This window comes from Pan troglodytes, chromosome 16, assembly GCF_028858775.2.
Source record: "Pan troglodytes isolate AG18354 chromosome 16, NHGRI_mPanTro3-v2.0_pri, whole genome shotgun sequence".
Classification (NCBI taxonomy): Eukaryota; Metazoa; Chordata; class Mammalia; order Primates; family Hominidae; genus Pan; species Pan troglodytes.
This window is the reverse complement of record NC_072414.2, coordinates 75898318-75953678: the sequence shown is the minus strand read 5'-3', so window position 1 is coordinate 75953678 and position 55361 is coordinate 75898318. Positions and strand designations below refer to the sequence as shown.

Here is a 55361-nt window from a genome sequence, read left to right as displayed (position 1 = left end):
TCTGTGACCAGGCCCCTAATAACCTGGGGACAAAGTGTCACCACAGTGGCAAAGACTTGGGCCAGTGATAAAATACAGAATACGATATGGGTTGGGGAAAATGCCCCCGGGGGATGTGGGGGCCCCCAGCCCCTGCAGGTCTGACCTGCTTCCACCTGTGTGTGCTGGGCAGGCCCCCATCTTATCCCTGCACACTCGCTCAGGGATGCTTATGTGGTAGGGTTGTGGGAGGTATGGCCTTGGAAGAGATGGGCTAGGCTGGAATGAGAGCTGGGGCAACCACTCCCCCTTCCTCTGTGACTGAGATTCTCTCACTCCAGACTGTTCACTCAGCACAGAACAGGCCCCATGCTCCTCCTGGGTGGGAAATTGCTGCCCCACCAATCTCCCAGCCCAGCCTTCACCAGCAGCACACCACTCCCCGCTGGGCTCCTTCTGCAGTCATACTCTCCCCTGCCCACACCTTGCTCACCTGCTTCCTGCCTCTCTCTTTGGTCAAACACCAGAACCATTTCCTTATGAAGAGTTGCTACTGCTAATGCCAAAGCCTGGGACACATTCCAGAGACACCAACACAGAGCCGTGAAGGTTCCAACTCTCTGGACTCTCAGGGTTGGAAATCCCAGTGCCCTTTCCAAGAGGTTCTGGGAACCTGGACTGTACTTGAGGAATGTTATGGGACTTGCCTTTTGCACTTCTGGTTCCTACAGAGTCCCATTTTTTTAAAAGGGGATTTTTTTTTTTAGAGGTAGGGTCTTGCTAGGTTGTCCAGGATAGAGTGCTATTCACAGGTGTAATAATAGTGCAATACAGCCCTGAACTCCTGGCCTCAAGCAGTTCTCCAGTCTCAGCCTTCTGAGTAGCTGGGACTACAGACACATGCCCAGCTCTACTCTGGGGCTTTTGATATAGAATAAAGGTGGGTAAGGGATTCTCTGATGGTCCTTGTTCAAATTTCTTAGAAAATCACCCTCACCCTCTCTCAGTGCTGTGGGTAGTGCTGATTCAGAGGCAAAAGTAAGACTGAATCTTACTTTTGACTGGAGGACCATCTCAGAATCTGCAGTGACAAAAACAATGATCCCAGGGAGACTTTGGGGCCCCAGGCTCTCAGGGAAGCAGCAGCTCCAGCAGCTCTCTGGTGTCACAGTGCCCAGCAAGTCCCTGGAGCCAGAGGCAGGGCTGTCCCCTGGCACTGCCTTTGTTCTCCTTCTGTGAGAGGACAGCCACACCTGCTTCACCCCATCTTACCCATGAACAGACATGCTCAGGGATGCCTAAGTGGCAGGGCTGAGGGACAGTATGGCCAAGGGCCTAAAGTCTTGGTCACAGAGGATCAGAGGCTGAGGTTCAACATCTCAAACTAACTGGAGTGTGTTCCTTGTAACCCAGTCAATCAAGATGTTGTGAGGAAAGTGTTCCAAAATCAAAACCAAGTTTGAGTAACACTGCAGGCTGAGAGGTGGTCACAGTGTACATTAGCATAGTAAAAGTTCTGAGAAGACCTGTGGGAAATGAACTTATTTCACTTAAATCCAAGATTCCTAAACTTATTTGATCATAGACTTTGCAGGGGGCGGGAGGGTACAGAACACATCCTAATGGAACACCTTTTATACGTTTTAGAACCACTGCTCACTCAGCCTCTTTCTTCACCAGAAAAGATGTCAGGGAGAGCCCTGACCCCCACTGCACCCACCAGGTTTGTTCCAGGTGTGAGCAGATGCTGGTGTCTTGTTACAAATACAGAATCTGCTGCTGTGCCTATGGAGTCGCCATTCTGTTGTTTCTTTACTTAATAAACTTGCTTTCACATTATTATTATTATTGTTATTATTATCTTGAGACAGAGTCTCACCCTGTCGTCCAGGCTAGAGTGTAATGGCACGATCTCAGCTCACTGCAACCTCTGCCTCCTGGGTTCAAGCGATTCTCCTGCCTCAGCCTCCCAAGTAGCTGGGATTACAGGTGCGCACCACCATGCCCAGCTAATTTTTTGTATCTTTAGTAGAGATGGGATTTCACCATGTTGGCCAGGTTGGTCTTGACCTCGTGATTGGCCCACCTCAGCCTCCCAAAGTGCTGGGATTACAGGTGTGAGCCACCACGCCCGGCTGCTTTCACTTAAAAAAAAAATGCAGAATTTCAGACCCCACCCTAGACCTACTAATAGAATCTGCATGTGATGGGATCCCCAGGTGACTTGACTTGCCACAAAGTGGTTTGAGAAGTACAGTTATGCATCTTCTATTCTTCCACTAAGATGACCAGTGGGTCAGTACCCCAGTCAGGTGGGGCCTCCAGGCCCCCTAACTGGAGTAGTTGACATATGTTGAACTGAGCACCTGTGTTTGGGGAAGTCCCCATGTTATGAGTCCTTCCTTCCCAAGGGACCATAAGAAGAACTAAGGGGGTCTGCCAGCCATTGAAGAGGACTTGTTTTTGCAGAGGCTATAAAAAGGACCAAGGTGCTCTTCCAGCTCTGCCTTGCCACCCCAGCCCAGATGTCTCTTCCACAGAGATGCCTGCAGACTCCTAGGCATCCTGACCCAGAGATGGTTACCTTGGGGATTCAACGAGAGTTGTTCCTGACAAACCCCTAGAAGGAAAGGTGAGCCAGCAGCTAGAGAGAAGACATTTTATTGAGCCTGCTACATAAATAGCTACAGAAATCTGGGAGGACTGAAGGGAGTGGCTGCCATCTCCCTCTGCACAGATCACTAAGGAATCCATGGGGAGGGCATTAGGGGAGGGCTTGGTCCTCCAGAGGGAGAGAGGACACCCTGAATGCTATCTGGCATGAGGAGGAGGATGAGAGAGAGAGAGAGAAAGATGAGAGAGACTGACAGCCCAGGTGTCATGGGGAGGTATAGATGGGAGCCAAACAGGTCACAGCATTTGGAAGTCACTGGGTCAGAGCCTGTATCACATCCTTTACCAGCATGGTGCCAATCACCATTTTCTCGCTGTTGACAGTCAGCTGGGCAGCTCCAGCTGGCCGGGCATCCAGGGTCAGCAGAACGAGGCTTCCACCGGTCAGTGTCCTCCCTGCAAACCTGAGGTGGGAATAGAAGGGGTGAGGAAGAGCTGCTAAGGGTGACTGTGTTTGGAAGGGGATCAGCGGCTGGGGCTCCTCCTTCAAACCAGGGCCCCCATGCTCATCATTTCCCCTCTACTGGTGGCCTAGTACCTGTACTCATCAGATGTCCCACAAGGAACACGACCCAGGTTGGCAGTGGCAGTCACTTTCTGCACCACAATGTGGTCACTCCGACAGGTGTCTGGCAGCATGAGTTTCTCTGTGATCTCATTCATGCCCATCAGCTTTCCTGGGGGTAAAGGTGGTGATGAGGGCAGAGGCCATGGTGGGTACAGAGGCCAGCACCTGGGTCTGCTTACTGAGCAACAAGTTCTCCCAGGCTGGGAAGGTATCATGCAAAGGGCAGGTCAGAATTTAAATCATCAGTCTTGGGGAGAAGGTACTTCCCTCTCAGACTGGGCCCTCCCTCAGGAAGCCTTTGTCAGCCTCTCTACCCCTCCCACCCAGGCCTTTATCCATGTTGTTACCAAAGACTGATTTGGCGCTTCCTCCATCAGACATCTGGGCTACCAGCCCCTTGAGAGTGGCCAGTCAGTTCTTAAGAGGTTTGCCCATCCTGAACCTCACACCCTTTGATCTTTCCTGGGGGGCCCTCCAACCCACATTCAACTCCCACTCAGCTCCTGGAGGCTAAGCCCTCACAAAAAGATCACAGGTGGCTGCTGTGATCTCTCAGCCAGAATCCAGTAGTCACATGCAGCATTCACAGGTACATTTTTAATTGTACCTCTGCAGTAGCAGCTCCAGACCTAGCCAGGGCTCCTGAAGCCTCCAAACCTTCACAGCACCCCCAGAACTCCTCATTCTGCAAGGCTGACTTCTCTCCACTCACATGATCTAGGCCCCCCATGGGAGCTCCTCCGTCTGCCCTCCTGCACACCAGCAGTCTTCTCTTCAGCCTCTTTCCTCCTTCCACTGCTTCCCCTATTCTTCACCTCCTTTTAGAAACTGACATCCCTGTCCTGTTTCTTCCATCCCCTTCATTCATGACTAATAACATTTTCTTGTTTTTGTTCCTTCAATCTGTTCATGTTCAAGTGTCCCCGTCTCCAAAAAATCCTTTCCAGAAGTGAGATCCTTCATCGTGCCAATGCCCTGTCTCCCTCCTCATTCATGGCTAAAGTCCTCCAAAGAGGACTGCATGTACTTGAGCTGTGGTCTCCCTCAACCCACTGCAGTTGGCCTCTGTCCCTCCTTTAGCAATGACCCTCTCTCCCTCAGGTTGGCAGTAGCCTTTTATATGCTGACTCTGAAGGTCTTAGGTAACTGTGGTTTGCAGACACCTTCTGCCTTGTTGTCTCTCCTGGTTCTCCTCCCACCTCTCCCTGTGCTCCTTCTCTTATCCCTCCCCTCCTCTTTCTTCTGCAGAATTCAGGTTTTCCCCCAAGGTTCTGTCCTTGGCCTTCCTATTTTCTCCCACCTCCCAGAGTGATCTCATTCATATTCACAGCTTCCATTACCACCTCTATGTTCATGACTCCAGCTTCAAAGTGTTTCCTGGGCATCGACCCATATTTTCAGTTGCATACTAAATAGCTCCTCCTGAATTTCCCAAATGCATTTCAAAATCAGCTTATCCAAAACTAACCATGATCTTCCCTCCTCCCTTGCCCAAGCCACTCTTCTTTCTTCTAGGCCAGAGGTTTTGCAAATTACAGCCTCCAGACCAAATCCAGCCCACCACCTATATGGCCCACAATGTTTTTAATATTTTTTAAGTGTTGGGGGAGCAATCAAAAGATTAATATTTCATGACACATGAAAATTACATGAAATTTAAACGTCAGTATCTATAAATATAAATGGAAATTTCTTGGAACACAGCCATACTCGTTCATTTACATACTGTCTGTGGATGTTTCTATGTTTCAACAGCCACAGTCGTGTTGTAACTGCAACAGAGACCACATGATTCTCAAAGCCTAAAACATTTATCTTTGGCCCGTTACAGAAAGTTTGCTGACCCCTGGTCTAGATGAAGGACACCACCATTCTCCCTACCATCCAAGCTGGACATTCTGGAGTCAGCTTCTATACTTCCCTCTCTGCCCACTCCCAGGGAGCACTCACCCTGTTCCTTCTTAAACTCATTTTCACTCATGAACACAGGGGCCATCAGCTCCCCAACAGGTGGCTGAATGGAGACGTAGAACTGTCGGGTCTGGGTGCTGGGAGGGGTGGGAGGAAATGGAGAAGAATTAAGGCTGTCATTTCTCCCCTCACCTCCCACCCTGTGTAGAGGCACAGCTTGGAGGCAGTGAAAGAGTGAGGTCAGGAATGAGGGCCTGAGATGGCTTCCAGACCCACCCAATCATGATGTATCCCCACTAAGCACCACCTCCATTTCCAGTTCATTGTTACCCTGTCCCTTTCCAGCCCATCCTCTCACCCCCACCTCGAGTTGGGCACATACCACAGCTGGAAGTTGGCTGCCTGGGTTGAGTCACAGAAATTAATGCCCATTACAGCAGTGGCAGATTCTCCAGGTGCCAGGGACTCTGAAGTGGTATAAGGCAGTGAAGGGGAGAGGGAGGGCCACCATCACCTGATAGGTCTAGAACCCAGCCTAGCCCTACTCTCTCCTCCACTGTCACAGCTGACCAGCCCTCTACAGAATCTTGGCTTTCTTGGCTGCTGGAGACTGTTCCTGGTTTCCTCCTGAACTCTAAGCACCCTTTCCCCCACTCACCCTCACCGCATTTAAGTTAGTCCTGAAACAACCAAGGCCCAAATCGGCTGCTGCAAGCACCTCCCGCCCTGATGTGAACTTGCTTATTTCATCCTCTGTCTTGTCCACCAGAGTGTTGATCATGTTAGATGCTATCTCTGTGCCCCTATAGCTTGGCCCCTGGCCTGGCACAAGGAGGGTATCAGCAACCACAGAAAGACTGACTCTGCCCAGGAGCCTCCTCCTCCACCCCATCCAAAGCCCTTCGCACCAATTTCGGGAAATTCTTGGATGCTGATGCCAGCAGGCAGTTTGGGAGTGCCCACATGCAGGCCCTTGATGGGGGTATCAGAGCTGTTGGAGAAGTGGATGTGCACGGACACCATGTGGGGATCCCCGGAGAAAGGTTGGCGGCTGAAGGTGTAGTCCACAGCCAGCCCCTCGCCAGCTACCCGGTGCAGCAGCTCCTGCCGCCCAACACCCGATACTGGACTCAGAAGCTAGAGTGGAGGGGTAAGGAAGGACAGAACTGAGCAAGATGGAGAGAGCCTGTCCCAGCATTGTCCCCTAGGGCCATCCAGCAGCTGGGACTCAAAGCTATCACATCCTCCATCACACCCACCCCCCACACACATCCACACCATAGGATGCAGCACAGGGATGTGTCCCTGCCCCAGCCCGGTCCCCTCATCCATCCCACTCACCGACGGTACCAGGGTGGAGTCTGTGAGTGTCAGGCCCTCCAGGTCAGCAGCCAGACTGGTAGACACAATTGCTGGGGGAGACACAGGCTGGACACTGGGAGGGGTGACTGTGGGAGTAGATAAGACTATGAGGAGGCAAAGTGGAGGTGGCTTGGGTTGAGCAGGGAGCCTAGGGATCAAGGAGCACGCATTTCAGCACCATGGACAGCGGGGGCACATGGCTGCCTGGAGACTCTCGCAAAATACCCATCCCTAGACCTCAACCCCAGACCTGGGGAGGTCAGCCCTGCTGCCCTCTCAGGCCTGAAGATATGTTCTGTCTGCTCCCCTGCTCCCACAAGACCTGAGGAACCCGATCCAGAGTCCCTATGGGCTGTTCTAATTCATGCTCCCCAGGCCTCCTTTCCCCTGTGACTTTTTACCACCCAAACTCACAATCCTCTAGATCAAGCAGGGAGATCTCCTTGGTTGCAGGAGCACTTTTGCTGCTGGGAGGCTGAAAGAGAAAAATGGGATGTGGGTGTGGGGAAGGGGAGCACCTTGGCATGTTCTGGGTTGGGTAGAAGATGTCATGTTCTGTTCTGGATGGTAGGGAGATAGATGTCTGGGCCTGGCCCAGAGGTTGGGAGGGCCCTGGCCCATGAGCACACCCTGACTCTGCCCCAAGGCTCTCACTGTTTTCCTGCTCCAGGAGGCAGGTTCCAACTGCTCCTCCTCGGACTCCAATGTCATCTCGGACTCTGATGAGCTACTGCTGGAATCGCTGCCCTCATCAGAGGATGACGCTTCTCCTTTTCTCTCTGGCACCTTCTTCTTTGTCTTCCTCTTACCATCCTCCTCACTCTGTTCACTGAAGGAGTGGGAAAGGTGGGCTCAGGCCTGGCCTGGACACTCCCTCCTTGCTTCACAGAAGCAGGAGAAATGCTGAAAAGCTGGAGTGGTGTGGGGAACCTGAGCCAGGAGGGTTCACACCTGAGGTCCTATAGCAGGGACCCCGTGAGAGCTTGAAGCCAGCTTGTGCCAGCTCAGGCTCTAGGACCCTGGTTGCTTCTCCACACCAGCCCATGAGGCCTCAGAGATCTCCTGCAGCCAGCGAAAGTAGTCATCATGTGAGCTGACAGCCCCACCCAGCTCATGAGGGGCTCAAGGGCTCTTAGGAGACTGGCTAAAGCTCAATGCTAGCCCTCTTTCCAGGAAAGCCCCCTGAACCCCACCAGCCATCTGGCTAGCTCCCTTCTCACCTCTCACTGCCTCTCCCTTTCTCCTCATCCTCATCCTGGTCTTCATTGTCGGACTCACTGCTGGACTCCCCAGAGCCGCTCTCACTGCTGCTCTTACTGTCCGATTCACTCTCAGACTCAGGGTCTGTGGAGGAACAATATGAGGCCTCCTCCCTCATAAGCAGGCCTCCTTGGGTCTGGAGCAGACACCTGGGTTCCACCTTCACATTCAGTACTGAACCCTCAAACCTCTCTGACCTGCCCCCAGCCCTACATGCCAGCTGGAACTGACAGAAACACAGATGGACTCCATGGATAGAAACCTGCACAAGCACACACACCTGGAACATGAATCCCTCAGGTGCACAAACAATTCACAAGCAGGTGCACACCCCTAGACACACAACCATATACATATACCCCTCATATAGTCAGTCACACAGATGCATGGACAGAGCACAGAGGACCCCAGCTCTGCCATCTGCTCACCACTGTCTGCGGACTCCGTGGGGCCTGACTCCCCCTCAGAGTCCGAGTAGAAGGGTTTTTCCTTCTCCTTTCTCTTCTCCCGATTTGAGCACTTGGTCCATTCAGGTACCTGGAGATGGGGGTAGGGTGCAGGGTCATTTCATCATGGTTGGGGAGAAGGAAGGCAGGCACAAGCCCTTACCCTTTATTCCACCTCTTCGTGAGGCCCTACCTGGTCTGTCCCACAAAGGGAATAACAGAGGAGGAAGAAAGGGGCACTGTCCATGGAGGGGAGGGAATGCTGCTCACAGAGGAGCACTGCCAAACCAAGGTGGAAACAGAGTATGGGAAGGCCCAGGAGCACAGCACACAGGGGAAGCAGAGGGACACAGACAGGGCAGGGGAGAGAGCACACGGCACACGAAGGTGGGACCTCAGTGTATTCGCCCAACAGGCCCACGTGAGTCTCAATAAGGGAGAGTTCTTCTTCCTGTGTGTGTGGGGGAGGGTGTTAGGAGGGCTGGGCCGGCACTGCCAGGGCTCCCTACTGTCTGCCCCCACCAACACACACACACACACACACACACACACACACACACACACACTTCAACCCTCCACCCCGCTGACCTCCACGTTGCGCACAGATGGGTCTGGGGCTTCCTCCGGCCAGTCTGGGAGCTCCTGGTAGCCTGTGGCCTTGGCATTGAGCAGATGGGACAGTGAGCCCAGCTGGAAGTGGTCCCGGTCTAGGGATAGGTTTAGAGGTCAGGCAGGTAGCAGCAGTGAGGGAAAGCTCTGGGAGCTGTTTTCCAGGTGGGGCTGGGTGGTGATTCTGGTCGGGACTTCCCAGGTGGGTAGGGGAAGGAGATGGATGTGTGCCCTAATGGTTCTTCCACCCTGACTGCACCTTTAGGCCCACATGCTGGAAGAAAAGGCTGTCTGGCCAGGCCAGAGCAGGGACTGAGGGCCAGGGAAAGGCAGCCTACAGAGGTGGGTAGGAGGAGACTCTGGGCCCACAGATGCTGCCGGCCTGTCTGCTCAGGAAGCACGTCTAGTCAGGCTCTGGACTCAGCGGGGAGGGATGAACAGTCAGAGCATGAGTGTGTAGAAGTCTGGATCAGAGGTCAGGCACTGCTGGAGGAGGGCAGCACAGGCCTGTGAGTGAGGATGGTGTCGGGGAGAAAGGGACTGTTGCTTTCTTCCTGGGAGAATTTCAAAGCTGTGCCCACCCTCAGAATCTCCCCATTCGTGAGGTCCAGGGAAGAGAAAAAGAACGAAAAGATACCCAGAAGAACTGAGCTTTGTGAAGGAGGCTCTCTTCTGTGTAGGTTCCTGGCTTCCACTCCTGGGGCCCGGAGAAGCAGCGGGAGGACCCTTCCCTCCCAGGCCCATCTCAAGGCCGTTGTCTTGGGAAAAGAGGCCTTAAGGGCCAAGCCCAGGAACAGAGGCAAGGCTGAAGCCCTGGGGCCTGGGATTTGGACTGACTGTAGTGACTAAGCTCACAGAATGCAGGCAACTGCTTTCTCAGGACCTTTATAAAAATATACACCTCTCCTTTGTGTGTTGTTTTGCTTTCTGCCTTCCTGGGTCCTTGGTATTTAAGATCTTGGTATGTATTCCAAAGCCTAGTGTCTGCTCAGGGAGGGAGATGGAAAAGGGAGCCTGAGAGGAGAGGAGGCACAAGTCCATCCTGGCCAGGAAGGCAGACCCTCAGGTGAGATGATGCTGGCAGTGGTTGTGGGAGGGTGAAAGAGTAATTCCTGGTGCCACAGGAGGTACAAAAGGAGTGAGCCAGGGAGCAGGACTGTCCACAGAAGCCTGGTGCCTGGCTAGGGGCCTCAGGAAGGTCTGGGGCAGAGACTCTGGCCAGTTCCTTTCCATTCCCCTAGGAAGGTTACCCTTGATTTCAGCTCCCACCTTTGAAGGATGACTCCAAGACTGGAGCTGGTTTGGGTGCCAGGAAGAGCTTCTTGGCATGGCGGCTGAGGGCCCCACCCTGCTCGGAAGGGACGATGAGCTGCCGGGTGAAGCGCGCCCGGTCACGAATATCATAGTTCTGGTCATATTTGGCCAGACTCAGCACATACTGGGTCAGCAGCTTGGTCTGGAGGAACAGGAAGAGGTGGGTCAGCTGACGGGGGGGTGGGGACACAGGAGGCTCAGAAACAGATTCTTTAAGCCGACACTTTCAGGCAGAACGTCTCCTCTCCCTGCTTAGGAACGGCTGCTTCCACCCAGCTGTCCCTCCCCACCTGCCCTTGTTCTGGGCTCAGAATTTTCTCTCATCTCTCTGGCCATGCCTCCTGATGATCCCAACTTTGACAACTGCCTTGGGCCAACAAAAGAGGTTTTCCTTTTGGACTTTCCCCACTCCTGGCTCTGGACTCCATTCTTCCCTAGGTTTGTGGTCCCTACCACTCCAGGCCTGTCCAGCCTCTTTACTCTAGGGCAGCAGTGTATGTGGAAGTATGGAATGCTCTGCTGGACCTCACAGTTTCCAGGCTCCACCACCCAGGGGGAATTAGACAACAAAAAGACAGGGCAGATAAACAGGGGTCCCTTTGGCAGGGGCCACCCTCATGCCCTATCCACCCACTTAGTAGATTCTGAGCAGCCCAGGGGTCTCAGAGGTCTTTATCCTTCCCTGGAAGCTTCTAATGACATCAGGGCAAACTGCAGCTGCCCATGCATTTGCCAAGGTCATGTAGGGTTCACAGTCTGCAGTCAGGGAAGCTACAACTGCAGACCTAAAATATCTCCATTTCTGCCATGATCTTGGCCTAATCTAACCTGCCTTAACATGGCAACAGCGGTAGCAGCCATCACTTATCAAGTGCCTTCTGGCACCAACTCTGTGCTAGGTGCTCCACACTAGCTCATCTAATCTCCCCAAGCCTTCTGAGAAGTAGGCATTATTGCCCCCATTTTACAGAAAAGAAGCAGGATCATTAAGGGGCTTTTCCCAGGCCAAGGAGCCCATCAGTACTGCACCTAGGCCTGCATCTGCTGGAGCTGCACCCCATCTGCTTCCCTTCACTGCCTACCTGCTGACATAAGGAGCCTGCCCTGGCCCAGGTCTCCATGTTTCCATCACTTGTGACCAAGATCAAAACCACCAAGTGGTCAACAAGCAGAATGCCCAAGGGCATCAGGGGCCGGCAGGAGGGAGCCTGGAACTGACTCTGTTCTTCCTGAGGTTTATGGTGACATACTGTTACATGTAGCCTTGGACATGGTTAACCCAGCTAATCTGGCAGGGACATCAAGCAGATGTCCATAAGGGGCAAAGCCCCTCAGATGCTGACCCAGAGTCGGAGCAGCTGCTTTGGCAGAATTGCCCTACACCACTCTAGAGAGCCACTATGATTCCACATTCCTACCTCCAATCTGGCCCACAGGCCCTCTTCAGCTCAGTCCCTTCCAGCAAAGCAGCACCTCCAATCTGTTATAGTCACAGATAAGCAATCCCAATCCCATGCACCGCTAATAGAATAGACTTAAAAATATGAAAATAAGATGCCATCACAACAGATTTCATCACCAACCTGCCCCTCTCTTGGCCAGACACCATCTAAATGGCCAGGGCTAGTGGATGCCCTTACCAACATAGTCAATTATCAAGAGGCTGCTGATCCCTCTTTTGGTTTGGACAATGTCTTCCTCCACAGATTTCCCAGCTGGCTGATCACAGACTCCCTCCTTCAAGTCCTTGCCTAGTTCTAGAAAGAACTGTTTGGTATTTGGATCCATCTGTCCACAGCCTTAACTGCATGTTAACAACCAACACAGGAAGGGGCTGGCCCACCACCTCAACACTGCAGGATTTGCCTATAATAATTCATTACCCTTCTCCACCCCAAGGGGCCATTCCCTGTGGATTGTGGCATCCTGTGTGCACCACCAAGACCCCCACCTCATCTAGCCAGGATGTGCAGGAATTACAGGCTGTTCAAGAAGGCCTCTGAGATACACTCCAGTATGCCAAGAACAGAACAAGGCTCCCCCTCACCAACAGGCTCCAGTTGTCAGAGAGGAATTTTAAGCGGGAAACACTGACTTCCTTTCCATAACCTATGCCAACATACATGCTACCTTGCAGCTGCCTGCTAATCATGCTTAGAAAACTGGCTGTTAAAAAAAATTGAAATATATCCTCAATTCACACATTACACATGAGTAAGTTTAAGCTCTAGATGGATGTGGCAGACAGATTCTAAGGTCTTCCCCACCAGTAGCTGCCTCCTGGTGTTCATGCCTTTGTGCAATCCCTCACCTTGGGTATGGGCAAAACCTGAGACTTGCTTCTAACCAACAGGATATGGCAAAGGTGGTATATGACTATATATGATCCTATGATTATGTTTTATTAAGAAGACTCTGTATTGGAAGTTCTATCTAGAGCAATCAGACAGGAGAAAGAAATAAAGGGTATCCAAATTGGAAAAGAATTCAAATTATCCTTGTTTGCAGATGATATGATCTTATATTTAAAAAATCTTAAGGATTCCACCAAAAAACTATTAGAACTAATAAATTCAGTAAAGTCGCAGGATACAAAATCCACATAAAAATCAGTAGCATTGGCCGAGTGCAGTGGCTGATGCCTGTAATCCCAGCACTTTGGAAGGCCGAGGCAGGCGGATCGTGAGATCAAGAGATTGAGACCATCGTGGCCAACATGGTGAAACCCTGTCTCTACTAAAAATACAAAATTAGCTGGGCATGGTGGTGCATGCCTGTAATCCCAGCTACTCGGGAGGCTGAGGCAGGAGAATTGCTTGAACCCGGGAGGCACAGGTTGTGGTGAGTGGAGATCGCGTCACTGCAGTCCAGAGCCTGGGCAACAGAGCAAGAACTCCATCTCAAAAAAAAAAAAAAAAAAAACCCATGCACTCCAGCCTGGGCAACAAGAGCAAAACTCCGTCTCCAAAAAAAAAAAAAAAAAAAAATTCAGTGGCATTTTTTGGGGGGGGGGACGAAGATGAAGTCTCGCTCTTGTCCCCTAGGCTGGAGTGCAGTGGCGCGATCTTGGCTCACTGCAACCTCCGCCTCCCGGGTTCAAGCAATTCTCCTGCCTCAGCCTCCCAAGTAGCTGGGATTACAGGCACCCGCCACCATGCCCAGCTAATTTTTGTATTTTTAGTAGAGACAGGGTTTCGCCATGTTGGCCAGGCTGGTCTTGAACTCCTGACTTCAGGTGATCCACCAGCCTCGGCCTCCCAAGATGCTGGGATTACAGGCATGAGCCACCACGCCTGGCTGTGAATTCATTTTTGACAAAGGTATCAAGAACATACATTAGGGAAAGGAGAGTCTCTTCAATAAACGGCGCTGGGAAAACGGGATATCCACATGCAGAACAATAAAACCAGACCCCTATCTCTCACCATATGCAAAAATCAAATCATAGTGGATTAAAAACTTAAATCTAACACTTCAAACTATGAAACTGCTAAAAGAAAACATTAGAGAAATTCTCCAGGACATTGTACTGGGCAAAGATTTCTTGAGTGATACCCCACAAGCACAGGCAACCAAAGCAAAAGTAGACAAATGGGATCACATCAAGTTACAAAGGTTCTGCACAGCAAAGGAATCAACAAAGAGACAAGCCACAGAATAGGAGAAAAAAATTTGCAAACTACCCATCTGACAAGGGATTAATAACCAGAATATGTAAGGAGATCAAATAACTCAATAGGAAAAAAAATTCAATAATCCAATTTAAAAATGGGCAAAAGAGCTGAATAGACATTTCTCAAAAGAGGACATACAGATAGCAAACACGTATATGAAAAGGTGATCAACATCATTGAGCATCAGAGAAATGCAAATCAAAACTACAATGAAAGGCCAGGCACGGGTGGCTCATGCCTGTAATCCCAGTACTTTGGGAGGCTGAGGCAGGCGGATCACCTGAGATCAGGAGTTGAGACCAGCCTGACCAACATGGCGAAACCCCATCTTTACTAAAAGTACAGAAATTAACGGGGCGTGGTGACGCACGCCTGTAGTCCCAGCTACTCAGGAGGCTGAGGCAGGAGAATCACTTGAACCACAGAGGCAGAGGTTGCAGTGAGCCAAGATCGCACCACTGCACACTCCAGCCTGGGTGACAGAGCAAGACTCCGTCTCAAAAAACAAAACAAAACAAAACAAAAAAAGATATATCATCTCACCCCAAGTAGGCTTATATCCAAAAGATAGGCAATAACAAATGCTGACAAGAACATGGAGAAAAGGCAACCCTTGTACACTGTTAGTGGAAATGTCTGGAGAACAGTTTGGAGGTTCCTTAAAAAACTAAACATAGGCCGGGCACGGTGGCTCACACCTGTAATCCCAGCACTTTGGGAGGCCGAGGTGGGTGGATCACGAGGTCAAGAGATCAAGACCATCCTGGCCAACATGGTGAAACCCTGTCTCTACTAAAAATACAAAAAATTAGCTAGGCGTGGTGGCAGGCACCTGTAATCTCAGCTACTTGGGAGGCTGAGGCAGAAGAAGAATCACTTGCACCCAGGAGGCGGAGGTTGCAGTGAGGCAAGATCACGCCATTGCACTCCAGCCTGGGAAAAAAGAGTGAAACACCATCTCAAAAAAAAAAAACACTACAAATAGGCCAGGTGCAGTGGCTCACGCCTGTAATCCCAGCACTTTGGGAGGCCGAGTCGGGCGGATCACTTGCGGCCAGGAGTTCAAGACCAGCCTGGCCAACATGGTGAAACCCCATCTCTACTAAAAATATGAAAATTAGCCGGACTTGGTGGCGGGCGCCTGTAATCCCAGCTACTCGGGAGGCTGAGGCAGGAGAATCGTTTGAACCTGGGAGGCGGAGGTTGCAGTGAGCTGAGATCATGCCATTGCACTCCAGCCTGGGCGACAGTGCAAGACTCCATCTCAAACAAACAAACAAAAACTAAAAATAGTGCTACCATATGATCCAGCAATCCCAATGCTACGTATATACCCAAAAGTAAGGAAATCAACATATTGAAGTTATATCTGCACGCCTACGTTTATTGCAGCACTGTTCACCATAGCCAAGATTTGAAAGCAACTTAAGTGTCTATCAACAGACAAATAGATAAAGAAAATATGGTACATATGCACAATGCAGTACTATAAAAAAAGAATAAAAAAGAATGAGATCCTGTCATTTGCAACAACATGGATAGAACTAGAGGTCATTATTTTAAGTGAAATAAGCCAAGCACAGAAAAACAAACTTCACATGTTCTCACTTATTTGTGAGGGCTAAAAATTAAAAGAATTGAGCTCATGGAGTTGGAGAGTAGAATAATGGTTACCAGAGGCTGAGAAGGGTAGTGGGTGGGGGAAGTGGCGATAGTTAATGGGTACAAAATTATAGTTAGATAGAATGTGTAAGATCTAGTATTTGACAGCACAACAGGGTGACTACAGTCAACAATAATTTATTATACATTTATAAATAACTAAGAGAGTGTAATTTGATTGTTTGTAACACAAAAGATAAATGCTTGAGAGGATGGATACCCCATTCCCTGATGTGATTGTTATGCATTATATGCCTGTATCAAAATATCTCACGTACCCCATAAATATATACACCTACTATGTACCCATAAAAATTAAAAAATAAAAAGAAGACGGTCTTGCTAGCAGACTGGCTCTAGAGACTTTCTCCCTTGTGGCTTTGGAGAAATTAAGCATCCGTGTTGGGAGGCCCCTATGGCAATGAGCTAAGGACGGCCTCTAGAAGGCAAGGGCAGTCCCCAGCTGACAGCCAGCAAGAAGCCAGGGCCACAGTCCTACAACTGCAAGGAAGTGGATTGTGGCACCATGTGACTTGGAAGTGGACCTTTCCCCAGTACAGCCTCCAGATAAAAACTCAGCCTTGGCTGACACCTCAGTTGTAGCCTTGCATAAGATAACTAAGCCATACCTGAATTCTCGACCCATAGACACTGAGAAAATAAACATGTGTTGTTTGAAGCCACCAAATTTATAGTAATTTATTATGTAGCAGAAAACTAATACAATTGATTTAAAAATGTGAAAGTAGAAAAAAATTTGGAGGAAATTCTTTTTAATTTTTATTTATTTTTGAGATGGATCTTGCTCTGTGGCCCAGGCTGGAGTGTGGTGGTGCCATCTCAGCTCACTGTAACCTCCACCTCCTGGGTTCAAGCAATTCTCCTGCCACAGCCTCCCAAGTAGCTGAGATTTCAGCGCACCACCACACCCAGCTAATTTTTTTGTACTTTTAGTAGAGACAGGGTTTTGCCATGTTGGTCAGGCTGGTCTTGAATTCATGACCTCAAATGACCCACCCACCTTGGGCTCCCAAAGTGCTGGGATTACAGGTGTGAGCCACTGAACCCAGCCTGGAGAAAATTCTAAGTGAAAATTTTAATTGAAATGTGAATGGGGAAAAAAAAGTATTAAATATGAAAGCATTGAAAAGAAGCAGAAAAGTTTAAAATATTGGACAACAGACAAATGTACAACTTCTGAATGACTATATATAGGAATAAAAAATAAGGAAATATATAATTAATGGTGGTCTTCTAAGTGGTGGACTTATTAATAGTTTAAACTTATAATTTTCTGAGTTTTCCAAATGTTCTATGATAAGCATGTATTACCTTTAGCATATTAAAAAAAGTTTACGTTTTTAAAAGCAATTCTGCAAAATTTGTCAGAATCTTCCATTCACTGTAAAGGCGGTCACATGGGAGGGTTGTAGATCCCACTGTGCCCCTGGCAGACCCTCCTGCCACACATCTCACCTGACACATAAAAGCAAACTAGCCTGCTAGGCAGTTTCCCCAGGGTCTATATCCAGGTGGATGTAATAGCCACTTTGATTACCAACCCCCCCATCCCCCACCGCCTGCTTAAGCCTGCATGTTATGCCTTTGTGGCCTCTGGTCTAGTATCTGATTATCTGCTGATCAATAGCAGGGCAGAGGCCTCATCTTGGTCCTTTCCTTGGCCTCATCCTGGGCCAGGATCTGGCATGCCGTGGGCCCATGTCCAAATTGGAGAGAATGACTGAGATTACTGTGGCCTTTTAGCTGGGCAGATTGCCACTCATGGTCCCAGGATGGGAAGCATCACTACTGTTTTGCAAGCATGGTCATGTGCGCATCCAAACCACCTCCCTCCTAGTACCCCAAGGACTCCCCCTTCTTTACCACTCCCAGAAGAGGCTGGGAAGAAAGGAGAAAGAAAGGGAGGACAAAAATCTTTATTGAATCAAATAACCATTCTAAGGGGCCTGCAAAAACTCACTTTCAGGTGAAGGGCGCCCTGGAGGTGAGTGTCCATTTGCCTGAACAGCCTACTCTGGGTTCCCTGACAGGGGTCCTTCCTAGGGGAGGGTTCAGCTGTATATACCCACAGCTCGCTGTGCCAACCCTGATGACAGCTGTTACTGCTGTGTTTAAAATGTTTATTTTTGTCCTGTTTCTCCTACTTGGCTGTATCTGGAGACCTGTAAATGTGTCTCACTCATTGTCATATCCTCAGGACGCAGCATAGTACCAGGCAAATAGTAGGCCTATATGTTAAATAAATGAACAAATGCACATGTAGCTCACAGTAACAACTTGGGGGAAATGACATGTGGACAGGCCCAGGCTTATGAAAACATGCCAACCTCACCATCCTGGGGTTTAGGACTCTGGCTCAGTGCTGAGCATGTCAGACTCCCACCTACATATATGTTAAATAAATGAACAAATGCACATGTAGCTCACAGTGACAACTTGGGGGAAATGACATGTGGACAGGCCCAGGCTTATGAAAACATGCCAACCTCACCATCCTGGGGTTTAGGACTCTGGCTCATTGCTGAGCATGTCAAGACTCCCACCTACCTGGGTGGCTCCCCACCCAGGCTGCTTCATCTTTTCAAACATTCCTCCCACTTGCTCCTGCCTCCCACCTGAACAAAGGAAGTATACAAATATTTGTTCAACGATTGAACGCTTCCCCATGGTGCTCTCTCTCCCTCTAACTTCTCTCTCTCCAATCTGCTTTGCCCACAACACTGATAACAAGCTCAGGGTCACATGGTCCAGTGTCTCTCCTCCTTCCACCTGAAGACCTAAGGTTTGGAAGTTACTTTTGATAAGGCTAGCATATTTAATTATACAGACTCAGTTGCCTCCACATGTTGCTGCTGTCCTTTGACTCCTGATTACAGTCACAGCACTCGGTGGCCCTGCCTACCTCACCTTGAGCCTCTGGGGCTCACTCTGGCCACAATGGATCAAAGAAGCCACTGAAAAAGACAAGTGCCACCATCTAAAGACTCCCACGCACAGTGGACGTGGCAGGGATGCTACAGTCTCCAGGGGATATCCCTGCTATAAATCTGTAGACCCCAGCCACCTAGCCAGAGGTTTTGCTTCAAGGATTGGCAGAGTCTTTTTATAAAAGGGCCAGAGAATAACTATTCTAGGCTTTGTGGGCAATACAGTCTGTTGCAACTAGTTAACCCTGCTGTTGTAGCACAAAAGCAGCCATAGGTAATTTGTAAATGAATGAGCAGGGCTGTGTTCCAACAAAACTTTATTACAAAAACAGGAATAGGCCAAATTCAGCCTATGGGCAGTAGTTTGCCAATCTCTGTCCTGCTTAACTGAGTGGGAGAGTGTGGAAATCGTCATGGTGTTTGATGTCCCTGACACCTTGAAAAGCTCAGCACATTATGCTTCATTTTAGGAGAATCTCCTGGAACCATCTCAGGAGATGCCAGACAGCTAGGAGGCTCTGACCACCCTGATACTACAACTTAGTTGAGCCTCATCCTTGGCTGTGTATCTCTTATAACCTTTCACCTTGGGAATGACAGTGGCCACCAGCACCACCCAAGCCCAAGCAGAGACTCACCCCCTTATCTTTGGCACAGACTGGCCAAGCATTGTCAAGCTTTGGAAAGAAGCACAGACCACATCTGGGATGCATGTTCTCCCATCAGTACCTGCCACTGTTGGGCCCTTCCCTTATCCCAATCAACTGTGGTTCTTCACAGCCCCAGAGTTCCAAGGTGGCAGACAGGACTCTTGTACTAGCAGACTGGAGGTCACAGCTTCATAGGAGAGTCTCTTCAACAGTGACCACCAGCACTACAAGGTCTTTGAGTCCCCAGAATAGCTGTGGGCACTGGGGTAGCATTGGTTATGTGGGCAGACCAGCCACCTTCCCTGATTCTTCTTTTCCAAAATAGGAGCTAGAGTTCAGCCCTGCCTAGGGAGGGCCAAAAGAATACTGTCTAGGGAGTTTCTGGGGACCAGAGTATCTGGGGGGTCATCTCTTAATCTTTACCTGTTTAGAGTTGGTCAGGTAGAGCTTGGCTGCCAGGTTGATGACCTGCAGCTTGACAATATCCTCCTCTGCTGTGAATGACTTGGCCATTTTTCTTAAGACATCAGGTGCAATCCTGGGGACATGCTCACAGTACTCTCCGATGAGCCACAGGATGCTGGCTCGGGCCATGGGCACCTGTGGTTGTGGGAGAGGAGTGAAGATGGGTAAATACGGGAAAGTGGGTGGGTAGGATTGTGGACTTCCAGGGAAACAGCACTCCTCATCTGTGCTGGCCTATTGTATTATGGGTTCTCTGGAAATGGGAGTTGGGGGTGGTGAGAGAGAGAGAGGTTAAAAGGTAGACATTTCCTAGACAGCATTTCCCCTCTTCCCTAGGGCTTCATTAGCATAGAGCTTTCAAGACCCTAAGTCAGTCATGATGTAAAAGATTGATTTTCTGGATTCATTGTACCCTCAGTGCTTTATTTCCATGTTACTCTCCAGAATCTTTGGGAATGCCTTGTTTAGATGTTTCAGCTTAGCAGTGCAATAGAAAAACACAAGATTTGTCACTCAACCATGGTTGGCTAGAGCTTTAGAGAGAAAACAAGAGTAGTAGTAAAGTCCATCGTGCTCATTGAGGGTCTCCAAAGGGAAAGCAAATCAGGGGTAACAAGGTCAGGGTCACATGGTCCAGTGTCTCTGCTCCTTCCACCTGAAGACCTAAGGTTTGGAAGTTACTTTTGATAAGGCTAGCATATGTAATTATACAGTCTTGAAATCATGGGGAGGACCTTGAAGTGGGGAGTGAAAATATGGCTTCTCCCTCACCTGGATGTTGTCTGTAAGCTTTGCCAAGTGTTTGATGATCTCTCCATGTTGTGCTGGCTGCATCTGTAGCAATTTCTTAATGACGACCACTGACTCTGCAACCACAAGCTCTACAGAACAAAAATGAGTGTGTGGACCCCAAGACAGTCAGATGGCCACACTCAGGTGGACAGACACACCTGCAGTGCCCCAGGCCCTTGGCTCTTTCTCTCAACCCCCTTCAGTTCTCTAGCAGCCCTCAGAGGTGTAGGAACACTTGGGCCCTGATCAAGACAGACAGACCAATGGATACACATTGTGTCTAGGCAGACTGGTGGATATCCAGTGGCCAGCAGAGTCAGACCTGCAGGAAGACACCCTCTGATCATCACGGTTAGACGCTCAGGGAAACACTGACCATCACGGTTGGACAGCAGCTGCACCAGGCCATTGAGGCAGGTGTCACGGACTCGGCCGATGTTAGTTGCACAGCGTCCAATGGCCTGGATTGTGGCTGCCACAAAGTCCTTGTCCATGCTGCGAATATAGGTCTGTGGGATATGACAAAGAAATCCCTCAGTGACTCTGCAGGCTTGAGGGTGACCTTCAAGAAGGCTGTGGCCCTTCATTTTATGGCTTATCATGCCGGTGACTAAGACTTGGGAAAGGGGGTGACAACTCCACCCAACAATCCAGTGATTCCTTGGCCCAAAGCCAGCCAAACACATTGGAACGGGAATGTAAGATAATAGTTTCTCCAGCCTTGGGCTCATAAGAGGAGGTTTACCCACCAGGGCACAAGGATCTGATGGGCCCCTCTCCCAGGCCCTTCTGGCTGGGAGCTGGCCTGTACCTGGAATTCCCGTAGGACAGTAGGAATGTTGGTCTCATTGGCCAGGTTGGTCAGCACTTCCAGCTGCAGGGAGGGTTGGAGAGGCAGAAAATAGGTGGGTTGGCCAGTGGACTTTCTGTGCTTTCATTCCAAATACACTTCACAGACCAGAAAACAATCCTCATGACAGCCCTGCATCATCCTCAGACTGATGAGGGAATTGACAGGTTATGAAACTTGTCTAAAAAGCAAGAGGACCAGTTTGCCTCTTAAGTGGATTCCCTACACAGTATGCTTACAGTATGACCATGTCACCTCCCTACTGCATTGAAAACTTAAAGCTTCCTATTGCTTTCAGGATGGAGACCATCGTATTCACCATGGTCTGTAAGTCCCTGAATGATCTGCTTGCTGTCTACCTCCCATCTCCCATCACTGTCCCCCTTGTCTTCCAGGCCCCAATCCCACTCCACTTCCTAACCCAGGGTCTTCGCAGATGCTGTTTCCTCTGCGTGGAGCAGTTCTTCCCATTTCTGTCCCTGCATAATTCATGTTCATCTCTCAGGCTTCAGCTCAAGTCTCATATCCTCCAGGAAAACTTCCCTGGCACCAGACTAGATGAGGTCTCCCTATTTTATGCCCTTATAGCTCTCCACACTTTCTTCCATATTTTGTAAGTGGACTTTTACATTTGCCTTGTGATTAACTGCTTAATGTCTCCTCCTCCCCACATCTGTAAGCTCCACAAAGGCAGGGTCCCTGATTAGTTTGCTCATCATGTACCCCTAGAACATAGTGGATGTTCACAAGGGTTAGGAAGATTAACTGTTGCTGAAGGAAATCACTCAATAATGAGGCAGCAGAGCAGGAATCAAATGGAGGTATGGGCTCCCGCCACTTTCCTTGTCCGTGAATGTTTGCAGGAGAGCCTGAGGGGGCAGGTGTGTGGGGGCCATAACACTGTGGGTGGGAGAGAAAGGTGTGAACCTTGGAGTCAGCAGAATTATGTGACCTGGGGCAGTTACCTCCCAGTGTCTTTTTTTCTTTTTCTTAGATTGAGATGGAGTTTCGCTCTTGTCACCCAGGCTGGAGTGCAATGGCACAATCTCAGCTCACTGCAACCTCTGTCTCCCAGGTTCAGGCGATTCTCCAGCCTCAGCCTCTCGAGTAGCTGGGATTACAGGCACCTGCCACCACGCCTGGCTAATTTTTGTATTTTTCGTTGAGACAAGGTTTCGCTATGTTGGCCAGGCTGGTCTTGAACTCCTGACCTCAGGCGATCTGCCTGTCTCGGCCTCCCAAAGTGCTGGGATTAGGCGTGAGCGACTGTGCCTGGCCAGAGTCTATATTTTTATAAAAGGAATATAATGTACACATCCTGGGATTATTATGAGGTGATATCAGGTTACTTCATTTATGAAGAGTAGCAGGTGTATACCAGGTACTAGGCAAAGAGCAGTTCCCTTCTCCCCCCGACCCTTCTTAGCCCAGCTCCCTGAACAAACAGCTCCAGCTGGGGCAGTCATGGGCTCCTGGGCTCAGCCCTAGGAATAGGCAGGCACCAGGGGGGCCATTGTGAGTTATTTGAGTGGGTACATGGGGTGGGGAGGGCTGGGAAGCACATGCACTTCTGTCCCTCACTCACCTTCAGGATCTTAATCTGGGTGGGGTCGGTAGACCTGATGTAGAAGCTCTTCAGGTAGGGCTCAAACATACCCTGGCACAAGAGAGGCAGCTAGGGAGCTCCACCGAAGCCCCAGGCCTGCCTCGCTGCCCAGAGACACCCCTCCTATCCTGACCTTGCCTCCTCACCACTGCCCTCCACTCCTCAAGTCTTCCCTCGTCCATCTCAGATCTGACTAGCTCTTTTTCCACTGGACATCCCCTCAGCGGCCCCTCAGGATCCAGGCCCTGCTCCCTATCTGTATTTGGAGCCTCCCCTGCCCCATCCTCTGCACAGCCAGGGTATTCCTCCATCTTCCCTTTCCCCGGCCCCGGTCCCAGCCCCGACAACGCCTCCAGTGCCCGCAGAAGCGGTCCTCGGACAGCGAGGACAGCCCGCTGTCGCAGGCTCACCCGGCGCTTGATGGACATGGTGGCCACGTTCTGGAGCACAACGTACTGCACCTCACTGCGGAGAGGACGGGTCAGAGCACCCCGGGCCCCTCGGTTGGGGCAAGGGTCAGCGGATGAGGGGAAAAGGTGGGGCAAGTCGTTGCGGGGAGAGGACCAGTGCGGAGGGCAGGACTACGGTCAGTGTGGAGCGGGTGGGCAGAGGTGGAAGCGGCTGGTGGGCGTGAGGGGGCGGAGCCGGGCAGCCCGTGGGGCGGGGCGTGAGGCGAGGGAGGGGGCGGGGCCGGAGCGCACCTGTGGCTGCGCAGCAGGCGCACGAGCGCCTTGGCGATGACGCCCACTTCCGCCTTGGGCGCCAGGTGGAAGTAGAGCTGCGCCACCGCCATGACCACCGCGGCGCTGCGGCTCTGCAGCAGGGGTTTGGTGTTGCGCAGCAGCAGCCGGTGGTCGGGGTCCATGACATAGGGCTTTCGGGCGGGGGCGGCCGCGGCGGCCGTCTCCTCAGACCCCGCGCCCTTGGCCTCGTCCTCCTCTGAGCCGTAGAAGGCTTTTTCCGCGTTCTCCTCTAGTAGGGATTCCTGGACGGGGAGACCGACGGGTCTGTGGGCGCCAACCCGGGACACACTTCCGCCCGCTCTGCCTGGGCTGGGCCCACTCACGTTCTGGGTGGGGCTCAGGAACTGCGTGCGGGCGTAGCGGGTGAGCATGCTGATGATGACCACCTGGCCCCACTCCTCCACGTCGATCAGCAGGTTACAGAGTTTCCGGTAGTTTTTGTGAATCAGGTCGATGCGCTCCGGGCAGACCTCCTCAAAGGCCATCACCACACTGCCCGCCACCAGCTGGGGAAAGAACAAAGACGAGAGGGTGAACGCGAAGGGTGGAAGGCCGGCTGCCGGTCACCACCCCTCCCGGAGCGTCCCTATACACGCACCGTGGTCTTGTCAGCCAGAAGCTTCTCAATGACTTCTATCAGCTGATCCTTCTGGTCAGAGTCCAAACTGAGGGAGAAATCGGTGAGGGGAATTTGCCACTCTCAGCCCCAGCCTTCCCAATATCTGTCCAAGCCATGCTCACCTCCTGCACCCCAACCTTATTGTTCTCCTCCATCTCTGTCAGTCCCCCAAACTACCCTCCTCAAACCCTCTGAGAAGCAGCAGGCAAGACTTAGGAAAGGCCAGGGGTGGGTTGAGAACTTAGGAATCAGCCTCCTGGGGAGCGTGGGACAGGGCTGGGGCATACCTGTAGAGTTTAGGGATGGCGTGGGCAGCTGTTTTCCGCACATAGGGTGACATGTCCGAGGCGGCTTCCTTGATAGCTAGCATCATGATGGGCACTATGATGGGCACACGGATGCTAGAGAGGACACGGAGGGCACTGGCACGAATCAGCTGGTTGGGATCCTAAAGGCAGAGGTGGAGGCAGAGCTATGAAAGGGCACCAGGTGCCCTGATGGGGGGAGGCCACACCTTTGGAAGTCACTGTCCCCAGCGACCACTAGCTCTTGCTTCCCTGCCGCTTGACTGGAGCCTGGATGGTGTGCCAGTGATGGGTATCTGGGGGACACTTAATTTTGGCTCTGGTTGCAGAAATCTGACACCTGAACAGGTGTTGCAATGGGTAGCTTCACTTCCGGAAACACTGAAAAACTTTCAGAACACCTAAAATTGCTGAAACACCTGAAACATTTCCTGTTCCTTGTAAGGGTTTTTTTGGAGGTGCCTGTTTTAATGCCTGAGGTGACCGCCCAGCAGATGCAAGCTGGTCTCCCTTCCGGAGTTCAACCTTACACTCCTTTCTCCCAGAAATCATTGCAAAAGCTGCTGTTCTTCCACAGTGTTTAAAACAAAATAGGGGTGTAGGCCCTTCCTTTTTTTTTTTTTTTTTTTTGAGATGGAGTCTCGCTCTGTCGCCAGGCTGGAGTGCGGTGGTGCAATCTCGGCTCACTGCAACCTCCACCTCCTGGGTTCAAGCGATTCTCCTGCCTCAGCCTCCCAAGTAGCTGGGACTACAGGCGCGCACCACCACACCCAGCTAATTTTTTGTATTTTTAGTGGAGATTAGGTTTCGCCGTGTTGGCCAGGCTGGTCTCAAACTCCTGGCCGCAAGTGATCCGCCCACCTCGGCCTCCCAAAGTACTGGGATTACAGACGTGAGCCACCACGCCCGGCCCCAAGCCCTTCTTCTTTATTCCTACTGCATCCTATACAGAACGTATAAAAGCATTCATTACACTGTATTGTGATCATGGGGCTTAGGACTGTCTTCCCACTATCAGCAGCAGCAGCTGTATATTACAGGCATACCTCGGAGATATTGTGGGTTTGATTCTAGACCTCAACAATAAAGCAAATATCGCACTAAAACGAGTCACATAAATTTTTTGTTTCCTGGTGCATACAAGTTATGCTTATAGTTACAGCTGCTTGGGAAGCTGAGGTGGGAGAATCACTTGAGCCCAGGGAGTTGGAGGCTGAAGTGAGCTACATATGTTCATGCCACTGCACTCCAGACTGAGCAACAGAGTGAGATCCTGTCTCCAAAAAAAAAAAAAAGTTATGTTTACAATATACTGTTGTCTACTAAGCATGCAATAGCATTATGTCTTAAAAAAAACAATGTAGGCTGGGCGTGATGGCTTGTGCCTGTAATCCCAACACTTTGGGAGGCTGAGGTAGGAGGATTGCTTGAGCCTAGGAGTTCAAGACCAGCCTGGGCAACACAGGGAGACCCCAGTCTCCACAAAAAAAAAAAAAAAAATTGAAGTCAGTCCTCTTAAACTCTGCCTCTGCTTTATCAACTAAGTTTATGTAATATTCTAAATCCTTTGTTGTCATTTCAACAATGTTCACAGCATCTGCACCAGGAGTTTTTTTTTTTTTTTTTGTAACGGAGTCTCGCTCTGTCACCCAGGCTGGAATGCAGTGGCGAGATCTCGGGTCACTGCAAGCTCCACCTCCCAGGTTCACACCATTCTCCTGCCTCAGCCTCCCGAGTAGCTGGGACTACAGGTGCCCGCCACCATGCCTGGCTAATTTTTTCTGTTTTTAGTAGAGATGGGGTTTCACTGTGTTAGCCAGGATGGTCTCGATCTCCTGACCTCGTGATCCACCCGCCTCGGCCACCCAAAATGCTGGGATTACAGGCGTGAGCCACTGCACCCGGCAGATTCCATTTTAAGAAAGGACTTTCTTTGTTCACTCATAAGAAGCAAGTCCTCATCCATTCAAGTTTTATCATGAGATTGCAGCAATTCAGTCACATCTTCAGGCTCCACTTTTAATTCTACTTCTACTTCTAGGTAGAATTCCACCACATATGTAGTTACTTCCTCCACTGAAGCAGTGAACCCCTCAAAGTCATCCATGGAGTTTAGAATCAACTTCTTCCAAACTCCTGTTCATGTTAATATTTTGACCTCCTCCCATGAATCATGAATGTTCCTAATGGCATCTATAATGGTAAACCTTTCCAGAAGGTTTCTATAAACCTTTCCAGGAGGTTTTCAATTTACTTTGTCCAGATCCATGAGAGGAATCACTATCTATGGCAGCTCTAGCCTTACGAGATGTATTTCTTAAATAATAAGACTTAAAAGTCAAAATTACTCATTGATCCATAGGCTGCAGAACTGATCTTGTGTTAGCAGGCATGAAATCATTAATCTCCTTGTACCTCTCCATCAGAGCTCTTGAGTGAACAAATGCATTGTCAATGAGCAGTAATATTATGAAAGGAATCTTCTTAAAGTCACTAGCTGCATTGGCCCCTAACAAGAGCCAGCCTGTTTTTTAAAGCCAGGCATTGACTTCTCTCTAGGTAGGAAAGTGCTAGATGGCATCTTCTTCCAGTAAGAGGCTGTTTCATTTACATTGAGCATCTCTTGTTGAACATAGTCACTTCCATCAATGATCTTAGCTAGATCTTCTGGACAACTTGCTGCAGCTTCTCCATCAGCACTTTTGCTTCACCTTGCATTTTTTTGTTGTGGAGATGGCTTCTGTACTTAAACTTCATGAACCAACCTCTACTAGCTTCCGTCTTTTCTTCTGTAGCTTCCTCACCTCTCTCAGCCATCACAGAATTGGAGAGATTTAAGACCTGCCTATGAATTAGGCTTTGGCTTAAGGGAATGTGGTAGCTGGTTTGATCATCTATCCAGACCACTTAAATTTTCCTATATCAGCAATAATCCTGTCTTGCTTTCTTTATCATTCATGTGTTTACTGGAGAAGCACCTCAAACTTCTGGGTTCAAGCGATCCTCCCACCTCAGCCTCCCAAGTAGCTAAGACTACAGGTGCGTACCACCACATCAGGCTAACTTAAAAAATTTTTTTGTAGAGATAGTCTTGAACCCCTGGTCTCAAGTGATCCTCCTGCCTCGGCCTCCCAAAGTGCTGGGATTACAGGTGTGAGCCACCACGCCCAGCCTGGAGTAGCACTTTTAATTTCCTTCAAGAACTTTTACTTTGCATTCACAACTTGGCTAAATGTTTGGAGCAAGTGGCCTAGCTTTCAGCCTATCACAGCTTTTAACATGCCTTCCTCACTAAGCCTAACCATTTCTAGCTTTTGATTTAAAGTGAGAGATGTGTGGTTCTTCCTTTCACTTGAACACTTAGAGGCCATTGTAGGGTTATTAGTTGATCTAATTTCAATATTGTTGTGTCTCAGGGAATGAAGAGGCCCAAGGTGAAGGAGATGGGGGAACAGTCAGAACACACACATTTATTGATTAATTTCACTTTCATGTCTGAGCATGGTTTGTGGCACCCCAAAACAATTACAATAGTAACATCAAAGATCACTGATCACCATAACATATAATAATCATTAAAAAGTTTGGAATATTGTGAGAATTACCAGAATGTGACAGAGGCACAATGTGAGCACATACTGTTGGAAAAATGGCACTGATAGACTTGATTGATGTAGGGTTGCCACAAACCCTCAATTTGTAAAAAGTGCAATATCTAGCAATATCTGCAAAGTGCAATACAATGAGGTGTGCCTGTACTATTACTCTTAGAGAATGACGGGAATAGAACACTAAAGAAGGGTAGATATTACCCTGACTTTCTGAAATGGAAAAAGACAAGACAAGATCCTCACAATTGCAGGTAAAATTGATGCTAATTCCTGACAAAATTCTGGAATTGACTTTTAAACAGATGGGTTAGAAACATTTATTGAAAAGGAAGGAGTCTCTGTTTTCTTAGAGACAAATAGTCACATCAGCTGCTAAAACCTGTTTTCCTTTTTTGTGTGTGAGCATTTTATTTGGGAAATGATTATAGATTCACAGAAAGTTATCAAAAAAATGTGTTTTCCTTTTTGATGGGGTAACTAGGCCGGTGGATATTAGTATCTTGATTTCAGTGATATGTTTGTGGAAGTCTCATAGCATTTCCTGCATTGCTATTTTTTAGGTAGGCCTTTTGTTTCACCTAATAGCCAAGCATTTTTAAGAGCAGAATTCACATCTGTTTTATCTCTGTGTCACCCACAACCCTTTGCACATGAAAGGTGTTATTTATTTATTTATTTATTGCTATTGAATAAGATCCTTCTTAACAAGATAGAAAAATGCCAGCTGTCTGTACAGTCGGGTGGGTCTACAACGTGGTGAAATATACTTGGAGAAGGTTTATTAACAGATCAGTGTCAACCTGGAAACATGCTATGCCTCAGTCTTTTGCCCTGGTCCAAATAGCTTATCAGTATCTTGAAAGAAGACACAAAATCAGGAGGGACATAATTAAGATTCAGAATCACCCTGGTTTAGACCCTGTGCTAAACTGATAAAATGAAATAGAGTAGGGTTTCATAGGGAGTTCAAGGGACCAACTGTACAAAGACAGGATGTAGGGAGACCTGGATTATCTGCTTGCCAGTCAGAGGTTTGATTCCATGAGGGATCTCCTAAGAAAGTGAACACGGCCCTAGCCTGGGCTAGGATTGAAAGAAGGGAGAAGGCTGGATTGAAATGATTGGTTCCAACATGCAGGAGAGACCAAAAGCCAGTGACAACAAAAAAGAAAACAAGTTTTAAAGGAATACATATATAGTACGATGACACCATTTACAAAACATTTTATATTGCTTAACAATATGCAAATTACTAGCACAGGAATAAATACATACCTATGAATGATAAACAAGAGAAGATATATAGGAGGCTTTGGCTATTTGAGAAATGTGTCATTTCTTATGGATATTCATTATATTATTCTTTATGCCTTTTGTGAACCTGTAGTAAATTTTATTTTATTTTTTAGATAGAGGGTCTCCCTATGTTGCCCAGGCTGGAGTACAGTGGCTATTCACAGGTGCAGTCATAATGCAGTACAGCCTGAAATCAATTTTTTTTTTTTTTTTTTGAGATGGATCTCACACTGTTGCCTGGGCTGGACTGCAGTGGCACGTTCTTGGCTCATTGCAACCTCTGCCTCCCGGGTTCAAGCCATTCTCCTGCCTCAGCCTCCTGAGTAGCTGGGATTATGGGCACCCGCCACCATGCCCAGCTAATTTTTTGTATTTTTAGTAGAGATGGGGTTTCACCATGTTGGCCAGGCTGGTCTTGAACTCCTGACCTTGTGATTTGCCTGCTTCGGCCTCCCAAAGTGCTGGGATTACAGGCATGAGCCACCACACCCAGCCTGAAATCAATTTTTAAAAATTATAGTTGTGGAGGTTTCAACAAAATAGAATGGTTTAAAAAACACCCCAAATAGTGGTAGTTGTCTTGAGATGGAGCATGTTGCCTTATGAAGGAGTGAGGTCCCTATCAGAAAAGATGACCTGTTAGACATGTTCTAGAGCAAAGGCTGGCATGCTACAGCCCTTGGATAAAATCTGTCTATTGCCTGTTTTTTATATAGATTTATTGGAACACGGCCACACCCACTTGTCAATGGCTGCATTTGCACCATAAGGGCAAAATTGAGTAGTTGCATAGTTGAGACTATAAGGCCTACAAAACCTAAAATACTATTTGGCACTTTGCAGAAAGAAATTATCACATTGAGTTGGACTAAATGAGCTCTGGTTTTCTAAAAGGGGGACAGGGTCAGTTGGTAGAGACTATAGGTGAAAATCTGTACAACAATTTCAGATTAGTTTTTATACTTAACCCTTACTCAAACCGAAAGATTACTTGCCAATCTAAGATGGATTCCATGGTTTTGACTTATAAAAAGAAATCTAGCACAATGTGTGGCATAGAGACACCCAAGTATTTGCTAAATGAATGAATTGTATATTCAAGTGACCATGCTTTCTACTCTCACCCCGAAGAAGCCGACTGTCAACCCCTCTTGCTGGCCATAGCAGATTGGACAAGGGGTGGGCCCTGGATTTGAGCAGCAATCCTGTCTACCCAGCAACCTACAGAACTTCTGGATATGAAAAGATGAGCCGGACCTTTCACAATCTCTCTCACAGAAATTTGAACTAAAAGTATCCAGGCTAGGAGTATTAGCTCATCCCTGTAATCCCAGCACTTTGGGAAGCTGAGGCCACTTGAGCCCAGGAGTCCAAGACCAGCACGGGCAACATGGTGAAACCCCATCTCTACAAAAACTACAAAAAAATTAGCCGAGCATGGTGATGCACGCTGAGTAGTCGCAGCTACTCAGGAGACAGAGGTGGGAGAATCACCTGAGCTCAGGGAAGTCGAGGCTCCAGTGAGCCATGATTGCACCACTGCACTCCAGCCTGGGCAGTGAGAACCTGTCTCATAAATAAATAAATAAATAAAGGTATGCAAAAATAGGGGAGTTAATGGTTGTAATCAGAGCTGAAAAATCCAATATGGAGAGAATGGCCTTGAAATGGCTGTCTTTACCCTCAAGATGTCTTAGACTAACCAGAAAAGCCCTTAGGGGAGACTTATACATGCACCTAACATATGTAAATCCAACTAGAGGCCTTGGGCAAAATGAAACAAAAGGTGAGAATGGTGTGGGGGATTCAGGCCACTGCTAAAGGTTGAAATCTACCTGGCTGTGGACCACAATTCACACCTTTACACAAAGGGGGGTGAGGGTTGAGGGGTTCTCCATTGCTAGAGACTCTCCACTCTCCGGGGGCTCAAGTGGTTCATACTAGAAGCAGCCATTACCACAGGCTCCTGGGAAGAGAGACAGGGGCCCTGGGTACCCACTTCATCTCTTACGCCCCTTCTGAGCCCAGCTTCCACTCTCTGAGGGTCTGGCTGGCCTCTTCTGACTGTGACCCTCCCAACTTTAGGCAGGTAGGAAGGGGTCTGCAGAGCCCGCTCCCATGTTCATGGCCTCTCCCCAGGCCTACTCCTCCGATACAGCGCCAACGAGGCCCAGGCCCTGGGAGGCAAACTGAGACCCCTGACCTTTAGGCCACGTTGGAAGGTGGAGATGGACAGCAGGGCCAGGTCTTGCTGCTCCTCAGCGTAGCGTACCAGGTACACGTAGACAAGCTTCTTCACCTTGGGGAGAGCACGTTTCTCAGCAGAACGCTTCTCAGCAGGCACCTGTGCCCACCCCCCTACCCCTGGGATGTCATCTCCCCATCCAGCTGCGGTCCATGAGGACAAACTCTCCCAGTGGGGGAGAGCACCCCTGAGTGTATCCAGGTCCTTTACCTTGATCCACATCCAGTTCAGGGACATGGAGACAGTGTCTTCTCCTGGCTCAGAGACATTTCTCAGCAGGTCGGGCCCCCAGGGGCTAAATCATTTCCTTCCTCACCCCAAGCTTGAGTTTGGTCCTGGGGGAGGTGGGGACAAGCAATCCCTCACCAGGTAGTGCTCACCTCTATGTTCTTACAGGCCACGTTCTTCACCACCGCGGGAAACAGGTCTGAAGCATTCTTTCCTCGGGCAATCATCTGGGTGGTGGGGTCAAGGTAGGGGAAGAGGGACAAAGCGAGAGGCACAGCACTAACTAGAGGGAAGGTCTACAAGGAGCTAAGGAGAGCTGCTCTTGGCCACCCAGGCCCCGCCCGGAGGGAGGCCTCCTCCTTCCCCTCTTACCGCCACAATCCTCTTCATGGCCTCCAGCTTGAGAGAATCCTTGTTGGTGTCCAGCATCTCCTTCAGGTCATCATGCCTGGTGGGAGGTACAAGAGGTCAGCTGAGGGCACAAGGGTGGGGATGGGGTATTAATCAGGAGGGTCCAGGCACAAAGAAGGGACATGGCCAGGGGAGGCTCAGGCAGGACCTGACCCGAGGAGGGACCAGAGCCAGGGGGAGCAAGTAAAGTACAGATCAGGGTAAACATGTGGCCAGCTAATATTGTGGGTTGAACTGTGTCCTTCCTAAAAAGGATATATTTAAGTCTTAACCCCTAGTACCTCAGAATGTAACCTTATTTGGAAATAGAGTTGTTGCAGATGTAATTAGTTAAATGCAATCCTACTCTAATAGAGTGGGTCTCTAATCCCATGTCTGGTTTCCCATAAGAAGACAGCCATGTGGGCTGGGTGTGGCAGCTCACGCCTGTAATCCCAGCACTTTGGGAAGCTGAGACGGGAGGATCACTTGAGCCCTGGAGTTCGAGACCAGCCTGGCAACATGGTGAAACAATGTGTCTACAAAAAATAGATTAAATTGAAATTAAAAAAAAACCAAAAAACAAAAGACAGCCACTTAAAGAGACAGACACAGGGAGACTACCATGTGAAGGCAGACGATTGGAAAGATGCGTCTACAAGCCAGGGAATGCCAGAGACTGCCAGCAAACAACCAGAAGCTAGAAGGGGCAAAGAAGGATTTCCCTATGGGTTTCAGAGGGAGCATGGTCCTGCCGACACCTTGAGTTCAGACTTTTGGCCTCCAGAGCTGTGAGACAATTCATTTCTGCTGTTCCAACCAACCCAATTGTTGTACTTTTTTTTTTTCAATTACTAAACTTTTTTTTTTTAATTATACTTTTAAGTTCTAGGGTACATGTGCACAACGTGCAGGTTTGTTACATATGTATACATGTGCCATGTTGGTGTGCTGCACCCATTAATTCGTCATTTACATTAGGTATTCCTCCTAATGCTATCCCTCCCTCCTCCCCCAACCCCACGACAGGCCCCAGTGTGTGATGTTCCCCACCCTGTGTTCAAGTGTTCTCATTGTTCAATTCCCACCTATGAGTGAGAAACTGCAGTGTTTGGTTTTCTGTCCTTGCAGTAGTTTGCTCAGAATGATGGTTTCCAGCTTCATCCATGTCCCTACAAAGGACACGAACTCATCCTTTTTTATGGCTGCTTAGTATTCCATGGTGTATATGTGCCACATTTTCTTTTTTCTTTTTTTTTTTTTTGTGAGATGGAGTCTCGCTCTGTCGCCCAGGCTGGAGTGCAGTGGCGCAATCTCGGCTCACTGCAAGCTCCACCTCCTGGGTTCATGCCATTCTCCTGCCTCAGCCTACCGAGTAGCTGGGACTACAGGTACCCGCCACCACCACGCCCAGCTAATTGTTTGTATTTTTAGTAGAGACGGGGTTTCACCGTGTTAGCCAGGATGGTCTCGATCTCCTGACCTCGTGATCTACCCGTCTTGGCCTCCCAAAGTGCTGGGATTACAGGCATGAGCCACTGCACCCAGCCATGCCACATGTTCTTAATCCAGTCTATCACTGATGGACATTTGGGTTGGTTCCAAGTCTTTGCTATTGTGAACAGTGCCGCAATAAACGTACGTGTGCATGTGTCTTTATAGTAGAATGATTTACAATCCTTTGGGTATATACCCAATAATGGGATCACTGGGTCAAATGGTATTTCTAGTTCTAGATCCTTGAGGAATCGCCACACTGTCTTCCACAATGGGTGAACTAGTTTACACTCCCACCAACAGTGTAAAAGTGTTTCTATTTCTCCACATCCTCTCCAGCACCTGTTGTTTCCTGACTTTTAATGATTGCCATTCTAACTGGTGTGAGATGGTACCTCATTGTGGTTTTGATTTGCATTTCTCTGATGGCCAGTGATGATGAGCATTTTTCTTAAACGTTTAAAATATATTTCTGAGCAGAATGGGCCAACTCAGTCACAGTAACTGTTGATCTCCATAGCAGAGCAACCCACAAAGACGGAACTGATTTTTTACCCATAATCAGGAGTGAAAAATATACAACTTGTTTCTGAACCAAAACCACAATTTCTGCAGTTTAAAATGTTTCACTGCTAATATGGCCCTGGTAGAAAGTATGTAGTTTTTTTTTCTTCTTTAAAAAAAAAAAATTAAAACAATTTCCTAAGACGCTAAATCCTCAATCTAGAATGCAGATTCTGAGCACAAAGCAGCTCAGTTAACCTAAAAAATAAAGAAAAAATTCCCATCACCTGTCTCAGTAGGGCCTGAAAGGAGAGAAGTGGTGTGGGGAACCCCGGCTTTAGTATGGAGAGTCACGGCCCCTTGACCCAAACCGAGACCGTGAGTAGCCATAGCTGGTGCTTCTCTCAGGATAAACTCAGATGTAGGAAGTTTCACTATCATGAGAGTGGAATTTAGTGTCATCCAATTTATGCAGGGCATATTCCATGTCTTATTTTCTGAGATACTCAACCATCCCCACACCGTCCTTCTGCACATCGGCATAACAGACATCCCCAACTTCTCGCATGTGATCCTTCAGGTCCTGCCAGCTGCCTGAGGAAGTCCTGAAACAAGAACTCGGAAATCAGATCTTCTTGCAGAAGGCCCATTCCTCCCACCACGGGGCCACCCACCCCGACTTCGTAAGTCCTGGAGAACTCCACACGAAGCCGACACTGGCCATAATCATAACTATTTCTTCCATAAACAGCGTCCTCTGCATCTCGGGGGTCCTCAAAGCGCACCAAGGCGAAGGGCACAAGGCAGTGCCCATTCTTAAGCTCGATCTTGCGGATCCGGCCGTACTTGTAGAAAAGGTCTTCCACGTCCTTCTCGCGCACGTTGGTCGGAAGGTTCACCACGTAGATGCGCTCATCCGCCCAGCCCAACATCGGCACCTCCCAACGCCCCCTCCCCGCAATCCCCCCGCAGCGTCCCCGCGGGCTCTGAGGCGCTCAGCCGCACTGCACTGTGGGAACGAGGAGCAATTGTGGTACTTTTGATACAGGAGTGTAGGAAATGAATGTAGCCAGAAACAGAGAGCCAGAAAACAAGAGGAAGGGTTTGGGGTGGGAAAGTATGGACCTGGCTCAGGGAAAAGGACTAGTTGGATGGATAAGAAGGACCAGCGGAAAAGAGGTAGATGCCAAAACAAGAGCAGGGTGCCCTTGCCCTGCCTCCAGTATGTTTCCAAGTCCTGACCTCTCAGACCAAACTGATTCCAGGGACTGGAAGGGTCCCAGAGACTCCATAGATGGCCTCACAACAAAAGCCAGACCTGTCACTGAACATTGAACAGCCATTCAAGGAAGTCATTAAACTCTAGTGGGATGAATAAAGATTTGAGTAAGTGATCCCTTGCACTTGGCTGAGAGGAATAAGGGTAATGCTGAGCCAATACACAGGTTTCTTTCTTTTTTTAGATCTCATACTTCATTTCAAAAATTTGAAATTTCAAAGGGAACATTTTGTCACTTAAGTGACAGCAAAATTCATCTGGAAAAAAAAAATCAGTAGGTAAGAACTCCAAAGAATATTTTTGGGAAAAGAAGGAAACAATCATGGACAACTCACCCTATTGGACTTCAAAACATAAAACCACGAGACGATGATAAAAGCTGTTTGGTACCAGGTTAAAAACAGAAGGTCAAAGGTCATGGGGGGAATTTCATAAAAGGTCTAACTTGATAAATTACGAACCAATAAGAACCCCCCGCCCCCACCCCACTTAAATAAATGCTATTGGGACAACTGCTTTGCAGCACTTTTTTTTTTTTTTTTGATGGAATTTTGCTCTCGTTGCCCAGGCTGGAGTGCAATGGCACGATCTCGGGTCACTGGAACCTCTGCCTCCTGGGTTCAAGTGATTCTCCTGCCTCAGCCTCCCAAGTAGCTGGGATTACAGGCATGCACCACCACGCTCGGGTAATTTTTGTATTTTTAGTAGAGACGGGGTTTCACCATGTTGGTCAGGCTGGTCTCAAACTCCTGACCTCAAGTGATCTTCCCGCCTCATCCTCCCAAAGCGCTGAGATTACAGGTGTGAGCCACCGCACCTGGCCAGCAGCAAATAATTTAACTTGTATACATATTTCACCCCAAAATAAATCCCACATTTGCTTAACAGTTAATTATTTTTAAATACAAAAGAAGGGAAGATTTTATTAAGGTCATAAAATTATTAGCAGCAACAATATGGCTAGGTTTAATTTGTATGTTTTTGTTTTTTTGAGACAGAGTTTCGTTCTTGTTGCCCAGGCTGGAGTGCAATGGCGCCATCTCAGCTCACCACAACCTCCACCTCCTGGGTTCAAGCAATTCTCCTGCCTCAGCCTCCAGAATAGCTGGGATTACAGGCATGCGCCACCATGCCCAGCTAATTTTTGTATTTTTAGTAGAGACGAGGTTTCTCCATGTTGGTCAGGCTGGTCTCAAACTCCCGACCTCAGTTGATCCGCCCACCTCAGCCTCCCAAAGTGCTGGGATTACAGGTGTGAGCCACTGCGCCCAGGCCTTTTTTTCGTTTTTCTGTTTGAGACGAAGTCTCGCTCTGTTGCCCAGGCTGGAGTGCAGTGGCGCAATCTCGGCTCACTGCAGCCTCAACCTCCTGGGTTCAAGTGATTCTCATGCCTCAGCCTCCTAAATAGCTGAGATCACAGGTGTGCACCATCATGCCTGGCAAATTTTTTGTATTTTTAGTAGAGTTGGGGTTTCACCATGTTGACCAGGCTGGTCTCAAACTCCTGGACTCAAGTGATTTGCCTCCTTCGGCCTCCCAAAGTGCTGGGATTACAAGTGTGAGCCACTGTGCCAGGCCTAGGTTTAATTTTTAAACTTTGGTATCTAAAAACTAAATTTATGAGAAAAATAAGGCAACTATACTAGCTTCCTAGAACCACCATAACAAAGAACCACAGGCCAGGCATGGTGGCTCACACTTGTAATCCCAGCACTTTGGGAGACTGAGGCAGAAGGATTGCTTGAGCTCAGGAGTTGGGACTAGCCTGGACAACATAGTCAGATCCTGTTTCTACAAAAATAAAAAAAAATTAGCCAGGCATGGTGGCACATGCCTGTAGTCACAGCTACTCAGGAGGCTGAAGTGGGAGGATCGCTTGCACCAAGATGTTGGAGGCTGCAGTGAGCTATGATTGTGCTACTGCACTCCAGCCTAGGCAACAGAGCAAGAACCTGTCTCTAAAAAAAAAAAACCAAGAAGTACTACAGATGATGGCTTAAACAACATAAATTTATTTGCTCACAGTTCTGGAGGCTGGAAGGCTGAGATTAAAGTGTCAGCAGGGTTGGTTTCTTCTATAGCCTCTTTCTTTGGCTTGTAGATGATTCTTGTGATATTGTAAAGAAACATATATTTGGTCTCTATACCCCATTTCTGAGACAGAGCTCCTAAAACTCTTGACGATAGGGATGCTAGGAGAACTTCTGTTCTAATATTTGGTCTTCCACCCAGTTCCTCACGCAGAGATCCTAAGACCTTTATAACTTCCTGAGTGACAGGAACATCTGACATGGAAATCCCTTGGAATTTCCTGGGTGATAGAAGCATCTTTTGTTATCAGATGGTTGGAAATTTTTTTCTTTCTTTCTTTTTTCTTTTCTTTTCTTTTTTTTTTTTGACACTGAGTCTTGCTCTGTCGCCCAGGCTGGAGTGGTGCAGTGAGGCAATCTCGGCTCACTGCAGCCTCCGTCTTCTGGGTTGAAGCAATTCTCCTGCCTCAGCCTTCCAAATAGCTGGGACTACAGTTGCCCACCACCACACCTGGCAAATTTTTGTATTTTTAATAGAGATGGGTTTCATCATGTTGGTCAGGCTGGTCTCGAACTCCTGACCTCAAGTGATCCACCCGCCTTGGCCTCCAAAAGTGCTGGGATTGTAGGCGTGAGCTGCTGTGCCCAGCTGAGGGTTGAAACTTTCAATCCCACTATTTGACCTCTGGGGAATGGGGAGTGGGGCTGATGGTTGAGTTGATCACATGGCCAAAGATGTGATCAATCATGAAGCCTTCATAAAAACCCAAGAGGATAGGGTTTGGAGAGCTTCCAGACTGTGGAACATGTGAAGGTGCCTGGAGGGTGCGGTGCCTGGAGAGGGCATGGGAGCTCTGCACCCCTCCTTCCATACCTCTCCCTATGCATCTCTTCATCTGGTGTTTGTCTCTATCCTTTATAATAAATGGGTAAATATAACTAAAGTTTCCCTGAGTTCTGTGAGCCACTCACAGAGTTGAACCCAAGGAGGGTGGCATGGGAACCCCTGATTTATAGCCAGTTGGTCAGAAGTATAGCTGACAACTTACCACTTGGAATTGGCATCTGAAGCAGAGAGCAGTCTTGTGGCACTGAGCCCTTAACCTAAAAAATCTAACACTAGATTGACTTGAATTAGAGAACACCCAGTTAGTGTCTGCTGGAGAACAGGTTGTTGGTGGGGAGAAATCTCCACCCATTTTTGTGGCCAGAGGTGAAGCACTCTCCGGTGAGCGGTGTGTATGAGAGTAGGAGAAACACACTTTGGGTTTTTCTGTCTCTTACAACTATCTTCTCTGTCTTCACATGGTCTTCCTTCTGCGTGCCTATATCCAAATTTCCTCTTCTTATAAAGAAATCAGTCATATTGGATTAGGGCCCCCCTTAATAACCTCATTTTAACTTAATCACCTCAAAGGTAACATTCTGAGGTACTGGGGGCTAGAACTTCAACATATGCATTTTGGAGGGACACAATTCAGCCCATAATAGCAACAAAAGGAAAAATATTTGGGATATGGTAAATTAAAGTTTAATATTCGAAATAGAGGCCAGGTGTGGTGGCTCACGCTTGTAATTCCAGCACTTTTGGAGGCCAAGGTGGGCAGATCACTTAAGGTCAGGAGTTCGAGATTAGCCTGGCCAACATGGTGAAACCCCATCTCTACTAAAATTACAAAAATTAGCCGGGCATGGTGGCACACACCTGTAATCCCAGCTACTCAGGAGGCTGAGGAACGAGAATCGCTTGAACCCAGGAGGCGGAGATTGCAGTGAGCCGAGGTCGCGCCACTGCACTCCAGCCTGGGTGACAGAGTGAGACTCCATCTCAAAAAAATTTAAAAAAGGAACTGATATACATGTATAAGGTCTCTTTCCAGCATTCACTGTCAGGGCTGCTACAAGCCCATTTTCAATCTGCATGCCCCTACAGATAGACACAGCCCTGAGCTGTTGCTCCCCATTCTGTGTGTGGAGCATGGGCTGGTATTCCTTGGCCAGATGCCCTTGTGCAGTGAACAATGTGGCTAACCATACTCAGAGGATGCAGAACTGGTGATCACGAAGTGATCAGAGAATTGTTAATAAACCCATGAAAAAAATGTGTCTATATATAGCTGATAGAATTGTGTGAAAGTGATGCACTCATATGTTGCCAAGACAATTCCAAAATGTGGTGAGCAGCTGTGTGTGGGGACTCACACACACTAATTTCCCAGATGACACTCTGATAACCCACAGCTTTGACCCAGGCACAAGAACCCAGCTTGAGAAATATCACAGTGATAAAAATTAAAAATCAGGCCGGGCACGGTGGCTCACGCCTGTAATCCCAGCACTTTGGGAGGCCAAGGCAGGCAGATCACAAGGCCAGGAGATCGAGACCATCCTGGCTAACATGGTGAAACCCCGTCTCTACTAAAAAATTTTTAAAAAATTAGCCGGGTGTGGTGGCGGGCGTCTGTAGTTCTAGCTACTCAGTAGGCTGAGGCAGGAGAATGGCGTGAACCCAGGAGGCGGAGCTTGCAGTGAGCCAAGATCGCGCCACTGCACTCCAGCCTGGGCAACAGAACGAGACTCCATCTCAAAAATAAAAAATAAAAAAAAAAATCAATGTGTGCAAAGTTAGTCACAGACATGCAACATTTAGAAATGACAGAAAATCAGAAATTGGGGATAGCACTGTTAGGAGAGGAAAGAGCATGATAACAGTCATAAAGTGGCAAATGACTGCTGCTAATGCTGAGAAACAAGTGATGAATGCTGAGAGGAAGAGAAGAACCAGACAGAATACGCACCTTAGTCACAGGGCTGCAGAAATGCGTGAGTATCCGACGTCAAACAAGAGGGGCACTAAGAAGTCACTATCCCAAGAATGTTAGAAACTGTCTTTCCCAAAGAGATTTTTGATGGAAAGCAAAATAGAAAGATGATGCCTTCCAGCATTATCTAAGGCCCTCGCTATCTGTCATGTGAGGACAGAAGAAAATATCCAGCCCCATCATGTTATCTGAAACTCCCCCACCTGGGGGGATGCCCCCCAAATCAGAGGACACCTTCTACTCTTCCAGGGTCAGGCCAGGGCCAGAAGACAATCACCCTCTTACCCTGCCAAACACAGACCAGACTGTGAGTTTCTTAGTGGGTAGGAGGCTGAGCTCAGGACACCTGGGGCATGGGCATAGGTACAGACCATTAAGCTGGGTAGGCCTGGGCAGCACCGAGGGCCTAGGAAAAATGACAGAGCTGGGCACCAGCTTCCCTGAGATATGAATGCACAACACTCCACGTCAGGATCCTCCATACGCACACCCCACAGACAACTACACATTGATACCACCCACATATACCTCAGACACTCCCATGTCCCCCGACATACCTACACCTCACGGACAGCTCATACAAACATAGCTACAGGTCCCGCAGACACTAGTAGAATCCACACATAAACCCACGCACACCCACAAAATCCTGCCTACACAACGCCCAGAGAAACACACTCCCCCACATACAGACACCTCCCACAGAAAAACTCTACACACATAAACCACCCACACAACTCACCTACACACCTACAAACCCCCCAGACATATACCACCAGGAGACCTCTCCCCACTCTCCCACACCCTCTTATAGACACACATATCCCATACATGTCCCCTACAGACATATATCACAAGACCTCTCCCCGCTCCCCCACACCCTCATAGAGACACACACACCCCACACATGTCCCCCTACACACACACACACACACGCCGCATCACATCTAATACACAGATAACTTGGACCAAACTTGGCCTCTCCAGTCTCATTCACCAAAATGGTCAGTGGACTCCTAGTTGAGATTTTTGATGATAAATGTAGGCTTCTAAGATCAAATATATCCAGCCCCAAGGGTCCTCTGATCTTCTGAGGAGTCACCCTGGGATGGCTTTTCCCTGGGCTTCCGTGGAAGGAGGGCCAAGTTTGCCCAATCTCCTTTAACTCTGGGTATTCCCTTCCTCACCACACCCACAAATGCCACATGCGCCTGTCAAATGCACACACCCCAGGGCATCCTCCCCACCCAGCCTAGTGAGTACATTCCAGGCCCCTGAAGGAGAAGGGGAATGAAAGGGGGCAGGACCACTGGGCCTAAAGCAGCCAGCACAGGCAAGATTGACTGTCGAATATGCACTGACACAGACCGCAGCCACCACCTGAGGTGAGACCGCCCTGGGCCTCTCGTCCTCACTCCCACCAACTTCTGTTTCCAAGAGGCAGAGGCAGGGACTAAGGCACAACACCCTAAGGCCATGAAACATTATCTCCCATAGTCAGATCCCCTTACACTGCTGCGCTCACTCTGACCTGACCCCTAGTCTGACCTAGCCTGAGGGACTCTTCTGGGGGTGGCTGGAGCCAGCCAGGGGGTCTGGCATGGCACTGGGGGTCAGTCATGCTCACCTCCCTTGATATACACCTCGCTGTCACCTCTTACCACCTAAGTTCCAGTCCACTGGCAGGCAGTGGCTGGCCAAACTCTGTCTGTGCTGTATCCTGTCCCCAAACCTCGTCCAGAGCCCACTCCAGTGGGGGCCTGTGGGGAGAAAGAGGTCAAGGTGGGACCTCAACCCTCAAATATTTTACTATCCTCCTCCCCTCAGAGCCTCCAGGGAGTTAAGCCCCTCATCTCTCCTCACTCATACCCTCAGCCCCCATACTGTGCCCCTGACCACCTTCTCCGCCCAGCCTGGACCCTAAATGCCAGCCTAAGCCTCCATCAGAGGAGGTGGGACCTGAAGAGGTCTGGGCTGAGAGTGTAACTGCCCATCCCTGGCCTTTCTGGCTGTGTGGGTAGGGGGTTCCTGTGGGTTCCTCTATACCGTAGTGGCTGGCTCTGGCTCTGGCTGGCCTCTGGGCAAGGTCCTTCCAGAGATGCTTCTGGGGTCGTGTCTTCCTCCTGGGCCTGCAGCCACCGAAGCTCCTCAGGCTCCAAGGCCTGGTACCGGGCGGGGGGCCCACCTTCGGGAGCCAGCACAGGGCTAGCAGCCTCTTGATCAGCTCCGCAGGCCCCTCTGACCCCGGGCCTCACCACGGCCGCCGGGAGCTGCAGGAATCGCTGCATCAGGTTCTTCTCCAGGAATGGACTGAGCTGGCCAGGGCGCTGGGGCTCCTGTCACAGTCACCAGATGGCCCGCCCCCAAAACTTGGTAACCGCACACTGGCAGGGAGGGAGGCTCCGGTTTCCTCTTCACTGCTCAGAGACAAGGCCTCCACAGGGAAAGAAGGGCAGGGACAGGAGACCAAGCCTACCCCTAGTCTCTGGGCAAGGGACTAGATGGTCAGTGGAGTTGATAGAGAGGTGAGAGATGCCCTCTTCAGCTCCAATCCCACTGCCACAATTAGACTGCAGCCTCCTGAGAAATCTCATATATCCTCTTCTCACTGACCCTAGGCATCTTAATCCTCACCTGCCTTTCCAGAGCCAATACTTGATTTATTCCTTCCCATCAACCTTCTCTTATCTCTACTTCCTCCTAGCACCCTCCCCCGCAACCCCTGTGTCTATCCCTCCAACTGCTCTCACATCCTTGGCCCTCTTGTCCCACTGGTCTCCAATGCCACTGGCCTGCCAGTGGTGGGTGGCTTTTTTTTTTTTTTTTTCAGATGGAGTTTCACTCTTATTGCCCAGGCTGGAGTGTAATGGCGTGATCTCGGCTCACTGCAACCTCCGTCTCCTGGGTTCAAGCAATTCTCCTGCCTCAGCCTCCCAAGTAGCTGAGATTACAGGCATACACCACCACACCCGGCTAATTTTTGTATTTTTAGTAGAGACGGGGTTTCTCCATGTTGGTCAGGCTGGTCTCAAACTCCCAACCTTAGGTGATATGCCTGCCTCAGCCTCCCAAAGTGCTAGGATTACAGGCGTGAGCCACCGCGCCCGGCCTGGTTGGCTTTCTTCATTGTTTTTGAAACCCCTTTGACCCTCAAGTCCCCATTCCCAGCCTTGCCCTTATGGCTTCACCACCTGGTTCCCGAAAAAGGGAAAGTCTTTAGATGAAATCCCCTGCAGCCCCCTGCCCCAGACTCCCATCCATCTGCATTTATTTACTTATTTATTTATTTAGAGATGGAGTCTCACTCCGTTGCCCAGGCTGGAGTGCAGTGTTGCCATCTCGGCTCACTGTAATCTCCACCTCCCGGGTTCAAGTGGTTCTCCTGCCTCAGCCTCCTGAGTAGCTGGGATTATAGACATGCGTTACCACAACTGGCTAATTTTTGTATTTTTAGTAGAGACGGGGTTTTGACATGTTGGCCAGGTTAGTCTTGAACTCTTGATTTCAAGTGACCTGCCCGCCTCAGCCTCCCAAAGTGCTGGGATTACAGGCATGAGCCACTGTACCCAGTCTCCATCTGCATTTATACTCTCCTCTCCTCCTGCCCTCTTCCCTCTGGGCAGAGTTGGTCCTCCCTGCTCCCAGGCTAGTCCTCCCACCCAGCTCAGTAAGCCTCCCCTCCCATCACTCAGTGTTCTGTACTTCCTTTCTTCCCTTCAGCCTCTCTCCCACCAATCGCTCCTTCCCATCAGCAGTTAAACTTGCTCTAGGCTCTCCCGCCTAATATTAATAATAAACAAAAATATGGAGTCATACATTTTAGGAAACAACAAAAAAACCCCAAAATAACAAAATAGACAAACTTCCTTGAACTGAGTGAGGTTCTCCTCCAGCAACTTTCTCTTTTACAGTCAAATTTCTTGAAAGCAAAATTCCCATTCACTGTTTTATCTACTTACCACCTGTGTGCTCCTTTATTCATTTTAATCTGGCTTTAGATGCCGATTTAGAATGTGGGGTTGAAGGGTCATGATCTCTGCAACTTAACATGGTTCAACCAAAAAAAGTATACGAATAGATGGTTAGATAAAGCAAATAAGGTATGATGTCAATGACAGTTGAATCTAGATGGATGATATACATGTGTTCATTGTATTATTCATTTCATTTTTCTGTGTTTTAAATCATCCACAACAGAATGCTGGGAAAGAAATAATCTAGCTCCTGTTCTCCTTACTTTGCCAGAATTTGTCTCCCACGGCAGGAGGTGGGGAATAGAGTAGAAAGGAATTGAGCTCTTCTTTGTCAACCAATGGTCATGATTTTTTTCCTTGTTTGATTTGACCTTAATGGGCATTGAAACTACTGACCACTCCCTCCTTCTTGAAATTACATTGTTTTCTTTCAGCCTTTAGTTCACCTCTTGGGTACCTTGAAACACTTTCCACTGTTCTCTGGTCACCTCTAATGTTGGTGTCTTCAGGGTTCAGACTTGTGCAGTGTCTGAACTCATTTTATACCTCCTCCCCAAGTTATCTTCACTTCTGTGGCTTTAATTAACATACATATGTTAATAATTCCCTAATCTCTCTCCTGGAACCCAAATCGTAATATCCAGCTACCTAATAGGGTAATATGTCCCTCAGAGTTTACAATCTCAATATGTCCAAAGCTGGGCTCAACATTAATTTTCCACAAATTTGCTTGTAACATCTTTATTTCCAATTACACTGAATAACACCATCATCCATCCAGTTGCAGGAACTAGTAACCTGAGTAACATCCTTGTCAGGCCTCTGAGCCCAAGCTAAACCATCATATCCCCTGTGACCTGCCCGTATATATCCAGATGGCCTGAAGTAATTGAAGAATCACAAAAGAAGTGAAAATGGCCTGTTCCTGCCTTAACTGATGACATTACCTTGTGAAATTCCTTCTCCTGGCTCATCCTGGCTCAAAAGCTCCCCCACTGAGCACCTTGTGTCCCCCGCCCCTGCCCACCACGACCCCCCTTTGACTGTAATTGTCCACTACCTACCCAAATCCTATAAAATGGCCCCACCCCTATCTCCTTTCGTTGACTCTTTTTTCAGACTCAGCCGGCCTGCAACCAGGTGATTAAAAAGCTTTATTGCTCACACAAAGCCTGTTGGGTGGTCTCTTCACATGGACGTGCGTGAAATTTGGTGCCATGACTCGGATCGGGGGACCACCCTTGGGAGATCAATCCCCTGTCCTCCTGCTCTTTGCTCCCTGATAAAGATCCACCTAATGACCTCGGGTCCTCAGACCAACCAGCCTGAGGAACATCTCACCAATTTTAAATCAGGTAAGCGGCCTCTTTTTACTCTCTTCTCCAACCTCTCTCACTATCCCTCAACCTCTTTCTCCTTTCAATCTTGGTGCCATCTTTCAATCTCTCCCTTCTCTTAATTTCGGTTCCTTTCCTTTTCTGGTAGAGACAGGAAATGCGTTTTATCTGTGAACCCAAAACTCCGGCGCCGATCACGGACTCAGGAAGACAGTCTTCCCTTGGTGTTTAATCACTGCGGGGACGCCTGCTTGATTATTCACCCACGTTTCAGAGTTGTCTGATCACCACGAGGATACCTGCCTTGATCTTTCACCCTTAGTGGCAAACACCACTTTTTGGGGGGCAAGTACCCCCCACCCCTTCTCTCCATGTTTCTACCCTCTCTTTTCTCTCCACTTTCCTGGGGGGCAAGCACCCCCCACTCCTCTCTGTGTCTCTACCTTCTCTTTTCTCTCCACTTTCCTGGGGGGCAAAGCACCCCCCACCCCTTCTCTCCGTGTCTCTACCCTCTCTTTTCACTTTCCTGGGAGGCAAGCACCCCCCACCCCTTCTCTCCGTGTCTCTACCCTCTCTTTTCTCTGGGCTTGCCTCCTTCACTGTGGGCAACATTCCACCCTCCATTCCTCCTTCTTCTCTCTTAGCCTGTGTTCTCAAGAACTTAAAACCTCTTCAACTCACACCTGACCTAAAACCTAAATGGCTTATTTTCTTTGCAATGCCGCTTAACCCCAATACAAACTCAACAATGGTTCCAAATAGCCAGAAAATGGCACTTTTGATTTTTCCATCCTACAAGATCTAGATAATTCTTGTCGTAAAATGGGCAAACAGTCTGAGGTGCCTGATGTCCAGGCATTCTTTTACACATCGGTCCCTCCCTAGTCTCTGTTCCCAATGCGACTCATCCCAAATCCTCCTTCTTTCCCTCCCGCCTGTCCCCTCAGTCCCAACCCCAAGTGTCGCTGAGTCTTTTCAATCTTCCAATCTTCCTTTTCTACCGACCCATCTGACCTCTCACCTAATCCCCAGAATGCTCCTCAGGTCGCTCCCCACCAGGCTGAATCAGACTCCAATTCTTCCTCAGCTTCTGCTCCTCCACCCTATAATCCTTCTATCACCTCCTCTCCCCACACCCAGTCCGGCTTACAGTTTTGTTTTGCGACTAGCCCTCCCCAACCTGCCCAACAATTTCCTCTTAAAGAGGTGGCTGGAGCTAAAGGCATAGTCAAGGGTAACGCTCCTTTTCCTTTATCCGACCTCTGCCAAATCAGTTAGCATTTAGGCTCTTTTTCACCAAATATAAAAACCCAGCCCAGTTCATGGCTCGTTTGGCAGCAACCCTGAGACGCTTTACAGCCCTAGACCCTAAAAGGTCAAAAGGCAGTCTTATTCTCAATATACATTTTATTACCCAATCCACTCCCAACATTAAATAAAACTCCAAAAATTAAATTCCAGCCCTCAAACCCAATAACAGGACTTAATTAACCTCGCCTTCAAGGTGTACAATAATAGAGTAAAGGCAGCCAAGTAGCAATGTATTTCTGAATTGTAGTTCCTTGCCTCCACTGTGAGAGAAACCCCAGCCACATCTCCAGTACACAAGAACTTCAAAATGCCTAAGCTGCAGCAGTCAAGCATTCCTACAGGACCTTCTCCATCAGGATCTTGCTTCAAGTGCCAGAAATCTGGCCACTGGGCCAAGGAATGCCCACAGCCCAGGATTCCTCCTAAGCCTTGTCCCATCTGTGTGGAACCCCGCTGGAAATCGGACTGTCCAACTCACCTGGCAGCCACTCCCAGAGCCCCTGGAACTCTGGCCCAAGGCTGCCTGACTGACTCCTTCCCAAATCTTCTCGGCTTAGCAGCTGAAGACTGACACTGCCCAATCGCCTTGGAAGCTTCCTGGACCATCACAGATGCTTTGGGTAACTCTTACAGTGGAGGGTAAGTCCGTCCCCTTCTTAATCAATACGGAGGCTACCAACTCCACATTACCTTCTTTTCAAAGGCCTGTTTCCTTTGCCTCCATAACTGTTGTGGGTATTGATGGCCAGGCTTCTAAACCTCTCAAAACTCCCCAACTCTGGGGCCAACTTGGACAATACTCTTTTATGCACTCCTTTTCAATTATCCCCACCTGCGCAGTTCCCTTATTAGGCCGAGACACTTTAACTAAATTATCTGCTTCCCTGACTATTCCTAGGCTACAGCCACACCTCATTGCCACCTTTTCCCCCAGTTCAAAGCCTCCTTCACATCCTCCCCTTGTATCTCCCCACCTTAATCCTCAAGTATAGGACACCTCTATTCCCTCCTTGGCGACTGATCATGCACCCCTTACCATCCCATTAAAACCTAATCACCCTTACCGTGCTCAATGTCAATATCCCATCCCACAGCAGGCTTTAAAAGGATTAAAGCCTGTTATCACTCGCCTGTTACAGCATGGCCTTTTAAAGCCTATAAACTCTCCTTACAATTCCCCCATTTTACCTGTTCAAAAACCAGACAAGTCTTACAATTAGTTCAGGATCTGTGCCTTGTCAGCCAAATTGTTTTGCCTATCCACCCCGTGGTGCCAAACTCATATACTCTCCTCCTCAATACCTCCCTCCACAACCCCTCCACAACCCATTATTCTCTTCTGGATTTCAAACATGCTTTCTTTACTATTCATTTGCACCCTTCATCTCAGCCTCTCTTCGCTTTCACTTGGACTGACCCTGACACCCATCAGGCTCAGCAAACTACCTAGGCTGTACTGCCGCAAGGCTTCACGGACAGCCCCCATTACTTCAGTCAAGCCCAAATTTCTTCCTCATCCATTACCTATCTTGGCATAGTTCTCATGAAAACACACGTGCTCTCCCTGCTGATCATGTCCGGCTAATCTCCCGAACCCCAATCCCTTCTACAAAGCAACAACTCCTTTCCTTCCTAGGCATGGTTAGGTACTTCCACCTTTGGATACCTAGTTTTACCATCCTGACTAAACCATTATATAAACTCACAAAAGCAAACCTAGCTGACCCCACAGATCCTAAATCCTTTTGCCACTCCTTTCCATTCCTTAAAAACAGCCGTAGAAGCTGCTCTCACACTAGGTCTCCCTAACTCATCCCAACCCTTTTTCATCACACACAGCCAAAGTGCAGGGCTGTGCAGTTGGAATTCTTACACAAGAGCTGGGACCACGCCCTGTAGCCTTTCTGTCCGAACAACTTGACCTTACTGTTTTGGCCTAGCCCTCATGTCTGCGTGCGGCGGCTGCCGCTGCTTTAATACTTTCAGAGGCCCTCAAAATCACAAACTATGCTCAACTCACTCTCTACAGTTCTCATAACTTCCAAAATCTATTTTCTTCCTCACACCTGACACATATACTTTCTGCCCCCCTCCACCTCTCAGAAAGCCGAACTCATTGCCTTAACTCGAGCCCTCAGTCTTGCAAAAGGACTATGTGTCAATATTTATACTGACTCTAAATATGCCTTCCATATCCTGTACCACCATGCTGTTATATGGGCAAAAAGGTTTCCTTATTACACAAGGGTCCTCCATCATTAATTCCTCTTTAATAAAAACTCTTCTCAAGGCCGCTTTACTTCCAAAGGAAGCTGGAGTCATTCACTGCAAGGGCCATCAAAAGGCGTCAGATCCCATCGCTCAGGGCAACACTTATGCTGATAAGGTAGCTAAAAAAGCAGCTAGCATTCCAACTTCTGTCCCTCATGGCCAGTTTTTCTCCTTCTCATCAGTCACTCCCACCTACTCCCCCAATGAAACTTACACCTATGAATCTCTTCCCACACAAGGCAAATGGTTCTCAGACCAAGGAAAATATCTCCTTCTAGCCTCACAGGCCCGTTCTATTCTTTCGTCATTTCATAACCTCTTCCATGTAGGTTACAAGCCGCTAGCCTGCCTCTTAGAACCTCTCATTTCCTTTCCACTGTGGAAATCTATCCTCAAGGAAATCACTTCTCAGTGTTCCATCTGCTATTCTACTACTCCTCAGGGATTGTTCAGGCCCCCTCCCTTCTGTACACATCAAGCCTGGGGATTTGCCTCTGCCCAGGACTGGCAAATTGACTTTACTCACATGCCCCGAGTCAGGAAACTAAAATACCTCTTGGTCTGGGTAGATACTTTCACTGGATGGGTAGAGGCCTTTCCCACAGGGTCTGAGAAGACCACTGTGGTCATTTCTTCCCTTCTGTCAGACATAATTCCTCAGTTTGGCCTTCCCGCCTCTATATAGTCCAATAACAGACCAGCCTTTACTGGTCAAATCACCCAAGCAGTTTCTCAGGCTCTTGGTATTCAGTGAAACCTTCATACCCCTTACCATCCTCAATCTTCAGAAAAGGTAGAACGGACTAATGGTCTTTTAAAAACACACCTCACCAAGCTCAGCCTCCAACTTAAAAAGGACTGGACAATACTTTTACCACTTGCCCTTCTCAGAATTTGGGCCTGTCCTCGGAATGCTGCAGGGTACAGCCCATTCAAGCTCCTGTATAGATGCTCCTTTTTATTAGGCCCCAGTCTCATTCCAGACACCAGACCAACTTGGACTGTGCCCCAAAAAACTTGTCATCCCTACTATCTTCTGACTAGTCATACTCCTATTCACCATACTCAACTACTCATACATGCCCTGCTCTTGTTTACACTGCTGGTTTACACTGTTTCTCCAAACCATTACAGCTGATATCTCCTGGTGCTATCCCCAAACTGCCACTCTTAACTCCCTCTTAAAGTAAATAAATAATCTTTGCTGGCAGGGCTATGCTGAACCTCCTTGGGCACTCTCCAATTGGATGTCCTGGGTCCTCCCAATTCTTAGTCCTTTAATACCTATTTGTCTCCTTCTCTTATTCCATTTAGTTTTTCAATTCATACAAAACCGTATCCAGGCCATCACCAATAATCCTATACAACAAATGTTTCTTCTAACAACCCCACAATATCACCCCTTACCACAGAATCTTCCTTCAGCTTAATCTCTCCCACTCTAGGTTCCCACGCCACCCCAATCCCGCTCGAAGCAGCCCTTCAAGGCTATGGAGAAGCAGTATCTCTCCATATCACCCCCCCGCCAAAATGTTTGCTGCCCCAACACTTCAACACTATTTTATGTTATTTTTCTTATTAATAAAAGAAGACAGGAATGTCAGGCCTCTGAGCCCAAGCTAAGTCATGATATCCCCTGTGACCTGCACGTATACATCCAGATGGCCTGAAGTAACTGAAGAGTGAAAATGGCCTGTGCCTGCCTTAACTGATGACATTATCTTGTGAAATTCCTTCTCCTGGCTCATCCTGGCTCAAAAGCTCCCCCACTGAGCACCCTGTGTCCCCCGCCCGCCAGAGAACGACCCCCTTTGACTGTAATTTTCCACTACTTACCCAAATCCTATAAAACGGCCCTACCCCATCTCCCTTCGCTGACTCTTTTTTCGGACTCAGCCGGCCTGCACCCAAGTGATTAAAAAGCTTTATTGTTCAAAGCCTGTTTGGTGGTCTCTTCACATGGACGTGCATGAAAATCCTCATCTTCTCCCCCTGTCCCTCTAAACCCCCACCCAATATCCAATTAATCTTCAGGTCTGAGGCTTCCACCTCTTCCATAGCCTCAAATCTTCTGCCTCTCCCCTGGTCTAGGCCACAATCATGCCAGGCCTGTGAACTTCAAGACCCACCTCGCTTGTCTCTTGCTCAATCTGGCCCACCTCCATTCTCTTCTCCACAATGCAGCAGCCTGATGTCCTTCTAAAATATAAATCTGATTATGTCGCCTGCTTAGAATCCTTCAGGAGTCCTCCCCACCCTCTTTTCTGGTCAGTCCAGTGGCTCACACAGATTGTGGCCTGGCTCTCAACCTTCCTGAAAGCCCTTTCCTCTGCCTGGAACATACCTCACGCTCCTGTCTTCCTTCTCTCCGGCGCCAGAGACTAGGTCCTCTCCCTGCTCCCACTGCCCCCATTACACTTGACTGTCCCTGACTGCTTCTTCATCTGTGCTCCCCTCTAGAGCAACCTGAGGACAAGAAGGGTCTCATGTTCACAGTTGTATTCCGTGACTGGTTCAGGACTCGACACAGTTGGCTTTTCATAAATGCTTGTTGCAGAATTTACGAATAAACAAATGAAGAAACAAACGAACGAATCAAAGGTGGGGGAGGGTGTGAAGGTGGAGCTGAACTACAGGGGCAATGCCAGGAGCAGGGATGTGAGGGTCAGATGGAGATGGGGACCAGAGGGAGGGGAAATGAATTTGCAGCAGGGCCAAGCTGGGAGGCTGTGCAAGTACCTCCAGGGCCCGCCTTCCTGAAGAGGCCCCAGGCTCAAGCTCAAGTTCGCTGACTCAGACCCCTCCCCCACATTTTTGGGAAGCCAACCCGCCTAGCACGAAAAAGGAGGGGAACCCCTAACGCAACGCCGCAAACCGGAGAAACACCTGGAACCGGAGTGTTTCTCCTCTCGAAACTGAGCTGGCCCATCCCCCGCCAGCCCCTATCTGCCCCACTCCGCGTCCTAGGCCGGCCCCTGGGGCCGGGGTGCCAGCGCTGCCCGCGCTGCCTGCGCTGGGCCGGGGCTCCAGGCCGCAGGAGGGGGCTGGGCGGGCTTCCGGTCGGCGCGGCCGGGGCGGGGCCGGCGCTGGGGCCGGGCGCTGTCCATGGTGCCCGCGCGCCTCGCCCCGTCCCCGGCCCCAGCCCTCCCGCGAGCTTTCTGGCGGGCTCCCTCACCGCTTGTAGTCGGAGGAGAAGATGCCGCCGCTCGCGGGGTCGTGGCCGTACTCGGGCTCCCCGGGGCCAGCGGAGCCGCCCTTGTCTTCGCTGTAGGCGGGGGCGGCCGACATGGGGCGGCCAGGGAGACTTCGCCGAGGAGGAGGTTGCGGGGCCGGAGGCCGGCTGGAGCGGAGGAAGGGAACGCGGGCCGGTCCGGTCCGGACTGGCGAAGGCGGCGGCGCGGCAGGGGTTCAGCAGAGGCCGCAGTGTGCAGCGGCGGAGGCTGCGCGCGGATTTCTCAATCAGGGCCGGGCGCTGAGGTCTTAAAGGCACCGGCGCCAGCCGAGCGGAGGGCGTGTCCGCGAGGAGGCGACAGGGGCGGTGCGGCAGGGCCTGGCCCCGCCCATCCCTAGGAAATGCCCTCTTCAGGGCGTCTTCTGCCCTTTAAAGTGACTTGGCTCGTCTCCAGATCTAAAGGTGGGCGAGGCTGCTGGACGGACGCTGGGACCGTCTTGCAGGGGATGTGGAATACCTGCCCCCACCCCCGACCACCTGGCCTCGGCGGGACGGGCCTCTGGGGCTCCGCTCTCCCCAGACTCAGGCGCGGATGCTCACCCACACCGTGGAGGGAAAGCGGGAACTGGAAAGAAGGCTGTGCCCGCAGGCTGGGGGTTCTAGAGCGGGAAGGGGTCACCGCACCCGAGGACCGGCCTCAGATACCTAAGGACGCTCCCTTTCCCGCCCCACCTTTCCTACAAAATCTGGCTTGGCAGCAGGAAGCCGAGGAGCTTCCTGGAGGTGGCGGAATTTAAGGAATTAAGGTCAGGGAGCTCCGAGGAGCCCTTGGGGGCTTAAAGAGATGGGGAACAGGATACAGAGGACGGTGAACATCTAATTAAGCTTTGGAAAGTAGTTTAATGAATCTTTCTGAAGCCTCCACGTCCACCCAGGAGGGCCAAGGTCATGCTTAATCCGGGGACACGTCCACGTCCATTGACACCTGAAAAGGAAGAGAAAGGGTCTGGTGTGACCACCAGGGCTCCTGAGTCATGTGAGCCCTCCAGTTCAGCTCCCTAGCCCGAGTGACCCCTAGGCCCAAGGAAGGAAGGCTTGGATCCGATGGAAAGTAGTGAACTGGGCTGGGGGAAGAGGTAGGATCCAGTTGGGCCCGAGTGTGGGGCATCAGTTTAGGTGGCTGGAGTCTCTTAGCTGGGCATGGGGACTGGAGGAGTTCCTAAGGCCTGAGTCTTGGTCTGTAACTAGCATCCCGAAGTCTCCATGGCCAGAATTGGCGGGCCTACCTGGGAAGGAGTGGGGCCCAGAAAGGTGGAGCTTGGCTCAGTAGAAAAGTTCTATTGGGGGTAATTCTACTGGGGTAAGGTTCTATTGGGGTAATGAGAAGGTTCTGTTGGGATAACCTAGACAAGTGGGTGGGTCTGCTTGGTTCCGGTGGCTTTGTGCCTGCAAGAGAAAAGTGGATCTTGAGTTTGGAGAAAACTGGCCTGGGTGGGGAGTGGGAAGAGAAGGGCCTGGATTTTGCCGTTGCGCGTTTATAAGGCGCTTTGGCTAGTCTGCTCAGGAGGTGGGATGGGTCCTGTGCAGGTAGCTGGGCCACGCTCACCGAGCTGCTGGAGCTCCCGTCTATTTGCCGGGGGTCCAGGCTGGGACCTGGGACGAGCAGACACAGTGCAAAGTGCAGACACAGTGCAAAGTGCAGACACAGTGCAAAGTGCACACAGTTGCTGCGCATGGAGTGATAGGATGGTGGGTCCGCGTCCATCGCTTCGCTCACTCTGCGCAGCACGCGCCAGCAGGAGCGCAGCAGCGGGCGCTGCCCCTGTTTGGATACGATGCCTTTCCAGGAGCCCAGAAACTTCCCAGGAGCCCACAGCCTCCTGAGTTCTTGCCTGCGGGGATCGCCAGAGGGGTGCGGATCAGAGCCAGGCTTAGGTCCTATGCCCTGTGATCCCGCACCCCCATTTCCCGAGACCTCAGGGACCCTGAGTGCCCAAACCCTATTTTCAGAGAAACGTACCCCCAGCCTGGGACTTCAGTCTTTATCCCCGAGTAGCCAGCTCACTGGTGGGGCGTGGCTTGGCTGGGCAGCCTCTCCGCAGACTTGGGCCTGTGTTTCTGCTGGAGGCACTCACCCTCAAAGTGGATGATCTCTCCATGGCCACAGTATATGCCCACGTGGGCCCCGCACCAGCGTCAGGTGGGGGGCATCAGCCTGAACAGGAAGACGTCTCCTGGCTCAGGCTCCCTGCCCTCCAACTACACAGCCTTGAAGTGTTGACCCAGGAAAGCCTCAGAGAGGAAGAACTTAATGGTGCTGACTGCCCCAGTCAGGGCCTGCATTGAGAAAGGGACCTGACTTCCTGGCGTTTACACAGGCCCGGGATAGGGAGCAGGTGGGTCCTTCCAATGACCATAGGTCGGATGGTCTGCCCAGGGCTCAGGGAGACCTGTCTTGGGCTTGGGCCCAAGGCAGAATGTCTTCACTGCCACACAGTTGCCTCCTTGTGCTTAAGGGACTCCAGAGGTCCAGATATCACAGATACATCCTGCCTCGAGCCCCTACTGAGAACCCTTCAGTTCCAGCAAATGGTGCCTCCTCCCCATCCAACTGTCTTCTCATCTCAAAGTCCAGCCATTCCATTCTCTCCTCCTCCCCCCTGCTCTAGGATCCCCTTCCCCAACCAGCTCCCATCTTGCCACTGCTCCTGAAGGCAACACCAGGGACTGGGTGGGTGTCAGCTGGTACCTGAGTTGAGCAGAAGACCTGAAAAAATCGGGAAACCTGGATGAGATTTGGACCTAGGACAAGCATCTCCTCCCAAGTCTGTGTGGAGAAGGACCTCTCCAGCAACCTCTGTTGAGCAGCTGCTCATTTGATCCTTAATACAATCACAAGATAGGAACAATGTCCCCATTTTCAGGATAAGGAAACAGGTTTACAGAGGCTATGTATCA

The 55361-nt window shown here is 49.5% G+C and overlaps 2 protein-coding genes and 1 pseudogene across 5 annotated transcripts; all 3 read right to left on the bottom strand.

The window, feature by feature from the left end:
- Positions 1 to 2624: 2624 nt before the first annotated feature.
- On the bottom strand, positions 2625 to 52688 carry AP3B2 (adaptor related protein complex 3 subunit beta 2). Of its 4 annotated transcripts, none has more exons than XR_010151476.1 (26): positions 52407 to 52688; positions 32189 to 32264; positions 31969 to 32043; positions 31547 to 31642; positions 24419 to 24579; positions 24111 to 24177; positions 23836 to 24018; positions 23471 to 23754; positions 23180 to 23234; positions 22749 to 22820; positions 21125 to 21187; positions 20690 to 20822; positions 20293 to 20402; positions 19480 to 19656; positions 10078 to 10264; positions 8788 to 8906; positions 8182 to 8290; positions 7714 to 7837; positions 7148 to 7322; positions 6908 to 6968; positions 6473 to 6641; positions 6040 to 6268; positions 5514 to 5598; positions 5171 to 5268; positions 3191 to 3329; positions 2625 to 3056 (listed from the first exon to the last, which is right to left on the bottom strand). XR_010151476.1 is itself a non-coding variant. In XM_001159946.4 (26 exons), the coding sequence occupies exons 1-26, from the start codon at positions 52517 to 52519 to the stop codon at positions 2906 to 2908; spliced, it is 3249 nt and encodes a 1082-aa protein (XP_001159946.1). In that variant the 5' UTR covers positions 52520 to 52688; the 3' UTR covers positions 2625 to 2905. The 4 variants fall into 4 exon arrangements, 3 of the variants coding, with proteins under 3 accessions (XP_001159946.1, XP_009427973.1, XP_063650364.1); XM_001159946.4 differs by having other exon boundaries at positions 6473 to 6579; XM_009429698.5 differs by lacking the exons at positions 31969 to 32043; positions 32189 to 32264; positions 52407 to 52688 and adding an exon at positions 31799 to 31905 and having other exon boundaries at positions 6473 to 6579.
- LOC134808470 (serine/arginine-rich splicing factor 9-like) lies at positions 34409 to 35234 on the bottom strand (annotated as a pseudogene).
- Positions 52689 to 53279: 591 nt separating the features above from the next.
- LOC134808494 (uncharacterized) lies at positions 53280 to 54820 on the bottom strand. The gene is made up of 3 exons (XM_063794432.1): positions 54759 to 54820; positions 53690 to 54295; positions 53280 to 53388 (listed from the first exon to the last, which is right to left on the bottom strand). The coding sequence occupies exons 1-3, from the start codon at positions 54818 to 54820 to the stop codon at positions 53280 to 53282; spliced, it is 777 nt and encodes a 258-aa protein (XP_063650502.1).
- Positions 54821 to 55361: the final 541 nt, after the last annotated feature.

Excerpts from the sequence above, each read along its gene's own strand:
- AP3B2 (XM_001159946.4), bottom strand. The coding sequence starts at position 52,519 with ATGTCGGCCGCCCCCGCCTACAGCGAAGACAAGGGCGGCTCCGCTGGC. Across the intron at positions 22,821-23,179 it reads CCATGTCCATCAAGCGCCGG|GGTATGTTTGAGCCCTACCT; the intron begins GTGAGCCTGCGA and ends CTCTTGTGCCAG. Across the intron at positions 3,057-3,190 it reads GGGACATCTGATGAGTACAG|GTTTGCAGGGAGGACACTGA; the intron begins GTACTAGGCCAC and ends TTCCCACCTCAG.
- LOC134808494 (XM_063794432.1), bottom strand. The coding sequence starts at position 54,820 with ATGGTCATTGGAAGGACCCACCTGCTCCCTATCCCGGGCCTGTGTAAA. Across the intron at positions 54,296-54,758 it reads TGTAAACGCCAGGAAGTCAG|GCAAGAACTCAGGAGGCTGT; the intron begins GTCCCTTTCTCA and ends CGATCCCCGCAG. Across the intron at positions 53,389-53,689 it reads TGGGCCCCACTCCTTCCCAG|GTGTCAATGGACGTGGACGT; the intron begins GTAGGCCCGCCA and ends CTTCCTTTTCAG.